Source organism: Podarcis erhardii (assembly GCF_964252035.2).
Source record: "Podarcis erhardii genome assembly, chromosome: 5".
In the NCBI taxonomy this organism is placed as follows: domain Eukaryota; kingdom Metazoa; phylum Chordata; class Lepidosauria; order Squamata; family Lacertidae; genus Podarcis; species Podarcis erhardii.
This window is the reverse complement of record NC_138509.1, coordinates 31,920,500-31,992,034: the sequence shown is the minus strand read 5'-3', so window position 1 is coordinate 31,992,034 and position 71,535 is coordinate 31,920,500. Positions and strand designations below refer to the sequence as shown.

The 71,535-nt window shown below is 46.6% G+C and overlaps 1 protein-coding gene across 1 annotated transcript; it reads left to right on the top strand.

The window, feature by feature from the left end:
• Nucleotides 1-35,619: 35,619 nt before the first annotated feature.
• LOC309341951 (testican-2) lies at nt 35,620-60,083 on the top strand. Its single transcript, XM_081861975.1, has 9 exons — nt 35,620-35,664; nt 41,038-41,152; nt 42,383-42,497; nt 49,657-49,771; nt 51,762-51,881; nt 55,164-55,382; nt 56,703-56,765; nt 57,855-57,992; nt 58,961-60,083. The coding sequence occupies exons 2-9, from the start codon at nt 41,121-41,123 to the stop codon at nt 59,104-59,106; spliced, it is 948 nt and encodes a 315-aa protein (XP_081718101.1). The 5' UTR covers nt 35,620-35,664; nt 41,038-41,120; the 3' UTR covers nt 59,107-60,083.
• The last annotated feature ends 11,452 nt before the right edge of the window (nt 60,084-71,535 follow it).

The following is a 71,535-nucleotide window of genomic DNA, read 5'->3' as shown; positions in this document are numbered from 1 at the left end:
TCTGCAGTAGAAAGATAATCATTCTGACCCACCTTACAGGACTGTTGTTTGCAACGATTTATGAAAACAGTACATGCAAAATGCCTTGACAGCCTGTAATGCTACATATTGTGATTTTATTGCAAAGCACAACAATGTGTAAGGTGCATAAATGAAAATACAGGGAGCTTGTTTGAAGTCTTGGTCGGCTTAACTTTGCAGTGTATCAACTTGTTACATATCGCTCTTGGTTTGAATATCTTGTTCGTGACTCCCTTTTGCATACATTTTTTTTTTTTTTTACTGTTCATTAACTTGGACATCTCTCCCCCCCCCCCCGCCCGACACCTTCACTTTAATGTGGGCCCACTCTGAGTCCAGTGTCATTTTAGCAAAACCTCCTGATAATCATATTTAAAACTTTTGGAAGCTACAGAAGGAAAACATGTTGTGCCTCTCCTAAAGAAAAACGAGCATAAGAAAATTAAGCTGATTCAGTTATTACTGAAGCCTGTGGTTTGATGCATATCAGTTCGGGGGTGATTTTCAGTGATGCCAGGGAACGTCAACACATACATATATATGTACAAGCATTCCTGATAACAGGGGATGTTACAGATGCTTTGCAAGTCAATTGGCTCTCAGCTTAGAAAATACTGTAATATTTCGTGCCTTGGCAACCCCACCCGACATTTCCTCTAAGGAATGCAAAAGGAAATTACTCCCTCTTCCCCATCCTTTTAAAAAAACAAACCTGTCTAATGTGGCTGCATGTAGGATTGCAACAACAGTGTATGCTGGAATGCAAAATAAAATCACTCTTATCTTCCTACCTGACTCACGCAGACACTTTTAATAGAGCACCTGCCTTTCAGCCAGTCCTGTGTGCAGGATTGCAGCCACGGTGCATGCTGGTCTTTTTGAAGCAGCGTCTCATTCCTCCATCCCTCCGGGTTTCCATTTCTCACGGAGTTGTGAAATAGACACACGCAGCTGCTCCTCCGCATAGGACAGTCTATACTCTTGACTGATGCCATTCGTGGCAGCTCCAGAGGTATGCTAGGTTAGGTTCCCAGGGATCCTTTTAAAATAGAAACAGGGCGGGAAATGTTTCCATGTTTGCGTGCCAACAAGGTGGGCCGAAGAAATAGTTTGGGGATACTCTGCCTTGTTGTGGAATTTGGCGGGTTTGACAGGAACGAATGCGAAACGGGAGAACCGCGGGTGAGGTTTTGTTGGCTCGTGGCAGTGAGACGAGTAATGCTTGTGCTACGTTCCACAAGAGAGCTCTCTCTCTCTCTGTGTGTGATGAATTAATTCATTAAAAGCACAGTTCCCAGCAGCCTTTGAAGGACCTGCCCATCGAGGGCTTTGAGTCTTGGAATATGATTTATTGCTCTGCCTGAGCACGATAGGGCGGGTATTAATTAGGCCATATCCAACAATTCAGTCACTCTTTTTCAATGCGGAGACTCTGCAGCCTTCTCCAATCTCGGAAGGGGTTGCATCTCTGTGTGAGTTCCTCTGCAGCAGAAGATGCCACCTTCCACTGAGTCAGACCGGTGGTCTGCCTTGCTCAATGTTGTATTCTGGTAGCAGCTCATCTGTGTTTCTGGCATCTACAACTAAGGCTGGGAGAGACACGTGCCAGAAACACAGATGAGCTGCTCCCAGAAGACAATATTGAGCAAGTGGGGCTTTCTAGTTGCAATGCCATGTGCTCTACCTGTCAGGAGACATGCTCAGAACAGTGACTTCAGCAGAGGTGAACAGGTCGCTTTTTACTGTTCTGCACTGTACATGTGTACATCTTTCTGGAGTGAACGGTGCCTCCAGTTTTAATTCAAGGGGAAAAAATGTGCCTCAGTTCTCAGACATTGGGGGAACAATGACCTAGAATTAATAGGATGGTTCTATATATCTCTAGATAAAGATGAAAGCCATAATGGGCCAAACAAGCTTGTCCTCACCCTTTTAATTCCCCAATGGCTGCCCATTAGGGCTGGGCTAATATATATAGTCTAAAACTATTTTAAAGTCCACATATCAGTTTCATAATCTTTGACCTGGCAATATATCATGAATCATGATGTGTGTTAGGGCTGGGCAATAGATCGTCCAAAACCAGATTGAAGTCCTCGATGTGATAGTGGTTTCATAATTTTTGATCTGGCAATATATCACAAATGTACGTGTGTGCTATGCAAAAATCATGATGTTGGAAAAACTGTCAACCCAGCCAGTGCCTCTACATAACTCCATCTTTATTTCAGACATTGTGATATATCGGTATATCACAATGTTTAGCTGGTGATAGATATATCACGATGTTGGAAACCAGATATCGCCCAGCCCCATTGCCCATCACGTTCAAGCGTTGTTGAAGGGACTGTCACTTGCATGCTGGTCTTCACAGCCCTAGTTGCATTCATGCGATGTGATTCACTCTCAGCATCTTCTTCAGTCATACTGAAAATAGGCAGTTGACCTTTGGTTTAAAGGAGTAGCCTTGCCAAACTTGCTTGCACTCCCATCTGACAACATCCATGATCCTGATGCTGACAAGGAATGCGGATTGATCTGATTTCTAACCCTTCCCTGATCCTATGCATAGCTGGGTTGGAACACAGAGTGGCTGGTGGTACAAGAAGCTTCTTAGGCAACGTCAGTGGCTCAACTAGCAAGCATAGGGCTAGTTAGTGTATGAAAGGGTTAATATAATAGAGCTGTGTTTCCAAGGCTCAGGTCACGCAGCCTCTTCCCTCTGTCCCCAAGAGGGAGGAAGTGAAGATTTCTCTCTCCCTTCTCCACGCCATGGAACTGACCAAGGAAGACGTGTCTAAGCAAGTGCCAAGCTTAGAGCACATGTTTGGAACTATCTATCTGTACTTTCTACCCAAGAGTATTCTGCCTTGCTGCTGCCTGGATAAATGCATGAATCTGACCTTTGGAATGTTTTGTAAGTAAATTGTTTTAAATTTACTTAACTGTGTGGCCTGTTCATTGCAAGATGGGGAGAAAGAGAGGAGTGCTGTTTGCAAGCGGACTAAAAGGGATAAAAGGATCTAACAACCTATATTCCTAACGCTATGCAGGTGGCTACCATTTTCCGTGTATCCAACTGACATGCAACCTCTGGCGCACGGGTCCTTTTGGATCCAGAAGAGGGCAGGGCAGGGCAGGGGTGTATGATGGATCTTTTGGCAAGACCTTTTGTCCTTCATCCTGTGTAACTGAGTTTCATCATACACTAATGGCCATTGTCTAAACCAGTTAATAAAATATGACAGACTGTACAGTGTATTGTAAGGATGAGGAAGCTTTGGTCTTCCCAGTGTTGGACTCCAATCATCCCTGACCATTGGCTATGCTTGCTGGAGCTGATGGGAGTTAGAGTCCACCAACATCAGAGGGCTGGATCTTTCCCACCCCTGGTATATTTGCAGCAGATAAGGAAATAAGGGCACAACTAGCCTAGTGCTCTTGCTGTATCCAAGCTTTGCCCCTTGCTATTCTATCCCAGCTCTTTGCACACTTCTTCTCATGCACATTTGTAGGTGGGGTGGAGGAATTTGAGATGGGGGTCATGATATATCTGGGCTTCCAGGATCATGAAGCAGCTGGCTTGAATTATGCTTTACTTTGTTAATTTTGGGGGAGAAATAGATGATGTTTCTAGACCCTTGGCTGTACTGAGGATGCCCCCTCCTCCCCTGATAGTTAATCACTTGTTCTTGGGGATCCAGATTGTTTTCCTTCAAACCCTTCTGTTGCAAGGATATCACATTTCCCCAGCACTCAAAACTGCAATATTTTGTTAGGTGGGAGAAGATACTCTTTATTGAGCCAATGCATAATTTGTAAAAATGGAATATGATTGCATGAGTATCCCAGGCACCTATAGATACTGAGTGTGTCTTATGAACAAGGAGTAAAGCTGGCATTCCATGGTGAGATAAAGGCTACAACCCTATGCATGCAATATCAAGCAAGCAAGCCCCTCCCAAGATGGTGAGGTTTCTTCTGAGAAAGCATGCTTCGAAATGAGCTGCCCCTTGCATTGCAGCCCATCTGTTGACCTAGGTTTTAGCGCTACCTCCCTAAATATTGTCATTTGATTGGTTGATTCATAAATATAAAAACCTTTCTGCTGAAAAGGTTGCCAAAGCTGTAGGCCAAGGATAGCTTCTCTGTCTAGACCTCAGGATTCTCCCTAGGCCATATCCCTTCATCAGCTCTACTGTGGATCCTCCTTGAATATTCCTTTGAACTCTGATAGTGCCTCTAGTTCGTCCAGATGGAGGATAAAGAGTAAAACCAACCTACTATACAAAAGGAAGATTTGCATTCGTTTCTCTGCCAGTTTTGCCTCTGGCCCCATGTACTACTGGCATGCGGCCCTTGAAAGGTTGCCCAGAAGGAAGTGTGGCCCTCAGTCTGGAAAAGGTTCCCCACCCCCTGCTTTAGATGATTAATCATAGCTTAAAAAGTAAAAGTGAAAAACACAACAAAATGACCACTCCTATAAGAAATACAGCCAGTAGGAGAATTAATTACCAGTTAGATCTCTTTAGCTTTAATTTGCCTAGAAAAACCAATGGGGTTTTCACTCTGCACCTGTATTCTGATGGATGAAAGTTCCTTGTTTAACATCACACCAGACATTTAAAGCAGGTTGAATGCACATGGCTTCCCCCAAAGCCTTTTGGGAACTGTAGTTCATTAAGGGAGCTGGATGTTGAAGCTCTATGGGGGGGAGATTACAGTTCTCAGGTTTCTTTAGGGGACGTTGCGTGCTTTAAATGTGCAGACAACAACTACAGCTCCCAGAATTGACATTCCTGGGAAATACAGAAATTTCCGACAGAAGAAGCTGCTGGTGCGTTTCTGATATTTGCACCAGGACAGCAATCGCTGACGGTTACTGAATTTTATCTGCAGGTCATTTTTTTGGACTCAGAATTAACTTAAATTAGATCTGTTCAGTGTGCTCCTCCAACTTAATTTATTTCCCTGCAGCTTTCATTTTGAAAGCTTTAAAATAAAGTACTAGCCTCCCGCCTCACATTAGCTTGGTTCAAAATTTAAGTCCAAGGGCACAAACACTTGGATGCACAAATAAAGCATATCTGTGATTAACATTCCGCTCTCATATCTGCTTCACTCCAGACATCATAATGATCGGTCCAAGCTCAGCCGCTCCTAACCCTTATATGGCAGATCTAGAATTTGAACACTGGTCCCCCAAGTTCCATATTTAGCACTGTGTCAGTTCACACACCAGTTCACATTACGAACCGTGCTATTTACATGACCCCCTAGAAAATGGGCTAAAATATATAAATCAAAAACGTATGCTGGAGGTGTAATCAAGGGGAAGGAACAATGTACCACATGTGGTGGGGTTGTGATAAAATTAAAAAATTCTGGAACACTATGATGAATTAAGAAAAATGTTTAGACAAACATTCGAGAAGAAGTCTGAAGCCTTTCTTCTGGGCATTATGACAATTGATACACCTAGTGACAAAAAAGGTGTTTCTATATGCTACAATCGCAGCAAGAATGTTAATTGCTAGGAATTGAAAGGGGGACAAAGGAAGAATGGCAAATCAAATTGTGTGAATATTTGGGATTAGCAAAAATGACAGAGGCAATTAGGAACCAACCAAACCAAAAATGTAAGAAAGAGTGGGAATGTGTGAAAGAGTATTTAGGAAAACATTGTTCTCAAATAAAACCCTTGATATGCTTTGAATAAATTTTGCAAAGTTAAGAACAAATAGATGTTTTCTTATGTAATAGAAAGGTGATAAAGACAACACAGTCGAAAAGAGAAAGAAGATAGAAGAGGCAATGAGGTGTTGGGAAGTCACTTGTGAAGAAATATTGATATTGCCTGGTGTATGTATGTATGTATGTATGTATACATACGCACGCATACACGCACACACACACATATACAGTTTATATATGGGGGGAAAGGATTGGAATATGTATATGAATAACCAGTTTAAAAAATTAATAAAAAACATTAAAAAACCCACAAACCGTGCTATTCTACCTGTTAATCTGCATAAATGCTACAAGGCAGATTAAGCTTCATGCAGCAGCATATCTTCAGAATATGTGATCTAGCTTGTGTGTGTTAGCGCTTTTCCTCATTGTCCTATGGGGATGTGATGAACCATACAGAGAGACACCCTTAGGACATTGCATTAAGAACCGCCCCGTGGCCGGCTTGTTTTTTTGCTGGATTTCTTGCTTTAAAAACATAAATAAAAAACCTCACATCTCCCTATGGAGAGACCCTTGGCTTACCAATTAAAACTCTATTGTTGCATTTGTCTTCTGTGACCGGCAAGCACAGGAAAGGATCAGGTCTGTAGCAGGAGGCCTTCTTTGAAGTTCCCACTGTAGCTGCTTTGCAGGGCCGGGCCACCCATGAGGGAAGATGAGGCAACTGCCTTGGGCAGCAGGATCTGCAGGAGCAGCAGATTTGGCCTCCAAGGAATGCATTGCCTGCTGCCACAGTGGTGCCATTGGAGGCTGGATCTGCTACCTCTTAGGCAGCTCCCCCCCCCCATGGCACCTCTACAGGGGCATTTTGGTGATGCTGCTGGTCTCCTCCCACCCCTAGGGGGATTCCCCCTCGAGTCTCCTGGGCTCTGTAACCACCCAGCATTTTTCAGAGCAGGTCCCTTCCCTTGTCATGACAGTCTTTGATCCCCACTTCACCCCTTCTTCCTTGGCAGAGGGGAGGGTGCCATTTTGTGGTTCGCCTCAGGTGCCCAAATGCCTTGGTCCTGCCCTGCTGTTTTGCATTACTTGAAGAGGCAAGCTGCTCAAAACTTGGAACTGAGAAATGTATTGCCTCTTCAGCATGTGATGAAAACTTCAACAATACACTTGGCTTTCCTCTTTCCCTCCCTTTGTTGTTCTTTTGTTTGGTATCGAGGACCACCTGAAAGTGGACTACTGGTGGCCTTTGGGCTACAGTTTAAGACTGTGGCTCTCCAGATGTTGTTGGGACTACAACTCTCATCATCCTTGACTATTGGCTATGCTGGCTGGGGCCTTTTGGGACTCCCAGCAACATCCGGAGAACTATAGGTTCCTCAAGCCTACCTTAAGAGATGCTCAGAGCCCAGAGCTGTTGGAACGCTATCACAGGGCAAGTGTCCATGGATGCGTATCTTCTTTCCAAGAATACATTTAGCATTTAGAACTGTTTGCGGCCTTACTATTCCGCCTGAGGCACCCACACTAGTCCAGATTTTTCCCAGAAGAAGAAGAGGGAAAGGCCACGAAGCCGTAACAAAGCCCCTCATTGCCACCCCTTCTTGAAATATCTGTCCTGACAGCCAGCAAGGCTAGAGCTGAACTGTGCATTCATGAATATAGATCAGAGCTCTCACTGTGCTGGTGAGGGTGGGCTGTAATTCTCTGTGCTAAATAAACCAATTAGTTTAATAGATAAAGGGCAAGGATAAAAGAGGGATGGGAGGTTCCCCTGTTAAATGCTTCCCACTGGGGGCCCGTTATGACAACCGCATAATGTGGAATTAGCAAATCCTGTTTGCGATAGAACTGGATCCTCTGTAGGGTTTCCTCTGTAGGGGCTGGACATGGCCCGGTTCCTGCAATAACTCTGCAGAAGGAGGAGTTTTGGAAGCTGCAGCTTAAGAAGAGGCCTCAAAGCTGCAGTTGCCCAAATTCCTTTTTACACACCTTTTTGAGGGCATAAGGACCATCCTGCACATCTCAGCACATCTCATTATGTTGGCCTTGGACAACGTCTTCCTCCCCTATCAATCATCTGGGCTTTACATACTCCAGGCTTATCCTCTACCTAGGAAGATTGTGTACAAGTCTATTCAGAGTTCTCTCCTACTCCGAAGAGGAAGTTGTCACCCTCTGTGGTAGAACATGAAAAACAGGGGATCAGTCCTTACTCTGGTTACACATTTCAGGAGTAAAAGTGGGATCTAGGCTTGCTGTCCTTTTTACCAAGGATGGAAGGAGTTATGCAGAAGTTTTTCCCCCAACACCTTATCTCTATGTCATTAAAATATTTTTGTGGCCAACTGCTATTAAAGTCATAAGAAGAGGACAATTTTAAAAACCCATCACCCTGATTCCTTGTACTTCTACCCCTCTCACAGCAGTGGCTTGCCTTTCAAGATTCCCCTTCCCCCACCTAAAGTTTCCTTGTTGAATGGAACTGACTAGTCCAGCAAAGGCTGGGCTATTTGGTCCAATCAATTTCACCACTAGCTTGAATCGCGTGAGCAGCAGCTGTAATCGAGAATAAGGAAAATGGAGCAAGCAGGCTTTGTTTTTCCGAAGCAAGGTGGCTTCTGCATCAGTTCTGCTGATGGTGCTGGGCGAGGGCTGGTGTCACAGTTGAATTTGGGCCTATGGCCGTAATAAACTATCTATCTATCTGGTGTTACAGTGGTGGGAAGCAGGAATTTGCTTCCATCAAAATAAACATTTGCGCACACCCAGAAGCTGCTGCAGAGGTGGAGAACCTGTGGCCCTTTAGCTGGTGTTGCACTCCTACTCCCATCAGCCCCAGCCATCATCGCCAACCACCGGGAATGATGGGAGTTGTAGTCCGAGAGCCACAGGTTCCCCATCCCTGGCACGCATCCTGTGACCCTGGTTGCAATTGGTCCTTCTGCTTTTTGGTCCTCCTCTGGCAAGATTTACAGTGCTCTGCGGCTTTTCCAATGTACTTGTACTTGACAAGCCGACAGGGGGAAGTTAAATGCTGCACAAGTATGTATGTGTGTACATTGTAGGTGTGTTGTTGATTTCTTTTCTTCCCTTTCCCCCCGTAAATGGCCATCTGCGCTGTTTGCTGTTCTGACACTCCAAACAGCCTCGGGGGGGGGGGGAGAGAAACGCGCCTGGTTTTGTATCTCTCTTACGGGCACACATGCTTGAAAGCCCATGTCTGTGCACCCAAGGGGAACACGAGCAGTTCATGTATCCCTTCTGCGTTCAACGCAGCAGCGGCAGCCCCCTGGAGTCCTGCTGCAACACAAGGGCCTAAACGCAGCCCCAGAAGCTCTCCCAGTAATGCGGGATTAATAAAGCAAGTCTCTCGGAACAGGCTCCCTCCGCTGAGATGTATGCTGTGCTCGGTGAGTCACGATTAGCTTGTGTCACTGTGTGTCACCGAGAGCCACTTATGTGCCATAAAATAAAATAAAATCTCAGCTTAAGCTGGCTGGTGCACTTGTCCTCTGCAGGGCAGGATGCATGCGAAAGAGACAAGGAGCCGGGGATGGAGCCCAAGGAAGAGATTCATCGGTGCCAAATCTTTCTCCCTCCTCTCTTCCCTCCCCCTTCGGCATGCTGCTTCAACACACACTCTATTGTTCCTGCAATTGCTTGGGAGAAACATTTGTGCGGGTTTTCTCAGGCTCTCTTTGATAGCCTGCCAGTTTGTTTTCCTCTCTGAAAGCTCCCCCCCTCCCTCGATTTCCAGTGCAAACCTGTTAGGATTGTGTTCAGTGGGATTGACGCCCGGGTCAATTTCGCATGAGTTTGTTTGATTCTGGTTTTTGTATCTATCTGTGATTATTATTATTTTATTTTATTATTTTTAAAAAGGCTGTATGAAAATGCATAAGCACATACTTTAAAACGTATTGAATAACACTTTGTCTGAATCTGGATTTAAATGCCTGCCTTATCTCAACAAACACATTCCTAAACCCATTTTATCCCTAAATCCGTAATTTTGATGTGTTTTGGTGCATCTTAGGGGGCCAAGGATCATAACTGTAAAATTCAGAAGTGTGTGAAATCTGAAGGACGATTATGTTTCAGCCCGTGTATCAGTCTGGGAGATGCAGATTATATCAGTTTGCTTAAAAATGCAGACAGGACAAATCCTCCTTCATCCTTAGGTAAGGATAAGATTGCACACCCACCCCCCTTCAAAAATTGCCTGTGCATCTGCAGAAAGGCACACACCACCATGATGTTGCCAAATGCAGCTCTATTAATAATTGGGCATCTGAGGATGGGCAGTATTATTTGCAGCGGAAATGGCCTTCTGCCTTGTTAACCACAAGCAGGCAGATCTGGCCGTTATAGAGTTCCAGTCTCTCAACTGACTTAGGCCATGATACAGAAAGGCTTGACAGCTGGCCTCCTGGTGCTGTAGTTACCCTGTGGGCCTCCTGGACTTCAGTGGGGCTGAATCTGCAGAAGCATATGGGTTTCACATACTGGAGATGTATACTGTGGAGGGCAAGGGTCTTGCACATGTAACAGGTGCGTACAAAGGGATTTCAGTAGGTCTAACTCTGCTTCCTACTCTTCTTCCCCCTGCATGCCAAACTGCACCTGCCAGAATGCTACCTTTTGAACAGCCGTGAAATGTGAAAGTCCTCTGACCTTCTTTGCAAAGGGCCACCATTGTCGTGAGCTGAGTTGTGTTTCCCAGCGTGGCACCTGAGAACTCCACGTTGCCCTCAGACATCCTCTTTGGTTCCCTTTGCTCTCCCAGTTTTAAAAATATTTTCCCCCTTCTCTTTTGCTTATTTGATTGGGGCTGGTGTCCCCCCTCCCCTGGTTTTGGAGAAGGGGGTTGTTGCTTGCCTTTCCCCTTTTTGGAGTTTGTGCTCTATTTGTTTTGGCGTGGGTGCAGACATTGGGAAGAGGGATTTCTGAACATCACCATTTTTTCTTATGTTGAAATGGGCCCATGGCACCCCCTGGGCCCAAATAGGTCAGGGGATCCCTGAATCAAGCCATGGCTGTCCCAGGTATAGGTGTGTTGTGAGGGGTCCACTGGCCCAAGATCACCCAGTGAGTTTCATGACTGAGCAGGGATTCTAACCCTGATCTCCCAGGTCCTAGCCCAACACATTAACCACTACACCACAGTGGCATTCAAAATCTTGAACCAAATGGTGTGATGGCGAGCCCTTGCTTAGCTGAGAAGTCCTCCTTCTAGCTGCATTCTTCATAGAAGACTTGTACACACAAAGAGACACATAACAAACATCATTACAGCTGTGAGAACAAACAACATTCCGCCTGTAGCTTTTATTGCCCTCCCTGCAGCCTCCCTTCTGTTTTTCCAGTATCAACCTCAGATGCACAAATGTGCTGAGCTCAGGTCAGTCAGGACATTGCTGTCACTTCTGGTGACACATGCCTCAAAATAGTAATGCCGATGGACACTTCAAGGATAGGGTCTGAATCAAACCATTTGGATTTCTGAAATACCGACAATGATGGGGCTTGTAGCAGAGGCTGTGCAGCTCTTGATGCAATTTCCAGAGATCTGGAGTCTAAATCCAGTAATCTAGAGCTGTCTTTGTCAACTTGTCGCTCTCCAAGTGTTGCTGGACTACAAATCCCATCAGTCTGGGGGCTGATGGGCGTTGTCTAACAACTGAAGTGATAGCTCAGTCGCTAGAGCATGAGACTCTTCATCACAGGGTCATGGGTTCGAGCCCGGCGGTGGGCAAAAGATTTTTGTATTGCGGGGGTTTGGAGGAGTTGACCCTCAGGGTCCCTTCCAACTCCACAATTCTATGATTCTATGCCATTTGTTCAAATATTGTAGGAGCAGAGATTCTTTGGGGGGTGGGGGTGGGATGGGGGCATGTTTCTCTGGTAACAACCGGTGCACGAATTAGCCAAGCTTGACTGTGGTTTTTAAAAGACTAATTCCATTGTATTAACAACAAGAACATCATTCGAAAACCCAGAAGGCTGAACTCCACTTAGCACAGCATGACCTCATTTGGAGAACTGTGTTTAGCACTGGGCACTACAGTTTCAGAAGGATGCTGGCGAGCTGAAAGGTTTTAGAGTGGAGCTTTGAGTATGATCGATGCTCTAGCAGGGGAGTGTGTGTGCGTTGTGGGTAGAATAATATTGCTGGATTTGCAGTACCCTTCCTGTCTCCATCTTGCCTGTTAGATTTGCAGTGCCTGCCCCGTTTGGCTTCAGAGCGAGAGATTGTGAAATGCCAATCTGGGCCTTTGTGCTGTCTTGCCTTCTATCTACATTATCAAGGGATCTGGGGCTGGTGGATTGGTTGAGTTGCCCTGATGTCAGAGAGGGTAGTGGGATTTTTGAGTGCTGTTGGCTGAGCTTCTTGGATCAGGAAGGAGAGCAGAGCAGGGGCCTAGGGAAAGAGGAGACCAGGGTGGAGGTTCCTGAGAAAGCAGAAGCCCAAGGAAAGTGATGGGGGGAGATGAGAAAGAGTTGGAAAGGACAACTCCCATGATTCCTAACAAATGGCCATGCTGCCTTGGGTTGGTGGGAGTTAGGGTCCAACACTTGGAGGGCACAAGTTCTTCATCTCCAAGAAAGGAGGTCCTATGATCTCCCTGCCCAATTTGTTCCCACTGCTCTTCTAAAAATAGGAGGTGCTTTCCGAACTCCTCAATGAAGATAATCAAAGTAGCCACAGCCACTGTGGCTCATAGCATTTGGGGTTTCCTTCTGAAAGGGACTTTTTACCAAATCATTTTGAGTAGGAAGAAGTGTTGTACATTTTGCACCTTGTGGGTTTTCTGGTATAACAACACAAGATCCTGGATGTGGAAACTACACAAATGCAGAAGAAGCTTTGCAAGCCACTTCAAAATGTGCATGTCAATGTCTGCCTCTCCTTCACAATCCTGATCACATGTATCTTCAATCTCTCCCTGTTAACTCTCCCAGCTTTCCTTCCCATCCCACTTCTTTTCCTTTTGTTCCTATGGGGTGCTCCCTTTCAATACCTGGAGGGCCACAAGTTCCCCACCCTTGATTTATTTCTAAAGGAGTCAGTTGGAAAGCCCACTCTCGAGAACTCTGTAGGTACTAGAAATCCAGTCTTGGAGCAGGCTGCTACCCTTCGAAAACACACCGTTGAAAACATCTGTCTTCTGTTTGTATAGATGTGTAGCTGTTTAGATTTTTATTGCTTGGTTTTACACTCCTATTTGTGTCTAAGCCTCTTGGAGCCATTTCCATGAGCAAAGTGACAGTAGTAATAATGACAACAACATCTAGAGACATCTGACAAATTTAGACGTCCACATTCTGAACTAACGAGCACCAGTGAGTTGGATGCTCTTTATGGGCAGTAGACAATGTGGGGAAATCACCCAGGTAGAAGAAGAAGGGGTCTCCTTATGAAGAAGGGATAAGGGGAGGTGGCACGTGCTTGTTTTTGTTTAGACGGAGACATGATAGAGATCTTCAAATCTCTGAGCCGTGTTGAGACTGGATGGACACCCCAACTCTCCATTATACTAGAACAGGCATAGGCAAACTTGGCCCTCCAGATGATTTGGGACTACAACTCCCATCATCCCTAGCTAACAGGACCAGTGGTCAAGGATGATGGGAATTGTAGTCCCAAAACATCTGGAGGGCCGAGTTTGCCTATGCCTGTACTAGAACTTTGACAACATGGCCCTGGTGTTCCACTTCTGCTCATTGGGAGCTTTGCCAGCAGCTTAGGAGGATGAGCCATTATTAAAGGCCCTTGTCTGTGCAGGTGTTGACGCTGAAGTTAGGGGACTGCCAGGATGGTATCGGGACCATCAGAGTGCTCTCTGCTTGTTGGGCAGGGTCGTTGATTTGATTTGAATGTATGTTCAGCATAGCTAAAACAGAAGTGCTTCAAACCATTCAGAATTTTCTTAGCACAACATTCGCAACCACAATGTGGGGCAATGGCCACTGACTGGGAGTGGAGCGGCTTTGAAAGGTAAATTGGGTGGATTCATAGAAGAGAGGGAAGCACCATGCTGTGGTTTAAACCACTGATTCAACCTGTTCCCTGTCATTCCTTTCCCCCCACCTCTGAACAAAAGAGCCAAAATGGAACTGAACTGTAGCAGAAGATGCCTTTCCCTTTGATGCAGTTCTGGCGACCTGAAGTTAGGTTTCAGCTGGTGGCTGAAAGGAGAAATGTCAGCAGGAATGAGCGTCTGTTTCTCTTTGCCGAGGAATACAGGCTCTTAATATGTTTTCCCTTTCCAATGTAATTTAACCAGCCAGACATGAAAGAGCTGGGTCCCTCTGCCAGTCTCTTATCAGCACATTCCTGCCGTAAATTGAAATTCTTCAAAGGAAAGGGGGGAAATGCCCCTTGCATCTTTTCGGGTCTTTTCAAATTATCCCCATCCTCCTCGTGCATGTCAGTAACTTAAGGGGGTGTCCAAAGCTTTGGGAGAAAGCTCAGTGGGCTCAAAAGGCAAGCTAGCAATGAGCTGTCTAAAACCTCCCAATGGAGCAACATGGGATGTTTGGTCTACCAATTGTTGCTCCAGGCTGAAGTATTATTTATTAAATTTAGATCACGGGGCAGTGGACTCTCTAGACCGAAGAATGAATCTGATGGAAGTGCACTGTTGTCCACAAAATCTCATGCCCTAATAGGTTTGATCATTTTTAAGGAACCACAAGACTCGGTTGTTGTTCTTTCTTGCAATTGACACTCACTTCAGAGTGTCGAAAAGTTACTTATATAAAAAAAGCACTTACATGCAGATTGCTTTCAATTTAGCCACTTGCTAAAAAAAACACCAACCAACACAGGTGATGGAGCAGCTAAAAATAGATAGCCGCAGTATCTGGGTTTTTAAAAACCGATTTCGTCATTTTAGGTTGGATTTTTGTAAGCCAACTGAAAATTTAGAGGAAGCGAATTATCAATAAATAATATTGCAGTTTTTATCATTTTCCTAGTCATAGCCATAGATCACTTCTGGAATATACCATGTAATAAGCAGTTTTAAGGTGCTGAAATACCTGTTGGGTGCCTCTTTGCTAATTCCCCACCAGTGGCCTGTGGGGTATTTTTAGAGACACTTGTCATTCTCTCAAACAAACTACAAGGCAACAGCCCCCTCTTGTCCTTACTCTTGTTCCTAGCCCCTCCCAGCCTACAAATCTAATTAGTACATACTGGCTCACTCCCCCTTGCTCAGCCATTAACCATGATGCAAAGAACAGGCATACACCTAACCTCCCTGCCCATCTTTTCCATGCTTCCATAATTCAGAACATCCTCCTGTTTGTTGTTGCCATTAACCTTTGTTCATAACCTCTTCGGCCTGTGCAAGTTTCCAAGCTTGTATTTTATTTTATTTTATTTTATTTTGAGATGAACTTTACAGTCAGGAGGGAGGCTCTTCAGAGACTGGAGGGCAAGAGGAAATTGTCTTATGGGGTAGTTTTGGGACATGGAAGAATGTTTGGAGCAAGATGGTGATTTCAACTTGGGCCGAAGATGGACACACACACACACACTCACACACATGTTCAAGGTGGCCTGAAAGAGGGATTGGCTGTGAGTGTTCATCTTGCTTTCCCCTGTGGCCCAGCAAGTTTGGCAGTTTTTTTTTTTGTATGGTTTCAAAAACCTTATAAACAGTTTTGACCGGAAGTGACAGTGGGACGAAAGAATTGTGCGTTTTAAAACATTAACTGCCTCCAATGTAAGGAAACAACAAGAGCAATTTGCATGAGGATGCTCAGAATAGCAGCCACACGCACAGAGAGAGACACACCGCCATTTGAAAAACTAGGCTAGAAATCACTCAATCTTTGGGTGTTTGTGGCTTCCCAGATGTCATGTCCTGGTTGAGACCTTTGTTGAAAGATTCTGCTTGGTTTTGCAGGAGCCAACATGTGGCAGGTGGCTGCAACAAATCTTCGATTCAGAGAAGCTCATAAAAGCTCGGAAGACGTGCTGATGTGCCGAGATTTATAATCAGAATCTTTCTGTGTGTCTGTTGCTTGCCCCTTGGCACTGCCCTCAATATGAGGGAATCTCTTAATGTTTGCTTTTGCTTCCCAACTACACCACCCTGCAAATAAACACTGGTGCCCTCCCATCAGATGTCAAGGAAATAAACAACTACCTGACTTTTAGAAGACACCTGAAGGCAGCCCTGTTTAGGGAAGTTTTTAATGTTTGAAATTTTATTCTGTTTTAGTGTTCTGTTTTTTCCTGATACCTGTCTAGACCTGGCAGTGAGGCTAAACAGCTGCCATAGTTCTTCTGTGCCTTCGCTACCGCAGAGTAATGTGTTGGGAGGTTGTTTCCTTTGCCCCCATTGCTCACTTTCGTCCTTGGTGCTCCTGGGTCACGAGAGCACTATTTGTGCAGCTTCCATAGCACTGCCCAGTATTAAAACACAGGGCAGTGCTATGGCAGCTGTGCATGGGACATAGGAGCCAAAGGGTCTGAACAAGGTGATGCACTGGAGACTCTCTTTGTCTCCCTTCTAGATTTCCAGCCTCAAGCTGGGAGAGAGAACAAGAGAGAGCCAAAGGGTAGAGCTGTCCTAGCACAGCCCTTCGTCCACGTTCTGGTGGCTGCACATGCCGCCGAGTCCCTTTTAACAGGAGGGAATGCGCCTCTTTGCCCATTGTTTCTCACTGTAGACATGAAAGATGAATGCAACAGCGCAGCCTTGCTTTATTTACTCTGACTTGGAGCCGCAGGCAATGCCATGCCTTACCTTGCTTGATGCTCGACTCTAATGGCAGCATCTGCTCTGACAGTCTTTCCAGGCAAGCTAACGAGAGAGTGAGCAATGGAGAGAATGGGTTGTGCTTCTTTTCAGAGACGAGCCGGAGTTCGGTGCATAGATGTGTCGCCTTCTCCAGCTGGAGGCTCTGCCCAAACTTGAGCCAGAGTCTTTTTTCCATCAAGCCTGTTAACATCAAAAGACTCCTAAAGAAAAGATGGCATGTTTAAATGACTGCTCAGAAAGAATTACAGTGGTACCTCGGGTTACAGACACTTCAGGTTACAGACGCTTCAGGTTACAGACTCCGCTAACCCAGAAATAGTACCTCGGGTTAAGAACTTTGCTTCAGGATAAGAACAGAAATCGTGCTGTGGTGGCACGGCGGCAGAGGGAGGGCCCATTAGCTAAAGTGGTGCTTCAGGTTCAGAACAGTTTCAGGTTAAGAATGGACTTCCAGAACGAATTAAGTTCTGTGTCCAAAATAGCTATTATTACAAAGTCCATCTTTGATAGCATTGGAAAGTTTGGGTCAGAAAAATGTCATATTTCAGGTATCAGTTTGAGAATAGAAATTTTGTGGAATAGACACATCGTGTCCACAAATTTTTCACCATCTAGAGTTATGGCTTTATTTTAGCAGCATGTAATTTAATCACAAATTTTCGTGTAGTCCTTCTGCCAGGAGCCATCTGCCCCTTCAACTCAACCCGGCTCATGATGGTTCTTCAGACTTCTGGGCCATGTTACCAAGATCCGGATTAGAACCGGGTGAGAATGGAAAGATTTTAATGAGGCAGAAAATGAACAGCAAATTCATCATCTGAAAGCAGAGAATGTTGCTGTGTGCACATGCAGTTATAGGAACAAAAGTGAAATTAGAAGAAAAAAGATGAGGAGAAGAAATGGCTCTATAAATAAATGCCCATTGTGGTTTGTGCCAGAGTCCTTATCTTGGTATTGTTTGCTAGGATTCAGACAATAACAACACATTACACCGTTTCAATTATGCATATGTCTGTGGATCTCCAGACCTGTCATCTGATAAAAGCATTCTTTGGAATAGGTCACATTTGAAAGGTTTGCCAGATTTTAACGGCTTGATGTCTATAAACCCATTCATTGTCTGCTAGCTAAGAGGTGAGTATTGCCAATTAAAGTAAGCAAGAATCGTCAAGGTGATAACGGCAGCGAAAGAATGCAGGCGGAGTTTGACTTTTATCGGGCTCCATGTATGCACAGGTCACCTCCCTGCACCTGCCTGATCTGACCCTGCGAAGAATGCAAGCTGACACGGATCCTGTTATCTTGTCCATTTCAATCTCTTTCTCGCTCAGAGGAACAGACCAAATATTCGGAGCGTCCGAGGGTTGGTTCCGTGATACCCTAGCAAGCAGCTCCTTCCCCAATCTGCATCCTAAAATGGTGGAGCCCAGAGAGTGCCGCACCATAAGCAATTGCCTATATGTGAGTGCCCACTACTGTAGCTGGAGTGACCTATTGGGATAATATTTGCTCTCTCTTTCTGAAAGGCAAGTCCACAGCCAGCAATTTTAAGGCTTCCTCCAAGGGAGATGAGCACACAACCCTAGAGTCGGACACGACTGGCCCGTACGGGCAGGGGTACCTTTACCTTACCAAGGGAACTTGGGTGCTGCGACTCGTCTTCATGCCCCATTGCTCAAGGCAAAGAGAGAGAAAGAGATCCTCGTTTTTAAATGCCATCACTGTCATTCCTCCTTCATTTGGGAGATGGCTCCTGAGCTCAGGAAGCACACTGTGATATTTAATGTAGGTTGCTGGCCTTATCAGCATCCCCACCCTGCTCCGGTTGCCATTTCAGCTTCTCTTCCCTTCATTAACGGGAGCGCTGGGGAGGGGGAAGTTCCCCTGGAGATGTGTGTCTGGGGACCAGTGAGTAATGAGGCTGTGCTGTGCACCTTGCCTGTCTCTCCCCTTCTCCCCCTCTCTCTCAAAGTCAACGTATTCATGTTTCCTCTAATGTGCCTGGCAGAGCGTGGCTGTAATGGATATGCAGAGTGGAATGACCTCACTCCAAGCAGAGCACACAGGCTGGGATAGATGCAGCTCCTGCAACAGGGTTAATTGCTTTCCCTGAACTGCGAATGTCTGCTGCAAGCTAATGCAAGGAGCTTTGGGTGCCCTTGCTTTTGGTCTCTCTGCCTTTCTCTCCTTCCACTCTGAATCCCCAAGATTTTGAGTGTTACCCACCTGCCGTTGGGAGTTTGTGTGTGTGGGATCAGGGACTGTGCTCTCAGGCTCCAAAGAATCCATTTGCCCCACCTTTGGACAAGGCCTCGGGTTTAACAACAATATGTGTTGTCAGTATACGGGGGCAATGCGGTCCAGTCCCCTGTTTAATCAGAAAAAGGTTATTGGTTGTTAGTTTCCCCATGCCATACATTCTCACCCCAGGTTTCCTCTCCCACATCTGTTGCAATCCATGATTTGATGAGCTAGCCGTGAGAGTACTGTGTCGCTCAGCTAATGGCGCGATTCCTTCCCCTGGTGTAAATAGCAACCCATTTTACAACATTTGTAATTACAGGCTTATACAAAACTTGCCGCTTCGCTCTGCGTGTTTCGCTCTCATTTTGTTCCCAGAGCACCCTGTTGCTTAAGAGAAATGAGTTTAAGCCCTTGCTCCATTGCAATTTCTAGAGCCCCTTCAAGCAACTAGGCGTTGTGTAGTAAACAAACCAAACACAGGTCTCTGCCCTCGGATTGAATAGCAAGTCAGTAGGCTTGGCCCCTGCTTTGCAGACCGTTGGCCTTCCTGTGCAGATTTGGTGGCCCAGTGGTTTTTTGCTTTTGTGGAACCAGGGAGCACTGGAGAGGATTCTGTGCCAGCTGGGACTGGCGAGAGGTGTGATCTAAAAGTTCTGGAGGGCACCAGGTTGGAGAAGGCTGGTCCAGGGCACACAGTTTGCGCAGTGCTCTGGCTGGGCCACTTGCTCCTCGCTGCTTCCCTTGTGAACTGAGCCTGGACACTAGAACACACCAGATGTTGTATCCAGTGCTAATACATTCTCGGGGGCAATTGTGCTTAACCTTCCTCAACCACTCTCCAAACTGATGGCTCCTCCCCAGTATAAACTTTAGATTGCTTTAAAATGCTTGTCCTTTCATGTGTCGCTTTTTCAACATTCCTGTAATTCTTTACTTTTTTATTTTCATTTTTACAGCTTGGACATTCCCATTATTCATTTTTTACATTTTTTTTTTAGACCGTTGTCATTCCATGTTACACACGCACACACTCTCATTCCCCAATCATTTCTCTGCTCTCCCCCCTACCCCTTGCTCTCCGTATAATACCCCTTGTCACTCTGCTGGAATCTGCTCCGTTAAGAAAGAGCGCCCTGTCAGAATTAATAAGCCATCAGCTCCCTCCTGCACTGGAGTTGACGCTATTTGTGGAAGGCATTTTCCTCCCTGAAAATGCCAGCGGGATGTTGTCCCACCAAGCTTTTCTGATGCTGTGCTTGGCGACGCAATCTAGTGGTGGTCCTGTGTCTGCGGGATGTTTTATTCCCGAAGGAACTGTAGAAGTGTGCAGCTTGTACGGAGATGCAAGCATAGAGGCTTGCTGGGTTAGACCGGCTTCCATCTAGCCCAGTGTTCTGTCTCCAGTGGTGACCCAGAAGGTGCCTCTCATGCCAGAACAGGGCTTGTGGGTTTGAGATGAGCCAGAAGTCAGAGCTAAGCCAGAAGTTAGAACCAAAGGCCAAACTTGGAAGGCACGGTTCCGAAGGAAGCCAGAAGCAAGGACCAAGGATGCAAGAACACATTTGAGAGGAGGAAGACTGTGTCACTCAAGTAAGGCTCCTCCAGGACCTGAAGTCCTACCTGCCCAGGAGAATGCAGTAGCAAACCTGGTTGGGCATAGCCAATCCAAAGCCTGAATATACTTCACTAAGAGTGGCCAACACTTGCACTTGTCTTGTGCCTAGAAAGTATGGATCGAAGTTGTTTTCTGCTTGTCCCGCAGTTTCTAGGCATGGATCCAAGCGGTTTTGACTTTGCCCTACTATTTTCCCCCAGTTTAGCATTCAGTTGGAACCAACAGCAATCTATGGAAAGCCTGATTGCCGTTGGCTTAGATCAGCTTTTGGAATTCACAAGGCGCATTTTGCACCTGGCTATTGGCCACTTGAGGGACGTGGGTGGCGCTGTGGGTAAAACCTCAGTGCCTAGGACTTGCCGATCGTATGGTCGGCGGTTCGAATCCCCGCGGCGGGGTGCGCTCCCGTCGTTCGGTCCCAGCGCCTGCCAACCTAGCAGTTCGAAAGCACCCCTGGGTGCAAGTAGATAAATAGGGACCGCTTACCAGCGGGAAGGTAAACAGCGTTCTGTGTGCTGCGCTGGCTCGCCAGATGCAGCTTGTCACGCTGGCCACGTGACCCGGAAGTGTCTGCGGACAGCGCTGGCTCCCGGCCTCTAGAGTGAGATGAGCGCACAACCCCAGAGTCTGTCAAGACTGGCCCGTATGGGCAGGGGTACCTTTACCTTTTTATTGGCCACTTGCGACCAAGTGAAGATGCCTGGGTGTCAGGATGGTGCCTGATGTCCGAATGAATTTCAGGATCCCAAAAGTTGTATTGAAAAATACGGCTTTTGAGCCATCTGGCCCCCCAAAATAGCAACTAGGCATTCTGTTTTAGCAACTGTAACCTTGGTTTAAGGAGCCATTTCTAACACTGGTTCTGATTCGGTGCTAAACTGCGGGTTTTCCTGGGAGAAAGCAGCAAGGTAAACAGTAGCATGGATGAACCCTAAGAAGGCATCACCTGCAGTTCAGTTTTCACTCTCGATCAGGCTTCCTCAACCTCGGCCCTCCAGATGTTTTTGGCCTACAACTCCCATGATCCGCAGCTAGCAGGACCAGTGGTCAGGGATGATGGGAATTGTAGTCTCAAAAAACATCTGGAGGGCTGAGGTTGAGGAAGCCTGCTCTAGATGTTCGGAAGCATAGAGCTGTCCTCTAGTTCATGTTAATCAGAGGAATATGGGCTCGGAAGATAGTTTCATTCACCTATTGTGGCTCATATCAGTTGATGAGCCCATTCCCCATGAATTTGTCTATTCCTTTGCTTTAGTGCAACATAAGCATCCTGTGGCCATAATCACATGCTATGGTAGCAAATGCTTCAGTTACTGACAATACGCCGAGAGCGGTAGCAGCCAGGCTGTGACACCAGCCAAGTACAAACTTAATTTAGATTTACTAGCAGTAAAAGGGTAACTGCTGCAAGCTAAAAGTGATCTGACCAGAAAAGCCTCCCTCTGTTTTTTTTTTTTTAAGATAGCTGGCCACAAATGAGGGAGCATGTTAGAAGACTGTGGCTGCTTTCAGATTATGGTATTTTGGCTTAATAAACTGAAATATGGACCAGGTTTTTGCCTGCACAGGCAGCTGCTTTTCAAGAGCCATGATTAATTCAGGAAGGCTCTAATTAACCATAGTTTCATCCAAACCAGTAAACTATACCAGCTTCAGGGGGGAAACCAGGATTGTAGGCGACAGGTGGAAGTTGGTGTAAGATCCTAACTTGTTCCAAAGCTGGTAACCCTAGTTTTTTGGTCTGGGCAAAACAAGAGCAGTGAAAGAGGGGAGATTTCCCCCACCCACTGGCGAGCCAGATCTTTCTGATGGATACAAGTTGCTCATTTCCTTGTACCTTTTAACATTATATGGCATCTTTGGAAAGATAATAAGCCTGACTTTTCAACGAGCAGAACTCATCAGTGCTTTGCCGAGACTGCACAAAACGTCAACATTATGGCTAAATGCATCGAAGAGCCGGTTTTTTTTTTTTTTTTCTTCTGGCTTCTTTCAAAATCAATCGCACTAATGGGAGGTAAAAGTCTCTCTCTCTCTCTCTCTTTGCTGTCATTAGAATGTATGGGCGGAAGAACACCTATTCCCACTGGCTCTTTTTAGGGCCATCCTTTTAGTAGCACATATAATGGAATTGACTTCTTATTCCAAGGGCCCCCAACGTTTTGGCAAGTGTTCTGTGTGTCTGGTCCAAGGTGTGGCTCTGCAGCAGGACACCACAGTTAAGGAGTTTGCTGTGCCTTCAAAGAGTGTTTCCTCCATGCTACTGAGTCGGAGAGCACGGCAGCTGGAAGAATAAGGACTGGCAATGTGGGAAATCTCGGGACTGGTTAAATAAAGTGCTTCTTTGCACATGCTATTTGGAGATGGCCACCAGATTGGATGGCTTTCAGAGAGGATTAGACAAATTCATGGAAGACATCAATGGCTGCTAGCTGCAGTGGCTGTGTTCTACCTCTGCTGAATACAAGTGGAATCACTTCTAGGCACTTCTGCATTCAGGTCCTTCTTGTGGTCTTCCTATGGGCATCCGGCTGGCCACTGTGAGACTAGGAGGCTGAACTAGATGGGCCACTGGCCTGATCTAGCTGGGCTCGTCTTATGCAGGAGCGCAGCACTGGGGAAGTAGAGCAGGCCTGGCTTTGTTGCAAAAAAATAACAATGGCCCACAAACCTTGTGGTGCTGGCAGAGGGAGGGAGGGGCCCAAATTTAAGATGCCGGCACCACGTCTTGCACCGATTGGCCACCCGTGTGCTGCTCCCTGGTTGAGCCTATTGATTTAATGGGCAATTGGTGCCCACCAATGGTGTTATGGAGTCCTTCCTTGCTGTGCCAAACCAACTTGGAGAGACAGCCGTGCCACTGCAGGCAGGTGTGAATTGAGTCTTTCCCCAGAGCTTGCAAGCTTGTGATTGTCAGTTGCCACTGGTAGGTAGGTACACTATTAATTTGAGGAAGAATAGAGCTTTCTGCCCCAGTGGCCCTCCCTTTAAAAGCACACCGATAGCATGTCAGTTTGGGGATGATTAAGTCTATATGGTTAATGTTGGGATCAGTTTCCTGCATGGAAGCCGCCCCTCATGTGCTGTATGCGTGAACACAGCAGCGGCAGGGTGTAGCAGCTGGTCCCTCTGCAGTCTTATTCAGCATTGCAAGAAATGAACCTTTTGATTTCGACTCGGAATGCAAATGTTGCCTCCCAGATCTAGACTGTTTATCCTGGCGGGGATTGGGACTAGCTCCTTGCTGTTCTGCACAATATCAGGATGAAAAATAAAAGCAATGTGAGGGTTTAAATATATATATATATGCATGGGTATATGAAGGGCAGTGTCGCTAAGGAAGTAACTAAAAACACTCCCGCATTCTCTCTTCACTTATCCATTCATAACATGCCCAACTGTGCGGCTTCTGTCGAATGGAATGTTGCAGCTAGGAGCTTCTCTTCTGGATTCCTTCTCTTCTGGATTCCAGACACTCCATTCCACCCGCAACCCTGTTTTCTGGCTCCCCTGCTCCTCCAAACAATCTTTCAGCATTCTGTGTCTTCTCAGTATGCCTAGTCAACATTAGGCTGTTTTTGAGATTGCCCAACCCCCTGCTTAGGGCATTTGATTTTTTAAATTGCCCTTCTGCAAACCCTGGGGTTTCCCCCAGCTTGCTGATATCCTCTTATGTCTGCATGGAGGGTGCCGTAAGGGAGCTGGGACTAAGTGACCAGCCAAGGCTTCTCCCTGCTCTATAGTCAGTGGGTCTTGGAAAAACACACGGCTAAATCGTGGGGGGGGGGGGGGAACACTTCCAGATTCAGGAACTGTAGTCTTGATGGGAGGCCATTTTCATATTTTGCTTAATGTGCCAGTATGACCCGAGACTGTCTTTAAGACCCCCCACACTTTCATCTTTATCTATAACTCCTATCACATATTGTTTTTGCTGCAGCAGACATACGTTTCAGCCAGGTGCAAATAGACGTTCCGTGAAATATTTTATGGCCCTTTTGTTCTTCAAGAGCAATAGAAGTTCCAGGTTGTTTTGTGTGAAAATATGGGCAGTGGCGTTTTTGCCGTGATTTATGCCTGTGTGGTTTTGGCTTCTGGTGCAGCAAAGCGAGGGAACGGACAGGGCAGGAGTCCTTGAAAAACAACAACAAACCTTTAGCTTGGGAGTGTGGGTAGCCAGCTGCACAGGAAGAACAAGAACAACTCGGGATGAGACTGGATTGAGGAGAGAATTATGGCTGCAGTTAGCTGGCCTGGAAGTAAAGTGTGACCTCTGGGGATAAAAGTGGTCACAGAATTGTAGAGTTGGAAGGGACCCCAAGGATCATTTAGTCCAACCCCCTGCAATCCAGGGGGCACTCTGTGCATCCTTCAAAGGTCAGCACCAACACTTAGAACTGTGCTCAGAAATATACTGGGAGCCCATGTAGCTCTTTTGGGACCGGTGTTATGTGCTTCCAACAAAGTTCCTTTGTATGGAGTTCGCCCATCTGGGGCAATATTGCCTTGTCTGACCAGGAGTGGCACCCCAGGTCTCAGGCAGAGGTCTGTTCCGATTGCAAAACATGCACCTTGCCAATGAGCTATGATCCCTCCCCTACTTGACGCTGGACCAGGGTCTTTACCTTAGCTCCCCCTGCCCCACATGCTTCATGTTCTATGTGAAAAATAGCTAATGGCCTGTGATAAAAGTATAAGATTTTATTCTCTGCTGCTTTCCCCCACCTCCTGCTGCATATATCTGAAATACGCAGTAGCCGCCTGCTTGAAGAGTGGTAGGAACCATCATTTTGCCTTCTTCTTGTCATTAAAATTTTATACACTTTTTTGTTGTTGTTGCGCATAAAATGGAAGCTATGGCTGGACCGCCCCAGGGAGCTGCTGTGCCGTGCGCCTGAGTTTTTGTACGATGTAAATGTGTTCTGGAAAAGGCGTTTTTGGCCACCACTGATCTGCTGTGGGTTTGAATTGGCGGCAGAGAGATGAAAGGTTCCTTGGCAGCATGATACTGTCTCTTCTCTCTCCCTCTCTATCTCCCCCCCCCCCCCGCTTGCCTAACATCGCCTCATTAAAAGGGTTGTTAATAGGTTTTTAAGCTAATAGAACATTGAGCTATTTGAGAGGCAGGTGGCTTAGGAAAGGACAATCAGGCAGCTTGGACGCTGTTCCTGGGGAAAGTGGCAGATCGCGTCAATGGGGCACGCTGGGAACACTTCTCTGGTTTGGCTGAGGTGTTGAGATTTGAAACCGATGGAAGCAGGGAGACAGATATTGGGATCAGTAGCCACCACAATGAAAAAGTGTGCAAGCAAATAGCCTACTCTTCCTGCTCAGTTACATCACCTGAAATACAAGGTTCCCTTAGCACATGGCATTTTAATTTTTTTTTTTTGTTACACCCTACTCCCAAAGCAACATCTAAATCTGCAGATCGTCTACATGAGGCAGATGGGGTTGTCAACGTGTGCGTTGCACAGAGACGTCCTTTGGCGAGCCACCCGGGATGGGCGATAGCTCCCTACTGAGGAAGCTCACGGGGTCCTCTACATTTTCTCTCAGCCTCGTGGGAGTCGCTTAACCGAGTTGGTCCCCTGCAGCTGGGAGAACATTTCAGTGACTCAATCCCTGTGGGGGGTGGAGAGAGAGAGAAAGAGAAAGAGATTGTGTAAAAGGCAAATATGGTTTGTAGTCACCAGAAGCAGGTCGTCTAGTTGCTCAGGAATTTGAGAAGGCCTGATTTTGAGACTTCTATGGAGGCCCCAAGAGCATCACCTGACCAGCCCTAGCTTATTGTTGAGGCTTCCTTTAGTTTTGTGGCTGACCTACTTGTAGTTTCCTCCTTTGGCCAGAACAGAGTGGTGGTACACAAGCAGATTCCTTTCTGGTGTGTATTTTTTATTTTCATCTTAGCTGCTTCTCATTTAGAAGGCTCCAAGTTCAATCTTCGGCCCCTCCAGTGACAGAGGACCAGTTAACAAAATGGGGAAACATCTGTGCCCAAGAATCTGGAGAGCTGGTGCCACAGAGTAGACAAGATGGGACAAATAGTCCAAACAGATATAGGGCAGCTTCATATTTTCTTACACAGTGTTCCTCAGATCACCAATCCGGAATCCTGAGGAGAATGAGAGGCCTTGCTGGTTCATGACTGAGGCAGTATTTGAACTGTTGACTCACAGCTCACTATATAATGTTTAGCTTTCTGAGCACGACTGGATTTGGATTGATTCCTCACCTTGCCCCCCTCATCCTCTGTGCTCATGATAAAGTGATGGTTGTTTGACTGACAGCAGCAGTCTATCTCTCCATTGCTAAACCGGCTTTCCAAACACATTGAACTGGGGTATATAAAAGAGTGGGCCAAAATGCCCACTTTGACACTCCATTAACTGGGTGACTGCTGACTCTTTAACCTGGAAGTGATTTTTAAGCGAAGAGAGTTTTCTGTGGAACCAGAGTGGGTGGGGAATTTTGCCTTCATCCCTCCCCACCCCACCCCCACCATCGTAATATTGCTGGCTTGAGTGCAATGGCTGCTTCCCAACAGAGCTGCCTCCCTCCCTCTCAAAGGAAGATTTCAGCAGCAGGAGAACTCCACACAGCTGTAATGGACAGATTTTGAAAGTTTTTTAAAAAAGAAAAGGTTAAGGAGCAGCTCCCCCTTGCCAACATTGAGGGTTTAGTGTAAGTGAGACTTTTAACCTCAGGGTTGTGGGTTCGAGCCCCACGTCAGGCAAAAGATTCTTGCATTGCAGGGCTTAGACTGGATGACCCTTGTGGTCTCTTCCAACTCTACAATTCTATGAATTGTGTGATAATACTAGCGGATGAGACGAGCCTTCGTCGTGCCATTCAGGAGCTATTCTGCTGGACAGCTCCATGACGATGCTGGGCTGAACTATAGGATTTAAAGGTCTGCTTCACACAAAAGGAGAAATAACTGTGTATGATGGAATAGGAAGAATCTGCATCCTCTCTCTCTCTCTCTCTCTCTCACACACACACACACACACACACACCATGTTATATAATGTGTGGCATATGTGTGCGCATGTGAGCTGTGGAGAGAACGAAGGGGCAGATGTGGCTTGTCCACCTGGGAAGGTAGCCCATCTAGGAAGAGGAAAACTCTCTACTCATTGGTGAGAAAAGCTTTGGGAAAAGTAAACCCCATGGAAAAATCCGTAGCCACTTTCTTGTAGGACACCTTCGGGAGAAGAAAAAGCTAAGGTGTAAAACCTTAGACCAATCCAGAGTAGAGTGCCTATGACACTTGAATGGCGCCTTGTATGCCTCCTTCCAGCAACTCATGCAGTTAAGCTGGTGGGAAACACATTGTTCTGCTTTCCTTTGGACCACATCAGCAAGGTCAAGAGGCGGGTCTTGTCATCTGGGTATCCCAGGACCTCCATACACACTACCCAGGCTTGTGCCCCGGGGGAGTTCACTTCAGAGCTGCATGGTTTGAGGTGTACTCTGTTGTCTCTTGAGACAGACGGATGCCAACAAAGGTGAGAGAAACTCTCAGTGAATTGTACGGAGATGCCTTAGACATCACAGATGAGCGAGGAAGGACCAGAAGCACAGGTGCCGTTTTTATTTTATGCTGTGGCATAAAATGCTCTGGGCACTGCTGGACTGCCCCACCTTTCTGATAAGCCTTGCGTGGGGCTTTGAAGATGAGCCCTCAGATGTAGACCTGCTCTCAAAGCGGATTATTTTGATGTTATTACACCACAGAAGCCGGCACAGAATATAAAGGCCGAAGAGCGTTTTGAGCTCCCAGCATGCCCTTGGTAACTCCCTCCTCTCGCTGAGCAAACACACTTCCCTTCAGTAGCGCCAAGGTCAGGCGCAGTCTCCTTCAGTAGTTTGACCTCCTGAGGGAGCCGCTGTCTCGAGTGACCTACCCTGTCAACAGTCCTCACTCCCCCTCCGGAAAGTGCATGACAGAAACAGAAAGCACTGACTAGAAAGGATTGTTTAAATATATTGGGGGTGGAGGGGGGGGGGAGAATCAGAAGGGCTTGCCTTTGACAGAACTGCTTTGCAGCTGTGGCTGGGGGTCTGTTCCGCACACATGCCGGCGGATCGCTTAATTGCTTATCACCAAGTGTTTGGAGCCGAATGATCTTTCTTCATGAAGCATGAGTGTTCGGTTTGTGCGCTCGCCCCAGTACATTTTTATCCCGCCTTTCCTCCATGGAGCTGAAGGCAGGTTCTCCTGCACCTGTCCCTGCCACCATTTCACCCTCACAACAACCCTGCGAAGTAGGTTAGACCGAGAGATAGTGACTTAACTCAAGGCCAGCCAGTGAATTTTGTGGCCTGGTGGGTATTTGAAATTAGGTCTCCTTGGCTTTCACACAGCCCTCTGTAGCCACTACACAGCATAGCATGACTCCTGAGTTTAAAAGAGAGGGGGAAAGGGGCTTTAAAATGGCCACCTTGCAAGAGACATACATGGAGGGTGGCTTTGCTAACAGTACTCTTAGGGTTTCTGCAGCTTCCTGGTGTTTTGTGTCTGCCCTGGGAAATCTGGGGTTATCTAATTTTGTTATTTCCTAAAGCACTTGAGGAGCATGCATGGGGTTTACTTATTTATTACATTTATTACATTTTCCTCCCCCAAAGGAGCTGAAGCTGGCTTGCATTGTTCATCTCAGTGCTCTTTTTCTAGAAAAAGAGGTGCCAGAACTCACCATGAACGCCTCCCTTGTTCTCTTAGAATGGCAATGGCGCCCACCTGAGGTGTGCTGGAACTGAGTTCTGGCATGTTCTGGCTGGGGGAGGGGAACCCTGGTTCTCCTCATTTAATCCCCTCGGTGACCCTGTGAGGTAGGTTAGACGGAGAGGCAGTGTCTGGCCCAAGGTCACCCAGTGAGCTTCATGACTGAGTGGGGATTTTGAACCCTGGCCTCCCAGGTTCTGGTCCACACAGGCTCCTTTTTTATCCTGCTTGGGTACCGACAACCCCAGTTGCTTCGACACGACCTGTCCATTCAGCAGTTATCCTGATTGGAGCTCAGGCAATGCTATTCTGATTTGTTTTTGGACAGTGTTCTGCATTTTCCAGCTGCTTTCCTTGTGGCAAAAGCTCTGGTTTTGGGTGGGAGTGGAGCAGCTTGGTTGCCTCCCAATCGGCTGTAATTGCGCAGTGACTGAATCCCACCCGAAAATGGCGATGGCCTGGAAGCCCTCCCCCCCCGCCCCAAGGAGGTGGGTTAAACTAACCCAGAGGGATGGTGACTCAAGGTCACCCACTGAACGCCGCAGCCGGGTGTGGATTCCAATCTATCGCCAGGACCTTGGACCGGTCCTTTTCCTCTGCCCACCCCCCAGAGAGCCCCCTCCACCCCCCTGTGCTTACAAGCGGTCCCCAGAGCGGCAGGTGGCTCCACAGCACATCAGCGCCACCATCTCCGATGTGAAGCCTCATTTGCTTACTTGGCAGAGCCTGCTGCAGAGTGGCAGGGTGCCAGCTTTGACAGTGTGCCGTTTCCTGTCGGGTTGGGCTGGAGAGAAAGAGAGCGAGAACGAGGGGAAGGGAGAGACATTGTTATGCTGCTTTTTCTTCTTCTTCTTCTTCCCTGTGCTCCCTTTCGGTTGGTGCTATTGAAAGCGTTCCCAGTGGGGGTGGAACGCCCTAGAAGTCTTGAGCGTGCAGTGGAGAATAAATTGGTTTTGTTCTCCCTGGCTCGCAATTGCCAGCCTCGCTATAAGAGATGGGAAGGCAGATTTCGGCAGGCGGGGGAAGGAAGCGCACAATTGCCCTTGATGGTGCAGCTCCTTCAACCTGCAGGGACCCCTTGTCTCATCGCTTGGTGTTCCAGCTGTGTGTGTGTGTGTGTGTGTGTGTGTGTGTGTGTGTGTTTGGGGGGGGGGAGACACATGGACGAGGGCAAAGAGGCTGGGGACAGAGCCAGGGCATTGAAAGAGAGCGGCAGTAGGGTGAAGGAAGAGCTGCTGCAGAGGTGTTCACAGGGAAGATGAATGGGCTCGCTGGAGACCTGAGGCGGAAAGGGGGAGAGGGGGAAATGGGGGCTGAATGCTTAAAGGGTTGTTGACGGAAAAGGCAGTCCTGTTCAGAGGATGAGCCCTTCTGGAGTGTGGCAGATGCAGTAGCTGGAGAATGGCTTCTGCTGATTTCCACGGAACAGGCCCTGGTGATGTTTCCTTGAGACAACCTGTGACCCTCCAGATGTTGCTGGACTGCAAATCCCATCCTCCTTGACCACCGGCCATGCTTGCTGAGGCTGATGGGAGCCGGAGTTCAGCAATATCTGGAGGGGAGCAGGCTTGGCATCCCTGCCATAAGTCAAAAACAGCATCTTGCCACCGCCACCAGGGTAACGTTTGTTTGTTTGTTTTGCTCATGGCCACCCTACCAAACTTCAGCCAAGGCATGGTGAAAGGTTAGATGCCCACAGTTCGAAGGCAGCTTCCTATGGGGGGGGGGGGAGTGGACGAGCCATACTTTGGCCGAGCCATACTTTGCCCAGTACAAATCCTGGCATTGCTTGTAAATGGATCCCTGGCTGAAGGGCTGAGAAACAGCTGAGATCTTGGATCTGAAGGAGAGCCCACCTAAAACTGCCCATTGACAGACAGCACGAGACTGGCAGATGTTTATATCAAGTGATGCATATGTCCATGTGATGATCCATAGGTAGACATAGCAACTGACTACACTTGTTCCTTGCTGCTGAAGAGGCAAGCCACTTTCTAAACAGATCAGTGGCTTGTTGCTTCTGGCTGCATACCCAGTTCTCAGCTATATGCACATCACCCTTCAATAAGCCCCACCTATACCCATTCTGGGTCTTTTAGGAATGTCCCCAGTAGGCTCATCAAAGACAGGCACTCACTTTGGGGTCCAAATTAATTGTTTTGGGGGCAAATAAGGATAGAGGTACACTGGAAGGGATTTGTGTTTTTCCTTTAATCAGGGATACATGGCAGTTGACCTCACAGTTGTAGTAAAGCCTCGTCATTCATATCCATGGAGTGTTTTGAAAACCTTGAACCACATTCGTCCCAAAACGCCTTAATTATCACTAGCTGCTAGTTGTGCTGACCCCTCAGATTTCAGAATAGATACCCCTTTCTGTGGAAGGATGGGGGGAAATAACAGTCTTAAGAATTTCTCTTACCACTTACATTATTTGGACGTGTGAACTGATTGCACCCTTAGTTGTGATTGCACCCTTAGCTCTGCCTTCTCCTCCTGTTTCGAGGGCTTATGCTGACTGTTGCTGATGGTAGCTTCTTGCCTGTGCTTTTAGCCAGGTGGAGAAACACGTCCATCACATCTAAATACCTAGCAGAGTGGATTGGGTGGAGATTGGCTTACCCTGTTGAAACCCCTTTGGACAAGAGCGTGGGTGGATCGTTGACCTCAACTGTAGTCTCTCTGTGGGCAGCGTATATAGCTACAGAGCATTGAACCCAGCCATATATATCCCTTCCCTGTTTCTTAATTTACTTCTTTGTGGGTGCATTTTGAGGGAGGTGGCCTAGCAGGCTTGCACTATAATGGCTGCCGCCAGCATATAGTCTGAATCATGGCCTTTATTGGCGGAGGCAAAAAGGGAAAAATAATCAAGCGCGTGTATCGGTGGGGGTGTCAAAAAGGGTATGAAATACGGTGCGCGACTCCAGCGCATCCTTCCGAGACTTTGCCGTTCATGGCCTGTAGGCAACAGAAAACCTCCTGAGGAAGACGCCGCCTGCTTAATAAATGCCCCAAATTATCAGGCCCTCGTCTTGATTTATATCCCTTACAACCCGAATCCACGGCTGTCACTGTTACAGGCAAATGGCTTAATGGATGCAAATTGGAAAAAACAAAACAAAAAATTGCATTGGTAGAATGGTTAATAAAACATCATTTCTGGGAAATGAATCCTGACATTACTCTGAATTTGAGCAGAGGAATAGCAGTGGCTGCATTGCCTTGTTGGTATAGCTGCTATGTAATACTAGCTTCATGTGTGGGATTTTTTACTTCTCTTTTTCTCTCCTTTTCATGTTATTTCTGCTGCCCTTCTGCTGTGGCCTGAATTATCCAGGAGGTGGAGGTTAGTACTGATATTTTTATATTTTTTATAATTTTGTTTCATTTTATCATCACATCTGTATCGTCTCCTGTTCTCTACTGCAGCTCCTTCATTTTGGTTCTGGTTTATTTTGGAGGACCTTCTAAGTGGTTGAATGTGGTCTGTGAAAAATTGGCCAGTCATCCTGGCTCTGCATGTTTCGATACCTGCGTCCATCTGCCTGCAGTGAAATCACTGGTGCCTGAACTGGCACAGCACAAAGGTTGCATTAAACTAAATCCAATTTTGCTATAAACCCACGTCAGGGAGGGTATGCTTTAGAGCTGAATTAACAGCCGGGCTACAAGAATGAAAGAATCAACATGGCAGGCATCTCTTGCTGGGCGGACCATTTCAGACTTCCAAGGACATGAAAAAGTTCCTTGGGTAGAAAGCCTGAAAGAAAAAAGTGTTGTCTCCGACATGCTTGTTTTCTGTGGCAGGGAAATTTGAGCTGCTTTTTGTTTCTATACGGTAGGAGAACCCAAAATGTAATTTCTCACCTACAGACGGAAGTGGCTGAGCTCAGCAAGGGCTGTTGCCATGTGATTCTTCTGACTGTGTGGTTTGGCTAGGATGGCGCTTTCAAGGGCTTGGTGGGTGGAGCGCAACTGATATACTATCTTCCTGCTGATTACCAGGAGGGAGAAGGGTGAGGTGAGGAGGTTGGCAGGGTGCCAATGCACCAGGATCATCACCATGTTGGCTCTGCTGGTACTCCTGCACTGTGCTGACCTCCCGGCTGCCTCCTCGCTCCTTCCCAGTGAACAGGAGCGATCAACCTGCTGGGAAGCTAGCCCAGCAACCGCCTGGTGAACTACTTCTGCTTTCTTGAATCAGAGGTCTGGAATATATCAAAAGAGGTTAAGCCCAACCCTCTGCTTTACACAGGGTCTTCCACGCAGGTAAATCTCTCACTTGTAACACAAGTCTAGTCTGCATTTACATTTGACGCACGTACATAAATCCTGAGCATACAAGGAGAAAGGAAGACAAAATAAGGATCACCCACCCACAGCCTCTCGAGAAGGCTGTGCAGGAGGCACACCCAGCCACACACTCTCATTTCTTCTGGAACTTTTGAGCTCCAGCTGTGTCTTTTCAAAAGCGCCTTTTGCTGGAGCAAGGTGACTGGAGTGGGGACGCAGAATACGCCCCATGCTCCTTTAAGGAGATTGTTGCCACGAGTCAGAATATAAATCTCTTTTTGCCCATATACTGCCTTTCCCCTCCCCCCCCACACTTTGAAAACAATGGAGGTTGTCCACCTTAGGCACCAGCTGCTCCCTTGTGCTCCCTCACAGTCTTTAAAGTCGCATGAATGAGTTGACACAGTCCTGCAGCTTCCCGATAAGCTCCAATATCTCTTGAGTGGTATAGCATGTGAAGCAGGGAATCATGCAATGCTGTATTTAGAAACAATTGCATGTTGCTCTGACCTTCCGTGGGCTCCAGGCCTGACATGGCACTGCTCGCTTAAATTGCTCTTTCGCGTCAGCATCTGTTGGCAGTTAACGTCTGCCCTGGCTCACCATCTTGAATCAGGTATCTGCCCAAAAATACGGACAGCAGATGGGGAGATTGGTGGACTTGACGGCCGGATACAGCCCTCTCAGACTCTCCTCAGACCGCAACCCCTCTTACAGGCCTTGCTCTGTGCCCCGTCAGATGTTTTTACCTGGCTGGAACGGTGTGCCAGGGTGGAAAATTCAGAGGTGTTTGTGTTTAAAAACCTCTGGCTCTTACGTGTCTTCCCATGTCTTCCTCCTCCCAGTTGGCCCATCCCACCACTGTCATAAGGCCCTCCAGGGGTTGGTCAGGAGGGAATCCGGCCCTCCATCTAGAGGGACATTCTAGGTGGTTCTGTGACATTGGTGCGACTCCCTTCTTGCCAGAGCTTGGCAGCATATTTGTGAGAACCCAGTAAGAGGGCTAGGTGCACCCCTCTACTCCACAAGCGAGCCTTTCCTTCTCTTGCCTGTCAGGTCACACAATCTTTGTCACCATGGCAATATCACCAGTTCCCATATCCTAAAAAAATGTAGATGTGCTGCAACACAGGAGTGCCTTCACAAGACCACTGTACCACATGGAGGGGGAAAGCAGTCTGTCTAAATAATAATAATGGTGTTCTGACTGGTCAGCTCAGAGCCATAGTGGATGAGATTTTTTTAAAAGAAAGAAAGAAAACTGCTGAGGTTCGGGGATTCCCCGCCCCCCAATCCCCACACACTTCATTTTGATTAAAGTGGGATGGCCAAGGGCTCTATCATTAAACTGCTTTTATTTTGCTTTTCTGGTTGATAGAGCATGTTTATTTCTGATTGCATAACACTTTAAAGCAGAAAATGGCTTCATTGATTTGCAGTGGGCTGCTAACTTCTGATTGCTTGCTAGCTTGGAAAATGTGAAGAGATTTTTTTTTATTTAAAAAAAAGGAAAAACAAGGTCATGAGCGACAAGAGAATATGACCTGGTGTATTGAAATGCCTGGATCTTCTTCCTAGTTCTACGCTGTAGGGTCTTGCAATGTCAGACCCTGGCATAGCAAACCTCAATCAGCTGATGGTCAGATTTTGCTAGGACAAAGGGCGTATCTCTTTGCAGGGGCTGCCAATCAGCTGATCAGCAGTACCTGCAAACCCCGTTTTGGCTAAGTCAGGTCTTTAGCTGCACCACACCTGACACATCGCTATCAGCATGACATCGTATGTTATGTCAGGTGGGTGTGGCTTGGCCAAAATGGCCTTGTGGGCCAAAATTGGAGTTTGGGAGCCTGATTAGGCTCATAGTACGGAGGTTTCCCATCGCTGTTCAAGACTGGACAAATCCCACAGAGCCTAGTCCATTTCTTTGCTTTGTGAAGAATCGAGGATTTGAGAAGATTCAGCCTTCTTAAGCACCAGCCCATCAAATCATTGAGCTTCTCCTGCAAAAAGGGAACAAAGAGGGTAAAGCCAAGAGAAATTACAGCAACAGAGCCTCTTTCCTGGAATTCAGGCTGTCAAGGAAACATCACTGTCGCATCCTCTGCATAACATTATCTGTATGGATTTTGATTTGCCTGGAGTTCTCAGCATCTGGATTTTTATAGTTGACATTTTCTCTTGTTTAAACTCTTTTAATTCACTTAGGCTGTCATTTTCCTTTCCCCTCATTTAGGATGACTACATCAAAAGCTGGGAGGATAATCAGCCAGTTGATGAAGGTACCCTTTTTCCCTTTTTTTTTTTTTGGTTCTGCTTAATCTTTTTAAAGGACTTGTTGCGATAAAGTGCCCAAGACCTTGTTAGGACAAGGTTCCTCCTGGCCTGCAAGATGGTAAATACGGGAGCAAATCTCACTTGCATCTACCTTGCTTTCATCTATTCTAAAGATGTTTGAAAATGACTTTGAAGGCAAGACTATCAAGGCAGAGTACAGGCGTGTTTGAAGAGAGACATGTTTACCAGTTTTGGTTTTACTAGCTGCAAAAAATATGTGTCTGTACAATGCAGGAATTGCAACTCTTCTTCTAAGTGGAGGGTATGGTCTTCCTTTTTTATTGTCCACTCCCTCTGTTCCATTAGTAGCATGGTGTTACCTCTGAGCTGCAGTAGTCTTTCATCTACCTGCCAATGCATATTCTTAAAAACACAAAAACAATTTGTAGACAGGCCAAAGTTTTCCCTGCCCTTGATAATTCATTAGAGTGGGCTACCCATGGCCTTAATCACTTTCTTCTGGGGTGAATTCTGGTGCTCTTCCAGGTGTTTTGGTTAGTTAAGTCTATTTCCCTGCATGTTAGATAAGGGTGTTGTGTGCCATTGAGCCGAATTGATTGTGCTTATGCGAGTGATGGAAATAACCCCCCTTTTATGTTAGTGGAGACGCCTGCTTCTAAATGTTTACAGTTTGCAGGTTTGGTTTCCTTGGTTAGTATCATTTAATTGCTACTTGAAATCGATGCCTCCAGAGTTGTGACTTCACAGATGATTGATCCGAAATTATTGGGTGGGTGGTTGATGTGACAGAGGAGAAATTTGCGGAGTAGAAGCACAGAGTTGAGCGCTGAGCAGCTGTCCAGATAATAAAGAAGTGGAATGGTGCAGGACTCAATTTCATGCAGGAGAGGAAATAATCTGAATCAATGGCTGTTTCAGGGGCTTGTCGGGAGACATCCACGACCGTTTTAAAGCAGTTGAGTTGGGATGTTGCAGGGCCGTCTCGGGGGTGGTACTGCAGCTTGCACAAATGCTTTGCCAGAGAAGTCCAAATGGGCACTCCTCTGATTAATTTAAAATCTGCTTTAAAGACCTTCCTGTGCTTGAAGGTTTTCTAAATTTGGTCTAATTTTAATCTAAGCGTTGTAGTGGGATATGAGGTTTATATATATATATTTCCTTTCCTTTTTTTGCAAGTGGGGCAGTTGGCGCTGATCCAACAATATCCATGTGCAACAAGCCAAAGCTGTGCACATGTAGCCCTGTCAAGTCAACTGCAGTTGCACTGATCAGCTGTTAGGAAGGGAAGAGGGCAGGCAGGAAGGGTAAATGCAGCTGGGCTCCTCTGATTGGCGGCATTACAGCTTTCAGATATGGCTGCCTTTTCGGCCTTTGTGTTTATGTGATTCTTCCCGTGCGTTTTAATTCTTTTTTGCATTGGCCTTTCCATGTAAACCACTTCAGCAGGGATATCTACTGAAGGGTGGTGTGGACATTTATGTAAACAGGTCAAGTAACAAAAGCATAATGGGAAAGTTTAGTTTTCAAAAGGGAGACTTGGATGAAAAAAGGGGGGCGCTGGTACTGCGTAGATACTCTATCACACAGATGGGGAATGTTTTCCACCCAGAGGGTCAGCTTACCTTCTCCGCAATGTCCCGAGGGCCACATGCCAGAAGTGGGTGGGGCCAGAAACAAAAATGGGTAGAACAATGAGTGTAGAGTTCAGGAGCAGGTTCCAGACTGGCAAAAACGTTCAAGGAAATTGTAAAGCCAAAACTGTGAATCATGTGGTCTGGGGAGAGGGGATATGGCTGGTGGAGAGCTCGGGGAGTCCAAAAGAGAGCACCCGGTGGGGCCACCAGACCTGAAATTTCCCTTTCCCTATTCTAGGGAAAGAACGTATATGGGGCATAGGGAAAACTGATGGAATAGTTTGCTGACTTAGATGCTGTGTGGTTAAGCTTCCTAGCCAACCTGGAACAGAGGAAGTTTCTTTCTTCTAGGCAAGACCATTGGGTCTGTCTAGTCTACTACTTAAGCTGACACCAGAGCCTTCCCCGTTCCTTGCTTCCTGATCCTTCTCCCTGGAGATGTTAGGGATTGCAATCAAAGCATGTGTTCTATGGCAAGCAACTTGAGTATATCCACATGTTGCCTGAGCAACGCGGTCTTCGAAACTGTTGAAAAATGTATGCAAGAGAACAGCATGCTCAAGCTATAAGAACAGACCATAGTTCAATTGCAGATAGTTTATTTTTATTTTTTAAAATCACAGTCCGTTTTAACTGGCTTTAATTTTATCCTTCCCGTACACCACTTAGATGCTAAGGTGGCAAGTGGTGTAGACATGGTTGACTTAAATAAAACTGACACATCAATAAGTAAGAGTGTATACTTTGCATACCCAAGCTCCCAGGTTCAGACTCTGGCATCGCCAGGTATGGAGCTGGAAAGATTCCTCTCTGAGACCTTATAAAGCCATAGCCAATCTGGGTAGGCCAGGAATGGGGAACCTCCAGATGTTGATGAACTCCCATCTCCCATCATCCCTTGCTGGCTGAGGATGATGGGAGTTGGAGTCCCACAGCACATGGTGGCCACAGATTCCTCCATCTTGCTATAGACAGAACTGAAATAGGTGGACTGAGGTCCTGATTCTGTTTAAAGCAGGTTTATACATTCAAGCTTTGAGGAGCTGGAGTTTCACTGGTTACCACCGCCTGATCTTCCAATCACTGCTGGCACCAGACTTTTTTTTTCTAAACTTTTAGAAAATTGAGTACTTGAGCACCATTCCTTTGATCTCCCTTGGTTTTATTAAATAAAGGCAATTCAATTTAAAGAATGCCTTGACTGCTCTGGCCTGACCAGAATACTGATTTGCTGACCTTCAGAAAATAGTGCAAGAGCATTTTGTTTTTCAAAGGCTGTCTGATCCAGGCTGCAAAGTTCCTGCCGTTGTAAAGTTTGCTGGCTTTGAACCCACACAGATTTAAGCATGCTTATTATGCCCTTTGAAAGCGGCGAGCTTAAGGGCGCTTAGCTCTACACTGCAATGTCCTCTGCGGCCCAAATCCAACAGCAGTTGTGGGCAGCTAGTGATGCGTAGCTGGAGGGACTGGGTTTAGAGGCACCTCTTCCATTCCCATCCAGAGACACATCTAGCCCATCCTCCTCCAACCTCAGGTGCCCTCAGGAAGTTCCAAACTACATCTGCCAGACAATTTGGTAGAGGGTAGATAACCATTGCAGCCCAGATGGAGATGTGTACCTTCGGTGACAAATGCAAGCAGGAGGCTGTTTCAGTAGACCAGTCATTTGGCTTGAAACTTGTCTGTTATTCTAGATTTGACACAGCGTACATGGAAAGCTGCCTTCTGCTGAGTCAGCCCAGTGGTCCATGCAGCTCAGGATTATCTCCGTTGACTGGGTGCAGCTCTCCAGATTTTGAGGAGAGAGTCTTTCCCTGAGCTGCTTGGAGATGCTTGCAATCGAAACTTGATCGTTCTGCATTCAAAGCATGCAGTCTACCACTGAGCTATAGCTGTTTCCCAAATTTAGTGACGATTAGTTGTTGTGGGTGTATTACCTAAATCTCACCGATTTGGGATTTAGATGTTTGGATGCATAGGGGTGTGTGGGTGTGTTTTAAAAAAATAAATCTAAACAAAAATGTGTTTGAAAGGGGAGTGGCTAGAGACTAGATTTCAGGTGCTAGTTCTGTAAAGAACCATGACAAAAATACTGGTCTCAACCCAGCAGATACTTCACTTTCGTGGTTAGGGCTTTTCTTGCGCAAAGTCCTCCATCACACACAAACACGCCCTAAATGCAAATCCAAAGAGCCTTCAGTATATGTAGTTCAGCACTGGACGCTGCTGCAGGTGAGTAAGCCAGCTGATTTGTCGAGGCCCACGTTGGTTGCATATTGACAGGCACACATGACAAGTGTAAGGTGACCCTTGACTGTGTTCGTGCAGGGAGATGCAGCTGCACATTCCTACCCGTTCCTCAGCAAAGATGGGAATGTGAATCCTCATACGTACCATGTCAGGTGGTTCTCTCGCAGCACCTTTTTGCATGTGGTGGGAGATTAAGGCTTTCTGGGAGATGATCTATAATGAAATGAAAAAGGTATTTAAATATACCTTCCTGAAGAAACCAGAGGCCTTTCTCCTGGGCATGGTCGGCCAATTGGTGTCAAAGAAGGATAGAACTTTCTTTATGTATGCAACAACAGCAGCAAGAATACTCATCGCGAAGTATTGGAAGACACAAGATCTACCTACCCGGGAAGAATGGCAGATGAAGGTGATGGAATATATGGAATTGGCGGAAATGACTGGCAGAATCCGAGACCAGGGAGAAGAGTCGGTAGAAGAAGATTGGAAGAAATTTAAAGACTATTTACAGAAATATTGTAAAATCAATGAATGTTAGAATGATGTTGGAATGAAGTCAAGTGGTTCTTAGCAGTAACGCTAGAAAGGAGTAGGTGAAAATGGATTTTTAATAGGCAAGAAAGTAAAGTTATAACATATTAAGATAAGGGATTAAGATAAAAATAAAGAGGGAAAGGATTTGCTGAGTTAACCAATTGAACTGGAATACAAAAAAGGGAGGTCTGGGGAGGTCAGCGAAACAAGTAAATGAAAGATAAGTTATGGAATGATGGACTTATTTTTAATTGTGTTTATTTTTTCTGTATTTTGTATTTTTCTTTTTACCTTTTTTGAAATTTCAATAAATATTACTTTAAAAAAGGGGGGGGGGGGGGAATCCACGCAGGTCATAGGGAGAGCACACGGCAAGAAGGTTCATTGCCGTTGCATATTGGGGAGCCGTCTTCCTAAAGCGATGAGTTTAGGTTTGTTTGTCGGCAGTACATGGCACACTGCATGCAAATAATTTCGAAATCGTCGATTGTAGCAAAGTTGTTTGTAATAGGGCTGCCGTATTTCAGAAAGTGAATATCCAAACACAAAAGTTGTTGAGCTTTTCCTGCAAAATCTCAAAATGAAGTTGCTGTGCTTTTTTTTTTTTAAAAAAAAGGAAATTCTCCAAAAAATCAACACTTCCGACATTGCTATACACCCGCGAGTCCCGGACGTAGGGCAGCCCTATTTATAAGATAGCACTACAAACAGGAAACTAGCCCAATTATCAGACTCAATTTAAGTTGATTTGTGAAACAGCTTCTGATCCCAATATACTTGCATGTAATGAAGTATTGCAGACCATGGTTGCTTTGTGGTTTTTAGCATGTTGTATATGGTTGTCTGCAAGCTTCTGCTTTGTATCAGACAGCAACCTCTGCGGAGGTGCTATAAGAAGCAGCATTTAGTCATTCGCACTCCGTTTACTTCTGTCTTTAGGTGTGGACACCACTAAGGATCCCTGCCAGAAAGTGAAATGCAGCCGGCACAAGGTGTGCATCGCCCAGGGCTACCAGCGGGCTATGTGCATTAGCCGCAAAAAGCTGGAGCACAGGTAAGGAAGCAGCTGACCTCTCCATGAGTCTCTGGTGGGGCAATAGGTGTTACTGAGTGACTTGCTCTTGCTTCCGACAAGTCCTTTTGTGGTGGTCACACCAGGAAGGAAGGAAGCTGTTATAAGTCAATGGAGGACAACCCAAACTTAAATACAGTTGGCTAGTAGATTTAAAAGTGATTTTTTAAATTCAGGATATTGAATGAATATTTTTAAAAGTGCCAAGTGCTTGTCAGCCACCTGCTGAAGTATCACTTGTTAACCAGGACTCTGAAACTCAGGACCAGGTATATTTCGGATCATGTGACATCGTTGTGACGTCAGGTGATGGAGGCACTACCCATCTCTCAAAATGGCCTGTGGGGTGGTCAGGATTTGGCCTGTTGGCCGGATCCTGCTCCCCACTGCCTGCTCTCACTGAACAAGCAGGTATAGAGTTGCCTGCGCAATTTCCGTAAGTCTTAACTTCTTTTTCTTTTTTAAATTTAAGAGTGAAAAGGCAGAGGAGGAATAGGCAGTATCCCTAAGGGAGGCCTTATTGCACAGGTGAACTCATTCCTTGTGGCTAAGGCTCTCTTCCGCTCCTTCACTTAACGTTATGCTAGGTCCACAGGTGTTCACACATGAGCTCTCTGCAAGTGTTTGCCCAAACTCCTGTGAGCTAAGAGAGGGGAGAAAACAGGTGCATGCACACATTCATCTGAAGACCCTTAAAATCTCCCTTCAGACTTTTGCTCCCAATACAGGATGGTGTGAAGTGGATCTGGCCCATGCAGTGACATTGGGACTGGGGTTTCTGTGCATGCCCCTGCCTCTTATCAATCCATGCGCATTCACCCCAAATGGCTGAAGAGGCCTTTGGCCTCAATGGCTTTTCGCCCCTTTCTCCTGCGAACAAATCATATAACTGAAGGTTAAAGCTGTCGCTGTTTGGCAGGCGGAAGCTCTGCGTGTGGCTTTCACAGCAGCACAACAGGCAGAAATCCATAGGTGAAGCTTTTCCTTCTCGTGGCTCTGTGAAAAGTTTCACTTGTGGATCCCTCCCTTTTATATTACAGTGATACCTGAGGAGCACTCTTCGGTCTGCAGTTTCCGGATATTTCACATTCGTCAAGTGCCAAACAGAGAAGAGCGCATCTTGTGCCTGAGGGCGTGTTTGCTGCGAGGTTATCCCTGCTTTAATACAAATTCTTTGTTTCTTTCTTATCTCTCCCTCCTGTGCACCCACAGAATCAAACAGCCTACCCTGAAACTCCATGGAAACAAGGAGAGCTTGTGCAAGCCTTGTCACATGACCCAGCTCGCATCTGTCTGTGGCTCCGATGGACACACTTACAGCTCCGTGGTGAGAGAAAATGGCAGCAGCTAAGCCTGGAAACGAGGTTGGCGGGAGGGCATTCGTTCAGGGGAAGAAGCAGCTGCAACGTTTCAGGGGGTCTGGTCTGAATTTCATATCTGTATAGTACGATGCGGGGGGGGCGTGCAGGGAATTTTTGTATCTCTGTTCTCTTGAGTTGTTTTACAGTCTTTGCTTGTTCCTTACATTCTTAAGTCATAGGATTGCAGAATTGGAAGGGCTTGCTGAGGGTCATCTAGTCCAGCCCCCTCCCCCGCAGTGCAGGAATTTGCCGCTGTCCCCACAACCTTGGCCTTATCAGCAACTGAGCTGCTAGAATTAGCTCCGAGTCCTTTTGTTTCTCTACCCACCCACCTATTCTATCTTTACAACAACCCTGTGAGGTAGGTTAAGCTTAAAAACAAAATAAACCCAACCACCCAGTAATGGACCCAAAGTTATTCAGCGGGCTTTATGGTGTACTGGGAGTTGGCTCTACAAATAGCTTGTAAATCCTAGTAGTAGTAGTAGTAGTAGTAGTAGTAGTAGTAGGAAGAAGAAGAAGAAGAAGAAGAAGAAGAAGAAGAAGAAGAAGAAGATGATGATACAAGGGAGCTTCCAGGCTTCCGGAAGGAAAGGTGTTGTTTAGTCGTTTAGTCGTGTCCGACTCTTCGTGACCCCATGGACCAGAGCACGCCAGGCACTTCTGTCTCCCACTGCCTCCCGCAGTTTGGTCAAACTCATGCTGGTAGCTTCAAGAACAGTATCCAACCATCTCGTCCTCTGTCGTCCCCTTCTCCTTGTGCCCTCCATCTTTCCCAACATCAGGGTCTTTTCCAGGGAGTCTTCTCTTCTCATGAGGTGGCCAAAGTATTGGAGCCTCAGCTTCACGATCTGTCCTTCCAGTGACAACTCAGGGCTGATTTCCTTCAGACTGGATAGGTTTGATCTTCTTGCAGTCCATGGGACTCTCAAGAGTCTCCTCCAGCACCATAATTCAAAAGCAGGAAAGGTAGTAGCATATAAATGTGACAAATAAATAAATATTTACTTGCGTCTCATGCAACACTTTGCCATGGGAAAAACTTGGTTCTTTAACTTGTTATTAGGGCCTGTTTGTTTCAGAATGGTTGCTCAAGGGTCTAATGTTTCCTCTTTCCACATTTCTGGATTGTAGTGCGGAAAAGCACGTTCTGTTGGAGGCTCAGGAGTGAGGCCATCTCATTGTGAGGGAAGTGCCTGTCTCCTTCCTTAGGACAAGACTCAGGAGTGTGAGCAGAAGACATGGAAGCCATTTGCCCCTTCCTCTTGATGTGTCTTTTGACTGCTCACAACACCTCTCCTCTCAAGCTTAGAAACTTTGCCCTCTTTCCTACATTGCCATCTCATGGACATAATTTTGTACTTCATTAATGCTCTTCTCCTCTAGGCTATCGGTGGGTGGCCTAAGTCCTCTCGCCATTAATTTCCATCTATAAAAACGGACAATTTTGTGAAAATTGTAAGGACGCATTAACCCAAACTGTGGAGCAGTACTTAGTACTTCAGTACAGTTAAATCAATTACATACACACACACACATACATATATATCTTAGTGGAAGCACTGGAGGCATTGTTAGCGAGCGATATTAAAGATAATAACCAACAAAGACAACCTCTCTGGCACCTCTGCTTAATTTATCACCAACCCACAAAATTATATCAAGATTATATATAACCCTTTGGTGGAGGTCCCAGAGGTGGAGTAATTGGTTGATTTTAAAGATAAAGAAGAGGTAATTATGAGCTGGGTTTTTTTTTTACTTTTTCTTTTGAGGGCAGCTAAAATTGTCATTGCTAAACGCTGCAGATCTGCAGAATTCTCGTGAATGCTAGTATGATGAAAAGAACCAAAAAGGCACGGAGACAATAATAAAATGAGGCACAGCTTTTAAGAGAATAACAAATTATACGAAGGCTTCACTTCCTCTGGTGCAGACACGCATTTAGTAACAGAGGGAGGGATTTGTAGCGCTAAGGAGATCACTCTGTCAGCACACACATTTCTGTTTGCCTGACAGAGTGGTTTCCCTTCTCCTCCCTTCTCATTCTGTACTGAAACACGCACCCCCTCGGCCAATTGTGTGGGCTTCCTTGTGCAGCCTTCTGCTAGTGCCTCCACCCCCATCATTCAGCCCGGACACTGAGGTCCAATGCTGAGAGCCTTCTGGCGGTTCCCTCACTGCAAGAAGTGAAGCTACAGGGAACCAAGCAGAGGGCCTTCTCGGTAGTGGCACCTGCCCATCAGATGTCAAGGAAATAAACAACTATCTGGCTTTTAGAAGACATCTGAAGGCAGCCCTGTTTAGGGAAGTTTTTAATGTTTGATGTTTTATTGTGTTTTTAATACTCTGTTGGGAGCTGCCCAGAGTGGCTGGGGAAACCTAGCCAGATGGGCGGGGTATTAATAATAATAATAATAATAATAATAATAATAATAATAATAATTAGACTGGTTAGTCAAATCAGACCCACAGTAAGAAAGGAAACTGCCTTATACGAAGTCAGACGAATTGTCCATTCAGCTCAGTATTGCCTGCACTGACTGGCAGCAACTCTCCAGGCAGGAGTCCTTATCAGTCCTGCCTGGAGACGCCGTGGAGTGAAATTGGGACCTTCTATACGGAAGGCACGGGACACAGGTGGCGCTGTGGGTTAAAGCACAGAGCCTAGGCCTTGCCAATTAGAAGGTTGGCAGTTCAAATCCCCGCAACGGGTGAGCTCCCGTTGCTCGGTCCCAGCTCCTGCCCACCTAGCAGTTCGAAAGCACGTCAAGTGCAAGTAGATAAATAGGTACCGCTCCAGCGGGAAGGTAAACGGCATTTCTGTGCGCTGCTCTGGTTCGCCAGAAGCGGCTTAGTCATGCTGGCCACATGACCCGGAAACTGTATGCCAGCTCCCTCGGCCAGTAAAGCAAGATGAGCACCGCACCCCCAGAGTTGGCCACGACTGGACCTAATGGTCAGGAGTCCCTTTACCTTTATACGCAAGGCAGATGTGCTACCATTGAGCTATGTCCCTTCCACGAATTTATTTTATCCTCATTGTCACCTCTAATCAAACAGGTTTTTGAAACGATATGAAAACCTGCTGGGCCCATTGACCAGACCAGAAATCAAGATGAGTTTTGGCAGCAAGATCAAGGAATCCTTTTTTCTTTTCTTTTTTAAGGGCACCTTCATTTCTGGGGAAGGAAATACTATCGGCTTTCCCTGGTGTTGGTTAGAAAAGGGAGAATGTCTGTTACCAAGATGTTGGTATCAAAACATCACATTCTGGAAACAAAATGCACACAATTAGGACATTGTGAATGGTTTTGGCCCATGGAATCATGACTGGAACCAACAGGTAGAAATGGCAACGAAGCAGATTTCAGCTTAATATTAGGAGAAACTTCCTAACAGTAAGAGCTCTTTGACAGCTTTGGGAGGTGGTAGGTTCTCCTCTGCTGGAGCTGTTTAAGCAGAGGCTGGCTGGCCCTCTGTTGAGGTTGCTGTAGGGGGGTGCTGAACTCGTTGACCTTTCGAGGTGCCTCCCATCTATTTGATTCCATGGAATGTAAAGCAGGTCCCTTAAAAAGACGGACAGCAGCAATACAAATATCGCCAAGGGTTTGAGGTCATTTGACTTTCCTTCTAGACAAAGTGAGTCTCTGGGTAATAGTGCAGTGGTATATTTACAGTATTGGAAGTGAGTGCAATATGCCTTTGTGTTACATGCAGTACAGTGAAGCTGTGCAGGATTGGTGTGACTCACTGAGCCAAAGCTCGTTTGGGTAGCCCTTGTCATGCTGTGCTGACCTACTTTTTCTGCCTTCTGGCTGTTGGAATGGGGGAGTCTGTTCCAACTAAACTCTTGCCTTTAGCACATACAATTGCATTTAACTCTCTCAAAAGAGAGATGCGAGTCTTGTGAAGAATCGCCTCCCAGCCTGGGGTAAACTGATTCAGAAACTTTGCTAAAAACTGAGGCTGGTTTTTATACAGCTCCTGAAGCATGCAACTCAGAGATCTTTTACAGCCATTTTTGGATTGCTCCGTATGGTGGCCGGGACAATTTGCAACAGGAAGTGAGGATTCTGATTCTTCCCTGCTTGTCTCCTTGCATCCCGAGCACTGATCTGGCAGTGAGGTGAAGCATTGGAATTATGGCTTTGCCGCTAAGTAAATAGCTGTAACATGCTTTGAACCAACCACTTGGAACCATAGATTTGGAGGTGGTCTTGTTGGACATGTAGTTTGATGCAGGAAATCCAGAGTGGTCCAGCCTGTTTGAAAGCCTCCAACGAGTAGGGGATGGGAGGAGAAATTCAATTCAGTTTGCGTGTAAAGATGAACGTACCTACTTCATGCTTTCCAACACAATACGAGAACCAAAGCACAGTCTTCAAAAGTAAGACTTTTCTGAATTTTGTAGTGCAGCTCTCCTGAGAAGTAATGTGTACAAAGATGCACATACTGGTGTAAAGTGTGCATAAAAATGCATATATGAGTGAAAAATGACATGAAACAGTTTATTGTATTAGGGGAAATTGTTTTGCATACACTTGTTCATTAGGGGAAATTGCATACAAACGTGTAGATTAGGATAAATTTACACAAAAACGTTGGTGAATTTTCATGGGAACTTTTTTTTTTTTAAAAAAAAACACACAACCATGTGGAAATATGGAGAACTGAATTTAAGTTTGGAGAAATGAGAAACTGGAATAAATTGAAGATTTGTCCATTGCTTGTGCCAGTGAGTGAGACTGCACCATCCCTCTAAGTAATCAGTTCCATTGCCCATCTTGCTCAAATTTGTTTTGGGTTTTGTGAATCTACCCCTTCATCTTCCCACCAACTAAATCCTCCATTTCCATACACTCTGTGTGTGGTGTTTTGTCACAGCCAAATATACTGGGGTCCTTCCCTTTTTTTAAAAAAAAATGTTACTCTTTCTCCCATCCCATCAGTTATTAAGATGTTTGTGAATACCCCATGAAATCACAGCAGGTCAAGTCAGTGGCTGGGGGAAATATTTTTCTATAGTTTGCAGGAAACAGGCAGCCAGTTTGTAGCCTATTATGCACCAAAGAATGTTGAGAAGCCTTAGCCTGATTAGTTCGAAACCAGGGCACAGCAGGAAATTTCATTCGGGGGAGATTAGCACTAAGAAGATTCATTGTTATTTGCTTTTGGTTCCTCGTTGCCTGAAGAGTTAAATAAAAAAAAGTAACAGGATCAGAAGGCTGGCCTGCTGCAAAACCCTTCTGTTGCAATCTGCCCTTGGATTTCAAAGGGGTCAGCGGGAGAGAGATGCTTGTTGCTGGAACTTAGAGCTCCTAAATGTACTCAGAATAAAGAGCAAGGCTCATCATGGGAAGGAGGCAGGATCTAGCCATGGAGCCCTAACATTCACAGAGCATGGAGGGGAAGTTTGATTCCCCATCCCTACGCAGAACCCTCCTGTGTTTTGGCATGAGATATGGTGGCGCTGTGGATTAAACCACAGCGGATTCGAAGGTCGGCGGTTCGAATCCCCGCGACAGGGTGAGCTCCCGTTGCTCGGTCCCTGCTCCTGCCAACCTAGCACAAAGTGCAAGTAGATAAATAGGTACCTCTCCGGCGGGAAGGTAAACGGCGTTTCCGTGCGCTGCTCTGGTTTGCCAGAAGCGGCTTAGTCTTGCTGGCCACATGACCCGGAAGCTGTACGCCGGCTCCCTTGGCCAATAAAGCGAGATGAGCGCCGCAACCCCAGAGTCGGTCACGACTAGACCTAATGGTCAGGGTCCCTTTACCTTATAAGCAGAATCGAGTGCACTATAATTAAAAACCCCGTCTGTGCCTTTGCAATCAAAATCCTACGTCAAGCCAAATTCTGTGACCTGTGTAAGCGGGTGAAAAATAAGCCCATTTGCAAGATGTCTCTAATAATGAAAAATAGCGATCAATAAATAAATGCAGAATTCTGCAACATTTCTTTTGTGCTAGTCATTAGGAGCATGAGAAACTGCCTCATGCACTGAAGCCCCACCCCAGCTACCAAAAGCCTAATGTATTCCCCGCTTCCTTCCCTTCCCTTCCCTTGCACACATGCTTGTGTATATATCTTCCTTGTCATAAAAGCAGAAATTCTCAGAAAGCCTCGTTTTGTGATACCCCCCCCCCCCGGAAATCACAGCAGGCATGTAGCCTTGGCTAGTAACAGAACCCATTCCTAAGTTGGACTACATCAGCTGAGCACTATTGCTCCAGCTGGGCATGGCTCCAGAGGCAGAGTTCATTATACTGCCATAGGAATACTTTCCAAGACCCGCTGTGCCTTCTATCGCGGACAAAAGGGAAATGGTCACATCCTCCGATTTATTATATTGAATGTCAGCATATTGATATACACAGCCGCTAATCCCTGTGATTAATGTGTTTACACTGGAGCTGATTAATGGAGTTGCTTCCCATCAAGGAGCGTTCGGAGGAATATTATTCATGGAATTTGGAATTGGGCAGGGGGGGATGGGGAGTAACCGTTACGAACTTGTGCATGAGTATTCAGCCATTGCATTAAGCAGCAGGTGAATCATCATCTTAGTGCAGAACTTAGAGTATCCATTTGTTTGTTTGTAGTGTTTGGACCCTGCTCCGGAAGCTGAAAAGCAACTTAACAGATCAGTTAAAAAGCAAGACAGTTTCTGCCCTCAGGTTTATAATCTAAAAGAGATGATACAAAACGGGGGAAAGGGATGAAGATAAGCAAACTCAGGCACCAGGTCTTTGCAGGACGAGCTGGGATGGAAACAACTTAAGGAGAGGAGGAGCCAAAAGGGTCTGGCCTGTTGACCGAGGTGATGAAGTGGTCCTGCCTCCCAGCTCCCCTTCTGCTCTTGCTCCTGCTGCCCAAAGATAGAGGAGAAGGAGGCATTGTCCACTCTGTAAGGGTGTGTGATCTATGTTGGACAGACTAGACAGGGACTACCAAATGAGGAGGGAAGCGTCAGGCGGCAGCAGAGGAGCAGGTGAGATGAGGTCAAGGAGGTTCATGGCATGCTGTCCTGGACCAGCAGAGTACCGGAGCCCGGGTATCCCGTCCCCCATTTGATTGGCAAGTGCTGACTTCTCTGACTGTCTACTCTCCATTCTGTCTTGCAGTGCAAACTGGAGCAGCAAGCCTGCCTGACCAGCAAACAGCTGACGGTTAAGTGCGAGGGGCAGTGCCCATGCGCGAGTGAGCATAGCCCGACCACAGCCACAGACACCAAACAAGGTCAGGGGGAACATTTTAGCAAATAGTCTGATGACAGCATCCTCTCCTTCCCTTTCTCTCTCTGCTGCTTTTTGTGTGAACAACAGAAAGCATGCCTAAGAGTCTGGCATTAAATCGTATTCCAAGGGGCCCCAATCTCCCTTGATCATGCCATATGCATTCGTCTGCCAGGAAAACTACATGAGACCATGATCTAGACGCAGGCAAGCTCCCTCCCCCGGTAGCACATCTCACACTGCGGTTTCGTGTGCATTGTCATCATTTTGTTCTGGGAAGGTGACCCCAGGGCTGGCATTACTACCAGGCAACCTTGGGCAGTTTCAGGGCTCCAGCATTGTGGCAGCGGGCACTGCTGCTGCTTGCCATGGACCCACCTTTTAAAAACAAACAAAAAAGAGCTAGTTCTCTACGCTGGGTCTACTCGCTGTTTGAATTTCCTACGGGAAATACCTACAGGACCACCTCTCCTGGTATGTCCCATGGAGGACCTTATGGTCTTCAAACAAAAACATTTTGGAGGTCCCAGGCCACAGAGAGGTTAGGCTAGCCTCAACCAGAGTCAGGGCTTTTTCGGCTGTGGCCCTGATCTGGTGGAACGCTCTGTCACAAGAGACTAGGGCCCTGCGGGACTTGACATCTTTCCGCAGGGCCTGCAAGACAGAGCTGTTCCACCAGGCCTTTGGCCCCTCCTTTGGTGATCCTCGTAGAACTCTGGCCCAGTGGTTGCCATTTGATTTTGAATTGATTTTAGAATATTAATTTTAGAATGCTGTGTTACTTTTAATGCTGTTAGCTGCTCTGAGCCCAGCTCCAGCTGGGGAGGGCGGGATATAAATAAAAATTTATTATTAAATTATTATTAAAATGCTCCCTTCCCCACAGTGCAGCATTGTTCTAGGGCAGCGTTCAGAGCACAGTCTCAACTGCACACTAATGCCAGGTAAGCCCATCAGAGCCCACTGCTGGGGAAGGGCTTCCATAAAGAGTACACATTGCCCAGGTCCCACACACACATCTAGGGTCTCCTAGACTTGGGTCAATATGGTGCTGACCTAAGAGCTGTGGGAAAGCTTAAAGCACAAAAAATCAGGTTCCCCCATGACTGCAGTTCTGGTCCATGCAATAAAGATTCAGAAATCATTTCAGCACATCTGCCAAGAGCCAGTTCACATGGAAATGGGAAATCCAGTTCACGCTACACCGTCGTTTGCAAAATGGAGGAAGGAAGGAAATAGGTCCATTTTGTTGTTGCTTAGATTTCTTCCTTGCCCCTCACCATAAGGACCCAAGGCAGGTTTAGACAGTATTAAAACCAGATGAACCAATTTACAATCAAAAATATAAGGTGGGTCCTAAAAACGTACCATAGGCATCAAAGGCCAGGATAAAGAGGTAAGTATCTGCTATGAGGCATGCATGAACTAAATATAAATACTGTAAATAAATGAATAAATAGAATGCTTAATGTTACTTAGAGAATATAGCACTGTTACCTGAGTAAAACCTAGCAAATTAATTAGCAAATTAATTGTGTAACTTTTGTTCAATTTGTTGGTATAAAGGTTGTTTCTGAGTTGTATGCTATTCTGTACCCTTAAAATGGCAGGCTTCTGTCTGCTGCTTTACATCCCCATAAAAGTACAGAAGGCCAAATTCTAGACAAGTCCAAGATGTGTAACACACTCTGGTTAGGCAAGTGAGTGGTGCTCTTGTCAAATCCTGGAGTTTATCCACCATTTGGACAGCTCAGACTTTTGTTTAAGGCAGGGATTTCCAAGCTAATAAATGTCACAAGTCATCCCCTTCCCCAACTCCTCAGTAAGCAGTCCTTTCTGTATTACACACATAAACAAACTGGCTTTACTCCACGAAGGTGGAATGTTTTGCTACATGAAAGAGACTTCCACAATGAATAAAATAGAGTTTGGGTGTCTTTCATATTCTTCCCAGCTCGGGGTGCTCAGTTAATAATTCTGCATTTGATTTACAGAAACCTGTACTGGGCAAGACTTGGCAGACTTGGGGGATCGGCTCCGTGACTGGTTCCAGCTCCTGCATGAGAATGCCAAGCAGAACAGCTCCGGGAGCGCAGGGGCCAATCCAGTGAATGGTATGCAGAAACTGTGGCCATTGTCATATGCATACGCGTACACAGTCATGGAAAGACAGGGACGGAGCCATGCAATCTCTGAAGAGATTCTCTCTGCAGTTACTGGACTGATATCTGTGTCCAGTGATTCCTTTAGACTGAACATCTTTGAGCTGCAGGTGGATGGTTGGCTGCATGATTGAATAGGTTTAAAAAACAGACACTCTTCTGTCCTTGGAAAGCCTGCACATTGGGGAAGAAAGGGTTACGTTCAAGGTAGTAGCATTAAGGCAAACCTTAAGTCAGGATGAGTATTTCTGCTTGCACAGGGAAATGTTCTCCTCCTCTGCTTCCCCCCTAAATCTCTTCTGGGGTTTCCTCCAACTCTCTGGAGTAGATTTGAGGACAGCGGCCGGGGACCCACTTGTGTTAATGCAACAGTTCTGTTGAATACCGCCCATATTTCTTCTATATATTTCTTCCTGGCAGGCTGGTTTTCCACACACAGGGAGCTTTTGATAGGGGATAATGCTGAAACGTGTGATTCACAATCTACGAAGTGGTACAGTCCTGGGGATACTTATGCGCAATAAGATATTTCTGAATGCATACTTTGGCTTAACCCAGGGGTTACTCTCCCATCATCCAGAGCCAGCATGGCCAATGGACAAGGATGGAAGGGAGTTGTAATCCAACAACATCTGGAGGGCCACTGGTCACCCCCCACTTGGCTTAACCCCTCTATTTCCTCTAAGTTATACCAGGAAGAACGTTGTTTCATTCAGGTGTGAAAGACGCAGGAACATATTCAGCTGTAACGTCAGCAGTGCAGAGATACCGGTGGGAAAATTCCGCCATGTTTTCAGGATCGATGTGAGAAAGCTCTGTGTCCTGCACTGAACGAGGGAAGGTGACCACAATCAGCCCTTCAACAACTCCTGTTAGAGAGGGACAGCCTTGTTGGAATGAATAGGACTTTGCGAGAGCCACAGGCTCATTTATTTCACCAGAGCTGGCGCAGCAGATGTGCCTGGTTCCGTCAATCTTTATTCCCCCTGTTGTGTCAGCTCTTATTTCCCCTTGTGAAACTAAATTGTTTTTGCTTTGGTTGAGCAGTTACTTGTTGGGTGCCAGCAGCTTGTCGTATTTCGGCACTAAACTGGTCTTTATGTGTGACTCTATTAGTTTATATACCATGAGATCAGGAACGGGGAATCTGCAGCTCTCCAGATGCTTCTGGACTACGAATCCCGTCATCGACCCCAGCTGCCGACCAAGCTGGCTGGGAATGATGGGCAATGTAGTCCAATAAACTCTGTAGGGCCACAGCTTCCCCATCTCTGCACTAAACAGTTCTTGAGTCACCATCATGTTCATCCAATCAGATTCGGTGTGTTAAATACATGTGCCAATTTGCCACATTTTCATTAGCTGAAACACAGTACTTTGTTCTCAGAGCTGATCTGAGAAATTAACGCTCTAACGACAAGCTGGAGTCTGTGGAATTCTCTACTTATTATTATTATTTCTTTTGTAGTTAGTGTGATAAAAGGAGAAATGTGCTTAGCACAGAATGTTGGACTGGTTTGTCATCAGCAAACGCACATTTTGTACATTAAGCCGAGCAAGCCCTGCTCATCTCCTGGCTGCTTCCACAGAGCAGAGCTTTCTGTGTGGGCCACCCACACTCTGCCAGTTGCTGTGTGAGCACAGCAAGGTAAAGGTTTTTGCGCACTTGTTTGTTTTAAACAAGTCCCCAGCCCCTGAGCAGAGTTGGCAGATTGGTCCCAGAGCACACGCAGAACATGAAGTGTGACCGGTCAGGAGGAAGATCATTAGTTTAAATGTCAGTGAACAGAAAGCGCCAAGCCGCATGCTTCTCCCACAGGCGGGCCTGATGCATTGGAGGAAGTCTTGCCGCGTTGGGAGGGCGATGCCCTTGTGCCACCGTTGGCTCTGCCGCTCCCGTCCCTCGGCTTTCGTAAGCAGAGCAGTGAGCCGCCGTGGCTCACCTCCAGCGGCGAGGAAGTCCATCTGGAACCAGCCTGGCAGCAGCATCACAAACTACGTAGGAGATAGGAAGTGAAGCAGGCCATGCGGGGAAATGGCAAGGCTCCCGTCTCCTTCAATAGCAGCTGCTTTTCCTAGAGGGCCACTTTGAGTAGCGAGCCGAGCGTGGCAGGCCGACGCCGCAGCCATGACCCTTTCAGGCGGGCTGCCACTGTCGTCTTCTGTCCTCCGTGCCACGTCCTCCTTGCATCTTCTGCCTCTAGCTTGGCTTCAGGAAGGAGAGAGCTAGCAGCTGGTACCTTGTAGAGGACCAGATTTTGCCAGTGGGCCTGCAGTTGTTCACCTCTGCTCCATACATGCTTAACATGTATTTGCCATGCAGAACTGCGATGGTGGTATTTTGGGGTTCCGGTGCAGAATTTCAGGCCTGCGGTTTGAATCCTGGTGTGCAGCAGCATTGACAGGCAGCCTTTCCAGGAGAGGCCGTGCATATGCACAAGCTTGTGTCGACGCACGAGCTTTTAAATAAGTAAAAATTCCGCAACTAGGAAGACGGAACTCTGTGAGCGGTATAAATTATGCAGATCAAGCCTATTTGCATAATACATGCAGCTTCTCTGAGGAGCGGCAAGGCACTCTAGGAGCACCTTCCTCTCAGCCACAGGGTGTTCTGCTCGGCTTCTCGTTTGTGTAGCTCCTAAGCATCGCCTACACGTTTTTAATCACCCCTGTCTTTGTAGCCATAAGGTCTAGCAGCTTGCTTGGTTTCTTTAAAATAATGAGTAGAACCTGCAACAAATCACTGCAGGTGATCTACCTCTCAGTGCAAGTGCTCCTGTTCAGAGTTGCAGACAGACATGTTATCCTTAGGATACTCCGTTGCACACACAGACACACACTTTGGGTTTTTTTGTTTACCAGCTGACACTCAACATTCCACAGCTGCTGAGCATGCTCAGTCTCCATTGGGTTGTCTTTGGGGTGGTTTTGCCTCCTAGGGGTGTATTTTTTAAGTTTTATACTTCTTCTTACCTTGAGGTTCACCTTCACACACTGCTTCTCCCATCTCGTCTCTCAAAAACCCCATTTCGGCTCCAAACCACCTGAGTTCACTCTTAGAGGGAACAATGGAAGCTGAGGTCCTCAGGATGATGAATTCTGCACCCAAATTCCGCGCTTGCGGACGCAAGAGGCCCTCGTTAGAACTATATGCGCAGAGGCACCTTCGCTCCCCCTTACTCTTCTTTCTCACTCTCTGCTGTTGTTGTTTTTTCAAACCCCTTCTGCTTGCAGTGCTGGACAAGAGCCTTGTGGCCAGTTGCAAAGACTCGATTGGCTGGATGTTTTCCAAGCTGGACACCAACGGCGACCTTTTCCTGGACCAGACGGAGCTGGCAGCCATCAACCTGGACAAGTACGAGATCTGCATCCGGCCTTTCTTCAACTCCTGCGACACCTACAAGGACGGCCACGTCTCCACCGCAGAGTGGTGCTTCTGCTTCTGGCGAGAAAGTGCGTTGCTGCAAGGTTTCTCCTAAGAGTCTTTTGTGTTGACTCCTTCCAGCCAGTCATATCCCGCCATTCTTTATATAGCGCCAACTGTTGTAAGTGATGCTGAAAGAGATACACACACACGCTGACAAATGGGCTTCTCCCTATCTTTCACTGATGGCACTAAGCTAAAGGCCTCTTCTTGGCTGATGTGTTTTACCATAGCATAATACTAAGTTCAGGGACTGTGGGTTAAACCACAGAGCCTAGGACTTGCCAATCAGAAGGTTGGCGGTTCGAATCCCCGTGACGGGGTGAGCTCCCATTGCTCGGTCCCTGCTCTTGTCAACCTAGCAGTTCGAAAGCACGTCAAAGTGCAAGTAGATAAATAGGCGGGAAGGTAAACGGCGTTTCCGTGCGCTACTCTGGTTCGCCAGAAGCGGCTTAGTCATGCTGGCCACATGCTGACCCGAACGCTGTACGCTGGCTCCCTCGGCCAATAAAGCAAGATGAGCGCCGCAACCCCAGAGTTGGTCACGACTGGACCTAATGGTCAGGGGTCCCTTTACCCTTTACCTTTAGTACTAAGTTCAAGCTGTTTAAAGAGGCACTCGTTACAGCCCCACTTAGATTAAAGATCATCCTTTATTTGCACGCCACCTTTCTGTCGTAAATTTTGCTCGTGGTGGCAAAACTGGCTAAGTGGCAACAGAATTTAACAATAAGTTAACTAAAACATCTCAGCATCTCAGTAATAAATATACCATAAAATTGAACATTAGTAAGGTCTACTAATAAAACGCAGAAACATCCCTGTAAATAAGGTACCATCAAGATTAATTCTGGACCCCAAGGGAAGCCCCAAAACATCACCCCACCTTGATAGTCTCTAGCAGCATGCTTTTTCCCAGACTTGCAGCGAAGCTGGTCTCTCTTATATTTTCTCCCCGGGAGCTGCCAATAGTTTTTAGGAGGGAGAATATTTGCTTAGCGTTTACGTAGTGCTTTTTCTTATGAAGTCAGAGCCCTTTGCATACACACACACACACACACACACACACACACACACACTTCAGTAATCCTTGCAACAGCCCTGGAAGTTAGACCACTGCTGTTAGTAAATGAAACACTGATATTTATGTAAGTGGTTTTTCTTAAGGGCTTAGAGCACTTTGCATATTTTATGTTAATTATTCTTCCAGCAGTCCTGCAAGGTAGGCCCTCGTATCAGAGATTACTGGGGGAGAATAGCTCATTTATTGACACGGCTCCGCTGAGATTGTTTTGAGCTGGTTTTTGGCAATTCTGGAATGGACGCGTGTTTTGTTTTGGGTGTTTCAGAGCCTCCTTGTCTTGTGGAGCTGGAGAGGATACAGATCCAGGAAGCAGCCAAAAAGAAACCTGGTGAGTTGTGGAACTGGGGAGCTGTTTGGGGATGGGTGAGGGAAGGGGAAAGGGGTCTTGTGGATGTCTCGTGCTGGTAGTCAATGCTTGGAAGGCACTTCAGCAGGCAGTGTTGGCTTCTTTCACCCAAGCCCCATCTCTGCTTGCCCCACAGCTGAGGGCCAGAGGATCCACACCTGTTTTAGATGATGGTGTCATGGAAATGAAGATTTAGGCAGATCTAATGGCTCTTCCCTAAAGTCCAGCTCAGGCATCCCCAAACTCGGCCCTCTGGCTGTTTTGGGACTACAATTCCCATCATCCCTGACCACTGGTCTTGTTAGCTAGGGATGATGGGAGTTGTAGTCCCAAAACAGCTGGAGGGCCGAGTTTGGGGATACCTGGTCCAGCTCATACATGTGGGTGGACATGCTCAAAGCAGCCTTATGACTGGAGCCATTTGTGCGAGCAAATCCCCAATCTGGGCAGATTTCAGCAATAATCGTGCAACAGCTCATTGTCGCAGGCCAGGCCAGGGGTGTTTGTAGCGGTGCATTGCCCTGGCCGTGTGCATATATGGCAATCCACTTATTACACATTATGATTTTTGTCAGTGGTTTTTGTACACCATAATTCTTGTCAGGGAAATAATCGATGTGTGAAGATTTTCCCTTGTTGTTTTCCACTGCATATGTTTATGCGTGAAAGCACCTCTGAGGTCAGATCATTTTTTGTTTAACTGTGTATTGAAGAAGCTAATTTTTTAAGGTGGTTCTAAGCACAATTAAATATAAAGTCCGTACTCTGGCCAGTTATTCCTTACAGTCTAAGCTCCTTTCTTATTCAAAGTGTATGATCTTCCTTTAAATTCCCAGTTGTACAAGATGCTGTGGGCTGCTAGGGTTGCCACATGTCCTCTTTTTCCAGGACAAGTCCTCCTTTTTGCCATGGCGATCCATAGTTAAAAGCAGAAGTCAGCAAATGTGTCCCTCTGTTTTGTTCTTCAAAACACAGCAATCCTAAAAATCATTTCCCAGCAATGAAGTCCTGCTGCTGCAACCATTGTATCCCAACTCTACTGACGCCCTGTTGCTGACTTTGCTTTCCCAGGGATCTTCATCCCCAGCTGCGATGAGGATGGGTACTATCGGAAGATGCAGTGTGACCCAAGCAGTGGGGAGTGTTGGTGCGTGGACCACCTTGGCATGGAACTAACAGGAACGCGGATGCATGGGAATCCAGATTGTGGTAAGGAGAATGGAGAGGAAAGGTGGCGAGAACTGTTGGCGGGTTGGAGCACAAAATGTACACATTGCACACAACAAAGGGGCCTCCAAAGTGGCCCCCGTCGTGGACTGGTTGGATGCAGAGGAACGGTGGGAAGAACCAGCTGTGGAACTCACAAGAAGGCTCAGAGGCCAGGGAATGGTGGTGGGACCACGATGAGCGGTCAGAGGGAGAAGACTGGGCAGAGGAGGTGTCGGAAGCTGAAGAGGTAACAGGTCTGAGTGAGCTGGGAGAGTCTGTGGCAGAGAGGAGTCCAGAAGCTGAAGCAGGAGAGGAGGGAGGCCAAGAGGCAGAGAGGAGACTGGCTAGTGAAGAGGCACAAGTGTCTCCCCCTCTTGCTGCGACCAGCTCCCCTCTTCCTGGTCTCCCAGAACATGCAGAGAAATGAAGAGGGCAGAGGAATGGGAGACAAGACAACAGAGCCTTTGGCTGCCGGGGAAGGAATTGAGGGAGGAGCCTTACAGAGCGGTGGAAACCTCGCAACTGCTTCCTTGGGGCTACTAGGAAGAGTTGCTGTGATCTCTAGGCCTGCACTGTTTTGGTTTCTTCAAATAAAGAGTCAACTTCACAGACACTGGACTTAGGCAGCAGTGGGGAGCTGGGAACCTTCAGTCTCAGCAAGTGCTTCTAGGCGGGGGGAGGGGGGCAAGACTTGCTGGAGACGAGTTGCTGTGCTCACGAGGCCTGACACTCCTGGGGTTTTTTGCCAACAAAGAGTTAACTCCAACTTGCTCAGTGTGATTTCCTGCTGGCTCACTCCTGTTGGCCCCACTTGTAGAGTTGAGCGGAAAGGTTTCCTCGCCATGGAAGAAGTGAATGAATGCCTTCTGAAGGGGAGGGTTCACCATCCACGGTTACCAAAGTGCCGCACCGCCGTTTCCTTACTAACGCTGCTGCTTCTGCTGCTGTTGTTCTTCTCGTTGTTGCAGATGATATCGTTGGATTCTCTGGGGACTTTGGGAGTGGCGTCGGGTGGGAAGACGAGGAAGAGAAAGAGACTGAGGAAGCCGGTGAGGAGGCCGAGGAGGAGGAAGGCGAGGTGGGAGAGGCCGACGACGGAGGCTACATTTGGTAGAAGCCGCCGAGGGCACAGTTTGGTCAGGATGCTGGCTGCAGGGCTGGGAGACGGCCGTCGAAACCCGAAGGAGAGGAACAGCTTAACAAGATGATCAGGAAACACAGTTGAATGTAACTAACTATGGCAGAACATGTTGTGTGTGCGTGTGTGAGTGTGTGTATGTATGCACCTGCCTGGGTGAGTCCATTCTCCTTACATGGCCGTGGGGATTATCTTGTTTCCCACCCCCCAGCTTAGCAGAGATCAAAGCTGTATCAAAGCAAAATGGGAAAGGGGGCAAAGTATTCTGCACTGTAGGTTCGGGTGGTCTTTTTATATATATAAATATATTTAAAAAATGTAATTTAATTTAATGTTTAAATTGTCTTATCACACATTTCCGCTCGTAGCCAGACTCCCAAATATGTTTACCTGCCCCATCATCTCTCGTGTTATGGTTCCTAGCAATAGCTTCCAACAATTTACACATTGTTAGGTATGTACACCCTGGTGCACCAGATCGCTTTCAAGCACATGCTCTGCAAGCGCCCAGGAGCTCTGCCAAGCATTCCTGGGTCTTCGTTGCAATGGAAGAGGTGTGATCACCTGGACTTCGGCTGACAGGTCAGGGATGAAGAGCAGCCCCTTTCTCTTCCTTTGACCATATGTTAGATCCATATCAGGCTGGGACAGGTAGCACAGTGCTGGTTAGCATATTACAGTCTTCTCAGACACCGAGAGGGTCCTGCAAAATCCTACCTCCCTGGAAAATTCCCCACAGGAGGCTTGGCATCCTCGTATTGATTTAAGAACCGACAGGTGATCACAGGGTTGCGCCCACTGATTTAGAGGATCCCAAGAAAGGGCACTGCAAACTTGTCTCAACTTTATCTCTGGTCACTGTAGAATAACGGGCTTCCATTTGGCCTCTCAGTGCCCTGGCAGAGTGACAGAGGCATTTGGGCACACAATTGGCTGAGAAACACTGATTATTTTTTTTTTAAAAAAAGGAGAAATAACGTTATCGATTGTGGAATGCAAATTTGTGGGGCAGGCTAGGGTAACCAACGGCAAAAAGGCATCCCTAGCTAGGAACAAAGTTCCCATGATGAAAAAGGGGGGTCCATATCCGTCAACAGCAAAACGGCCACCCCAGGAGGTTTGCTTCCGAATGATTTGGGTTGCAGTGTGGCGTTGCTATTGGCTGCTTTGTTTCTAGGTAAAGATGCTCTTTTCTACATTCTTTTCCAGGTCAGGGGAACTGTAGGCTTTTCGCCTGGATAGGGTGCACCACAGCAAACTTTAAATTCTCCTTTGAAAGAGACGGTCGTCCCACTGCTGCTGCATTTGGACGCACCCACTGCTTTGTGGGCGTGGGTTCCTGCAGGTGTGAGATTCTGTGTGTGAGTGGTTTGCGAGTGCATGGGTGTTGCAGCCACGGGTGCCCTCACGCAGTGTGAGCAGATGGTGGGTGTTTGTGTGTGTGCGTGTGTGGAGAATGGGGGAGGGCCAGCTTGGCTTATTACATTGAGCATTCCAGAGCTTACGCAAAAACTGCGCTTCCGGTAGAGCCATCGAGGCTTTCTGTGCGGCTCCATATCCTTCAAATACACACACAAAAAGATTATGAATAACTGTGGGATTTTTATTTTTTTTTAACGTGAGCTAAACCTCCCCGTGAGCCCGGCCACATGCTTGCGGTGGCACCATAACAGAGAACACTTGTGTAGCCCAGCTGTGATAATAAACAAGCCTTGCTGTGTCGACCTCTCTTAACCTTCCTTCTTGCCTAGGCTCCTCCCTCTCTATTTGTCTCTGTCTATATACACACCCGCACGCTTCACACCCCTCCTTTATTCCACTATTTCTTCTACTTTTCTGCAGAGAGAATAATAGCTTATGACCAAGCGAGACTTGGAACTTGTCACTGCCGGGAGGGAGTGGCCTTCTCAGTCCTTGTCCTTTGGGAAATTCCTCCTCTTCCTCCTTAGACTTTGCATTTTTGTACCCTCCCCCCTTCCCTTTCTGCTGCTAAGAAATCCATTTACATCTTGTTAATACACAGAGTCACAGAACTGTAGAGTTGGAAGGGACCCTGAGGATCATGTGGTCCAACCCCCTGCAATGCAAGAATATGCATCTGTCCCATATAGGGATTGAACCTGCAACCTCAGCACCAACTATCCAGTGACTTACTCGAGCTTTGGTTTCTGGAAAGCCCCTCTTTGAGGGCTCCTCCACCGTTGTTGCCTCCTCCCCCCTCCTGCCTGTGTTTCTGGGACTGAATTTCCCAGTTGTGCATGTTTAAATAACCTGTAAATACATCTTTCGAATCTGGGAAGCAAATTTTTGCTAACTTCACTAGGCAGGGCAGCATTCCAAAATTAATGCAAAGAGGAAGAATTGCCCATCTATTTGGACACAGGAGTGACCAAGATGGGGTGTTTTAATGGATGGCACAGTGGTGGCAGCAGGACCAAGTCTGTGCAGACATGCCAGGGGGAGCAGTGTTGGTTCTTCCTGTATTCCTTGCACAGCCCCCGCCTCTCCCTGCCAACCTGGTTTGCCCCATCCAGGGAAGCAGCAATGAAGGTGCCCCTCCACACCAGACACTCTTGAATACTGTAGAACTTGGGGGGGGGGGAGACAACAATTTTGTGTGTGTGTGTGTGTGTGTGTGTGTGTGCGTGTGCGTGCGCGCGTGCTTGCTGTGTTGATAACAAGGCTTATGGTTGATGATTGCTTGTCCTCCTTGACACCTTTGACGACAGCCTTGGAGACGGATGATAGGGTTTTGTTTTGTTTCCAGAGGGTTGAAGGTAGAATGGCAGACAAATGGTGGCCCGTGATTGATCCTCATTCCCGGCATTGTGTCTGATCGCAGGTTTTTGTAGGTTTTGGCTGTCAAGAACTGCTCAAAAACCAACTTCTCAAAAATGTATTGCATCGACTGAAGACAAAGGAATGAGTGTCAGTGCCATGGAAAACGATAAGTCAACCATGCCACTTTCAACTCTCTTTTTAAGAACTATTTTCTCTCTCCAGGTTGTCTAGCTTTGCCCAGTTTTGAAAGAAAAACTTCCCCATGGGACAAAAGACATACTTATTCGCCAATGGAAGAGAAACCTCTCCATTTTCTTAAGGGGAGTTAAAAAGTAATTGGAGAGCATTTTTTCTTCTTATGGTGAACACATAATGTCTTTTGCCTATTCTCTGCTTCCAGCCTTAATTTTACACCCCATTTGTTTTAATGCATTTTTAGCTGATTCGTATTACCTTGTGACACATTCTCTGACTTCTAGGGTAGCAGAAGCAGAAGATACGTCATCCCAAATGACGTCCATAGGAGAAACTCTTGCTGCCCCTGTAGGGTTCACCTTGTCAAGTGGACTTGGGTGCAGAATTAAAGACTTCCTGTTTCTCCTTGGGTTGCCAACTCCTTTCCTAACAGAGAACAGAGAAATACTGCAGGAGCAAACTTCCCAATCACTGTGACTCCATGACTGGAAGTGTGGGGATTATTTTATCTGTAGCTCTTCTCCTGTCATGCAGCTGTTCAAAGACATGAGAGCAAGACTTTGTGTCGAGTTAGTGAATCGAATCTCAGCTCCCCAAACCTTTTTGCTAGGGTTAAACTTTAAGAGTATGTGGATTAGTTGAAATAACCTCTGAGCATGTGCAATGCCCCTTCCTACTGGGTAATCTGAAATAGGCCTCTTTCACATATCTGGGATTACATGGTAGGTCTTTCCAGATAAGAGGCTTACTTTTGGAGCAGGCTTGAATCTCAGGACAGGGTCCTGCTGGGGAAAGGAGTTGGCAACCCTTGACTTTGCTTAGATTTCACTGGGGTTGGTTAGATCATCCCAGTTTTTCAAAATCTCACTCTTTTTTTCCAAACCTGCAAGCTAGTCTGAATGTTGTAAATAAGGAAACAACACTTGGCGCATGCATGCCCCCCCCCCTCTCTCTCTCACACACACAAGTTCTTCCTCTTCACAGCTTTGCTTTCCACACCACGTTCGCCCCATCAATGCTGTTTGTTTTCAATAAGAGCAGGAACTGTCTTAGCCAGCCTGGGAATTCAACACCAGAGACGACTTAAAAGAAATAAAAAAGAAAGAGTCTCTTCCCCGAGGGAAGCAGCTAGGATATCATCACCATATCAAGCAGCCATGCCAGCGCTGGAGCTGTGTGTATCAGGCAGTTCTGACAACTTCACCTGTTTTGCAATCTCTGTGCTGGCAGAGAGTGAGAAAAGGCAAGCGAAGAAGCCTCTTATCATACTGTTAGTATCAACCAGATTGGGATTTCTGAAAACACCAGGCTGCATTGCCGCCATTTTATTTATTTTTTCATGCATGAGCCCTGTGCAAATAAGAAAGAGCAAGCCTGCTTCAGAGCGTAAGTATCTAATGTTTTGGTTGCTTCAACAAATTGGCCAAAGGGGTCTCCCTAATAGCAGGTGCTCCTCTTCTTGGTTGCTTGTCTCCCTTCATACATTTTTAGGTTTGCCCCTAAGATGATCACATTTTTAGGTGTATGCTGACACTAGCGACTGTAGTATGGCATTCATAGCATGTTTTGAATCTGTGTGTCATCTGAGTACTCTTGTCAAGGAACTGTGATTGGCAGCGACTACCTGGCGAGCGTGCCCTCAGTAGCAAACCCAGGTTTGCCTTTGTGTAATGTATGAAACAGCCCTACGGGCCTGATCCTTGCTGTTTTGAGCTGGTGAAGTCCTCTTTCTATTCTTTTGAACTTTGATGATCAAGCTCCCCTGATCCTCTCTGGGAGAGCTAACCAATCGCTTGCTCAGGTGGGCAAGAAATTGCCTTCCATTGGAACCCCTTACTGGCCGATGATCAGAGGACAAATGAATATATCTAGAAGAACTCTTGGTATTCATGTGGGCAAATATTATTTTCCCTTGATATTCATTGATTCTGGAAGCTGGAGGGGAAGGAAATGGACCATTCTTCTCCTCCAGAGTACAGCTGACAAGAATTAACATCCAAGGGAAGGAAATCTTTGCAATGCATTAAACTCCTAAGACTGCAGCTAACCATTTCATCCAAAGGTTCTTGTATTCAGAAGTGACTTCAATTCATTTTAAAAATGTGGAGAGTAGACCGCAGTTCTTGAACCACCTCCTCAAAAGTTGGCCAATGGCCATTGGGATGTGTTCCTGTTCTGATGCTTTCATGCCCAAATGCCGTGTAGAGCATGTGACTTGAAGATGGCAGCCAAAGGTTGCATTTCTCTTAAGCACGCTTCAGAAGCGAGTTCAGTTGGAAGTGACGTCCATATCTAGCACTCATTCTGCGCAACAGCCAGAGGTGTGCATCTCAGTCTGCACCAACAAGTGAAACCTGCAAGTCCATTAAGTTCCAGATGAGCCCTGAGATGTGGATCAAAACACTCACCCACATTGGCTGTAGTGTGTCTGCTTCTACATAAGGGATTCCCTTCATGTTGTAGCAAGACAATTGTGTTAGTTACTGGGGGAGTTAGGCTCACAGGTGTGCTGCTTTTGAAATTTGCCCTGTACACAAACACACCCCTCTTCTTCCCCTTCGTGTCCAAATCTCAAATAGATCATTTCTACACATTTATCGCAAGTCTCCCCACACCAAACAAATTAAAGTAGCTCTGTCTAGTCCAATCTATTAAACCTTTCTCTCTTCTCTGTATTGAATCTCAGCTCAGTGTTGATGGAAAGAATGTGTATTTTTAGTGTTAAAATGAGTTGAATTTTTTTTTGAAAGGGGGAAAAAAAACCAACAGCATTTTACGCTTAACAAACCAGAATCGAGAAACAAACTCGCCTATAGGCTGAGAACATATTTAAGTCTTATGTGCAATAATAACTTCTGAACTTTATAGCGTTAAACATCGTGTTCAAGTGCTTTGATTTCAGTTTGTATATTTCAGTGCTGCAAGTGTATCTCGGTAATTCTAGACTATTAAAAATGAAACAACAAAAAAAGTGTTAGAACGTATGTGTGTGCATATGGCGGGCACTGGAACACCAGCGGGGGCAAGCCTGCCCAAGTTCATAGCCTTTGAAATCCTATTGCGGCCTTTGCTAGTCTCGTGCCCTCCGGATATCCACTTTGGACTACAGTTCCCATCAGACCCTGCGTGGGCCTGATGGGAGTCCAGGACATTCAGAGGGTGCCATGTTTGCAAAAGCTGTCCAGTTGGTTCCAATGGGAAAGTTTAAACACTTCCTTCCATGGAAATTGTTCTGGGACTTTAAAGAGCTCAACTTGGGCGAGACCTTGCCCCCCAGGCTCCTTCTGTTCCTAGGGCGCCCTCTCCCCTCCCTCCCTCCCAGCTGTGACACTCCTGTATCGCTTTCCCAGCGGCTCCCTGGGAAACTGTTTCACATTGTCGGTTCTCTGCCTAATAACTTAACTTACTTAACCTAAGGAAACAAGTACACACGTACACCATTCCAAGAAATGAATACAACCTTATTTTTTAAAAAAAGAAAATAAAAATTTATAAACATCACTCCGTTGTGGTTTGTAATGGCACTGGGGAGGGGATTGGGGTCGGGGAAGAGTGAGAAGACGGAAGGGCGCTGATGTGTGCTCGGGGAAGATGGCTGCTCGTAAAAATGCCCTCCTGTTGGGCTCCACCTGGCTGTGGTACTTCCAAGATGAATCCCCACTTCTTGTCGTCTGTTAGCTTTGGAAAGGCATTTCTGTGATTTGAGCTGGGAGGCGGCCTCAAAACAGCTCAATGGGTGTATGCAGTCATATGGGTAAATGTGGAACTCCTAGAGCAGAGATGGTGAGGGACTGGCCCACGGACCAAATGTGGCTCTTATGGCACACCCAAAACTTTAGGCCGCGTCCATTGCAGGCCCAAGCCAGCCTCAAGCGCCTAAACTATAGTTGCTGTATTTCAAAAAGTAAAAACCAGGATACCCCGAAAGTTGTTGAGCCTTCACCATCTTCCCATTGGGCTGGAATGCTTTTCAAAGCATCTCCCACCACACCCCAGAGCACATCTTGCAGGAGGGTTGGGGGAATCAACAGGTTTCCAGATCTGGTGGACTACAACTCCCTTCATCCTCCGCAACTGACAGTGCAGGTGGGAGGTGGCGTCCACTAAACTCTGCTGGGCCACAGGTTCTGCATTCCTATGTTACAAAATATTCACCTGGTAGAGAATCTGCTCTACCTCGATGGTAGCATTCGGAAGCAAGTACTGTGCAGATCTCTGCCATCCACACTGCAAAGCTCCAATGCTCCTGGCAGTCCTAATGATTGCGAGAGAATAAGAGGCGACAAAGGCTGTCCTTGCTCTGCCAGATAAGCAGTCCTGGCTTGCTGGCGAGGATTCGGTTTTCTGCTCTCACATAAAGCCACAAGGAAAAAGGGAGCGATGCCAACTCGAAATGGGAACGAAGCGTTGAGTCGCCGCTGCAGAACGCCAAAGGCCTCTTCCTGCTGCAGTGTGGGCACATTGCTCACTGTCACTCTGCGGCGGCCGTTGGCAGGCCGCGAGCCAACAAAGCCACAGAGGATTTTTCTCTCTCCTTGCTTTCCCATTATCACCAGGCCAAGACTTCGCAAGTTGCAGCTGTCCCCTCAGCTGCCTGCATTTCTAGGCCCACTTCCAGGGCCTGAACAGTGACAGGCCTGTTTGCCGAGGCTTCGCACGGACAGCACCTGCAGAGAGAGTTAACTCTGTCTTCTCAGGGGCTTGTGGCGTGTTGCATTTTGTACAAGGAAAATAGGTTTCTGGACACCAAAGGCATGCAACTCCCACTTTTGCCTATTGAGCATGCCAGGTCAGTCCTAGTATGGCAGCAGGTTGAGGCGACCTGCTTTGAGCAGGGCCCAGGATAAGGGTGGTGGGAAATCGGGTGGCACATCCCATTTTGCCGGCCGAGGCAAAAAGGGAAACGTATAATAATAATAATAATAATTTATTATTTATACCCCGCCCATCTGGCTGAGTATCCCCAGCCACTCTGGGCTGCTCCCAATTGAGTGTTAAAAACAATACAGCATTAAATATTAAAAACTTCCCTAAATAGGGCTGTCTTCAGATGTGGCCCTGAACCCTTACCTGGGTTTCATGGCAGCTGCTGCAAAATGACAGCAGTTCCCAGCGAGAATTCACTGAAATCTTGCAAGATCTTCCCAGATCTTGCCAGCGCCACATCTGCTGTGGGGCAGAGGGGGCACTGCCTCTTGGGTTTCTGCTGCCTGAGGCGGCTGCTTCAAGTTGCCTCATGAGCGAGCTGGCCCTAGCGGGAAATAAAAGACATGAATGTCCAACTCTGACTGGAGCAGCAAGACTATCGTTCTGGGGAGCTCTGCTTCAGGTGGCAAAATGTCTTGGGCCAGCACTGTACAACCAAGAAAGGCCATTAACAGCTCACATACCAATATGGGGGTGCAGACACAGGACACTCTCTGACCATTAGGAGACAGACTCTGGAGAAAGACAGAAAGAGGAAAAACCAGGAGGCACCTCCCATTTTCCCCTAAGCCAAACTTTCCAGGCCTCTGTTGGGCAAAGTTCTAGTCTGGTCAAGGACCCTACAAGGGAGGGAACATGCAGCAATGGGACTAGGTGGGTGATGTTGCCCCAACAAGCTGTCTGCTACTGATGGGACACAATGAGACATCAGGGATGGAATATGCAACAAACTGAAGAGCGACAGCACTGACTAGGACTCTGCAGAGAAACGTTTATGTGGAATGCGCTGCCCTGCAAATAGTGAGGTGAGGTATTCTTTCAGTTCTTCTCCAAATTGTCTCAGGGCTGTGCCTGATAAGAGGCCTGGGTATTTTTGCCCTTGGATGTCCGTCACACTGGATTTCAAAGTGTAAAGTGAGATGCAGCCCTCAGTTGTTATGGGCACTTGGAGCCGCACCAGCGAAGCTTCCAGGCTGCACCGTGATCACAGCACGTCTCGTTTTCAAACAGCAGTTTGGCTCTCGGTTGACTCTGCCTCTCAAAGCTTGTATCTTCCTGGCACCAACTTCCAGGTTGCTCGTTCTGGCAGCCAGCTTCTCACAAGCAATATCAAATATCAGATGAATCCTTTTTGCCTGGTTTGTTTCCCCAAGACTTTGGGTTCCAATGGAAGGCTGGCGCCAGCAACATTTTCCAATATCATTTTGTCTGCTGCCTGTCCAAACGCTTGAGGCAGCGGATAACATAGACTCACACTCAAAAAATAAAAAGCCTGCCAGATAAAACATCCTTAGCTAACAACAGACAATAGGCACTTCCCCCCAGTGAGCAGTGATGTAGGTTTTCTGGAAAAAAACTGAACGGGAAAATTTTCTAATGCAAATTAGGCAAGTTTGGATTTTTTTTTTTACTTTGCACTGAAATATTTTCTCATGCCCCAGGCTGTGATTTAATTAAGCATATTTCCTTTACTTGCAGTTAGCAAACAAAAGTAAAACCTGTGAAAATACCAAGCTTGCCTAATATTTAATTTGCAGTTGGCACCCATTAATTGCTACTAATGAACCCAGGAAACAAAACTTTCGGTGGGAAAATAGAGCAGTGGAAAATTTTCAGCCCCATATCACTGCCTGTAAGGTTACAAATTTCCCCAAAAGATGTGCTTGATATTCATTTTCAAAAGTCAGGAGAGCAGGGCTTGAGCAAACTTCCTGCATTAGACTGCTCCATAGTATGGAGGCAACCACTATGAAGACCCAAAGGTGTTCTTCATCCTTCCCCCATTACGGAGAATTTGAACGGTCTTTGAAAAATATCAGGCAACAAGTTCTTCAATTTTAAAAAATGCAACAGAAAATGAAACAGACACTAGAGGATTGTAATAGCAAAAAAGAAACATTACATTGCAAAAACTAGTATATACTGTGAAAGATAGAATAAATCTATTTGTACACAAAGTAGGGAAGGGGCCTTAGAGTTGATAGTCTATTGTTCCTGGGCAGTTAACACATACAGGTTTCGTCTAGACAGCCTGTTCATTGAGCACTCATTCTGATTCAGTTGCACAAACATGGAAGCCAGACAATGCCCAATCTTTATGTAGCATTCATTCTGATTTGTTTGCAGGATACTTATATAGCAATATATAGGTATAATAGTTCGAAAGCACATCAAAGTGCAAGTAGATAAATAGGTACCGCTCCGGCGGGAAGGTAAACGGTGTTTCCATGCACTGCTCTGGTTTCGCCAGAAGCGGCTTAGTCATGCTGACCACATGACCCAGAAGCTGTATGCCGGCTCCCTTGGCCAGTAAAGCGAGATGAGCACCGCAACCCCAGTGTCATCCGCAACTGGACCTAACGGTCAGGGTTCCCTTTACCTTTTTATATAGCAATAAGCCAACTCCCCTGCAATTATTTGTTCACTTGAATCCCTCCTGCAAAACAGTGGCAGCCTGGAGGCACAAATAGTCAAACAACGTCTCCCAGGGTGCTGGAGAGACTGCGGACAACACAGAGCACATGTGGTGGAATTGTACGAAAAGCGATGTCTTTCTGGAAAACACCATTGGGAAGAAAGTAGCATACCGTGTGGAAGAAACAGTAACGAAACAAGCAGTGGTGCTGCCATCCTTAATTTTGTTCAGCGTAAAGGATAACGAAAACAATGCTGTAAAATATCTAAAATGCTTGCGAATGTCACGTTGTGAGGCAAGCTATTGCCTAACTCCGGAAACATGCAGATGGTTTGGCAAGAGACAAATGGTAGGGGGAATTATGGCAGGTGGCGCCGTCAGGGAAAATGACACATCCATTGACAGTGACAAGGAGACCGGCCATATGGAAAGATTCCCTGGTTTCATTTTCTGATTAAGCTCCACACAAACCCCACAAACTTTAAAAGCAAACAGGGGTACATAATCTCCAGATCATGGGTCAAACCTGGACCACCAGGCCTCATTTGGCCCTGCAAAGCTGTTCTGGTGAAGCCAGGCCTGCACACCCTATACCTGATCTCATACATACATGACATCCCAGGTGTGGGACAGGTAAGGGCGGGTTGGAGTGGTCTCCTGAGTTCTACTGTGCTGGAGCAAAGCATCTCCCACCGCTGCTCTCTGAACTAATCCCACGCTGCTCCTTTCCACCTCCTTTTTTTTATAAAAAAAAACACCTGGGGCTTCAAAGTGCAGCATATATATTGGAAGCCAAACTGTGATCCTTGGATGAAGGGCAGTGGAGAAATTTAATGGATTACAAAGAAATATTAGAATCACCTGATGTCCCAAGGTTTGGAGAGATAATGATCTGGCTCCCCAGCCGGAATCGGTTCTCTTCCCCTGATTTAAAGTGGATGGCCTTGAAATGATGGAACAAAGACTAATCTTTGGGAAGTTTTTAATGTTTGACATCATATTATTATTATTATTATTATTATTATTATTATTATTATTATTATTATTGCTGGAAGCTGCCCAGTGTGGCTGGGGAAAACCAGCCAGATGGGTGGGGAATAATAATAATAATAATAATAATAATAATAATAATAATAATAATAATAATAATAAACTTACCTAGATAACCCGTCTCCCAAAAGTCCACGATTCTACCTGCTAAAGGAATTTCTTCTTTGACCACTCCACCTTCTGTCACTTGGAAACAACACTATGAAGGATAAAAGGAACACAACTGCTCTTAAAGAAATACGACTGTTCCCAGACGGAGGTACCTTTTCCATCATGTTCATGTGAACGGCATTTTTTAAAAAAATTATAGCGCATCTCTGATCCACCACGTCGAGGCTGCCACAGTGAATGCCCTAGTTTTGCCCATTCTAAAATTAGGTAAGGTGAAGAATGACGACATACACACATCAACAAACAAGTTCATCTTCATAAAATGAAAACGGTGTTCAGCTGCCTAGTCACCCCCCTCGGAACACGGCCCTGTTCTTCTCTGATCTCAGCTGCACAGTTCCTGTGGGCATCCCTTCTTCGGAGAATGTGCTACCCAAATGTGCCTAACCTCTTCTCTAAGGGGGGAGGCCATGCATGGCTCAGCAGCGTCCCAAGGCAGCAGATGCGAACTGCTGACCAGTCGCTTTCCTCTGCTCTCAGGAGCGCTTTGTGGAGTTCACAGCTCAAGGGCTTTAGCACAGCACACAGCAGTTGTCATCCCCTGGCCAGAGTCCCAGTTGGCTAATCATTTTCCGCCTGGTCATGACATATTTGTAAGAGAGGGAGAAGTGTGGTAGATTTATCAAAGTGGCGCAAAGGGCTTAGAGGCTTTTCTATGAGGGCCTGTATGTGCCAGACTGCACAGTACATCCTGCTCACAATTTATGTCCCTCCAACACACACACCCCCGCTGACCTCAGCAGCACCCATGTTACAGCAGCCTTTGCCAACCTGGTGCCCTCCTAGTGTTTCGGACTACAACTCCCATCAGCATCAGACAGCAGGTTAGCAAAACCCACACAGCAAGAGATAATAGTTTATTGTGT

Excerpts from the sequence above, each read along its gene's own strand:
- LOC309341951 (XM_081861975.1), top strand. The coding sequence starts at position 41,121 with ATGTGCATTAGCCGCAAAAAGCTGGAGCACAG. Across the intron at positions 42,498-49,656 it reads GACACACTTACAGCTCCGTG|TGCAAACTGGAGCAGCAAGC; the intron begins GTGAGAGAAAAT and ends TCTGTCTTGCAG. Across the intron at positions 49,772-51,761 it reads AGCCACAGACACCAAACAAG|AAACCTGTACTGGGCAAGAC; the intron begins GTCAGGGGGAAC and ends TTTGATTTACAG.